Source organism: Heterodontus francisci, chromosome 8 (genome assembly GCF_036365525.1).
Source record: "Heterodontus francisci isolate sHetFra1 chromosome 8, sHetFra1.hap1, whole genome shotgun sequence".
In the NCBI taxonomy this organism is placed as follows: Eukaryota; Metazoa; Chordata; class Chondrichthyes; order Heterodontiformes; family Heterodontidae; genus Heterodontus; species Heterodontus francisci.
In genome coordinates, this window is record NC_090378.1 from 9,846,245 (window position 1) to 9,918,333 (window position 72,089).

General features: G+C 43.5%; 1 protein-coding gene across 1 annotated transcript; it reads right to left on the bottom strand.

The window, feature by feature from the left end:
- Nucleotides 1–3,216: 3,216 nt before the first annotated feature.
- LOC137373169 (di-N-acetylchitobiase-like) lies at nucleotides 3,217–36,497 on the bottom strand. The gene is made up of 8 exons (XM_068038027.1): nucleotides 36,348–36,497; nucleotides 33,694–33,711; nucleotides 33,153–33,291; nucleotides 28,748–28,956; nucleotides 21,975–22,146; nucleotides 21,792–21,889; nucleotides 18,716–18,877; nucleotides 3,217–3,402 (listed from the first exon to the last, which is right to left on the bottom strand). The coding sequence occupies exons 1-8, from the start codon at nucleotides 36,495–36,497 to the stop codon at nucleotides 3,217–3,219; spliced, it is 1,134 nt and encodes a 377-aa protein (XP_067894128.1).
- Nucleotides 36,498–72,089: the final 35,592 nt, after the last annotated feature.

Sequence of the window (72,089 nt, forward strand, 5' to 3'; positions counted from 1 at the left end):
CCCCTGGAAAGGACGGCATTATCCTTGAAATAATCAAGAGTTCCAAGCCTGCTATACTCTCAGCACTCCATGAACTGCTTAGCCTGTGCTGGGATGAGGGAGCAGTACAACAGGACATGCACGATGCCAGTATCATTACCCTCTACAAGAACAAGGGTGACCGCGGTGACTGCAACAACTGCCGTGGAATCTTCCTGCTCAGCATAGTGGGGAAAGTCTTAGCTCGAGTCGTTTTTAACAGACTCCAGAAGCTGGCTGAGCATGTCTACCCTGTGGCACAGTGCGACTTTCGAGCAGAGAGATCCACCATTGACATGCTGTTCTCCCTTCGCTAGCTACAGGAGAAATGTCGCAAACAACAGATGGCCCTCTACGTTGCTTTCATAGATCTCACCAAAGCCTTTGACCTCGTCAACAGATTTGGTCTCTTCAGACTACTAGCTAAGATCGGATGTCCACCAAAGCTACTAAGTATCATCACCTCATTCCATGACAATATGTAAGGTACAATTCAGCATAGCAGTGCCTCATCAGACCCCTTTCCTATCCTGAGTGGTGTGAAACAGGGCTGTGTACTCACACCGACACTGTTTGGGATCTTCTTCTCACTGCTGCTCTCACATGCGTTTGAGTCTTCAGAAGAAGGAACTTTCCTCCACACAAGATCAGATGGCAGGTTTTTCAACCTTGCCCATCTTCGAGCGAAGACCAAAGTACAGAAAGTCCTCATCAGGGAACTCCTCTTTGCTGACGATGCTGCATTAACATCCCACACAGAAGAGTGTCTGCAGAGACATCAACAGGTTTGCGGCTGCCTGCAATGACTTTGGCCTAACCATCAGCCTCAAAAAAATGAACATCATGGGACAGGACTCCAGAAATGCTCCATCCATCAATATCGGCGACCACGCTTTGGAAGTGGTTCAAGAGTTCACCTACATAGGCTCAACTATCACTTGTCTCTTGATGCAGAAATCAACAAGCGCATGGGAAAGGTGTCTGCTGTTATGTCCAGACTGGCCAAGAGACTGTGAGAAAATGGCGCACTGACACGGAACACAAAAGTCCGAGTGTTTCAAGTCTGTCCTCAGTACCTTGCTCTATGGCAGTGAGGCCTGGACAATGTACGTCAGCCAAGAGCGACGTCTCAACTCATTCCATCTTTGCTGCCTCTGGAGAATCCTTGGCATCAGGTGGCAGGACCGTATCTCCAACACAGAAGTCCTCGAGGCGGCCAATATCCCCAGCATATACACCCTACTGAGCCAGTGGCGCTTGAGATGGCTTGGCCATGTGAGCTGCATGGAAGATGGCAGGATCCCCAAAGTTGCATTGTACAGCGAGCTCGTCACTGGCATCAGACCCACCGGCCGTCCATGTCTCCACTTTAAAGACGTCTGCAAACGCGACATGAAGTCCTGTGACATTGATCACAAGTCATGGGAGTCAGTTTCCAGTGATCGCCAGAGCTGGCGGACAGCCATAAAGGCAAGGCTAAAGTGTGGCGAGTCGAAGAGACTTAGCAGTTGGCAGGAAAAAGGACATAAGTGCAAGGACAGAGCCAACTGTGTGACAGCCCCAACAACCAATTTTATCTGCAGTACCTGTGGAAGAGTCTGTCACTCTAGAATTGGCCTTTATAGCCACTCTAGGCGCTGCTCCACAAACCACTGACCACCTCCAGGCGCTTACCCATTGTCTCTCGAGACAAGGAGGCCAAAGAAGAACTACTCAAAACCAGTTATTATGACCACTGTTCCCCAAATGATCCCCAACTGAAACTTACTCCATTTGCCCCACATAGTTCTCCAGAACTCAATCCAGCACTGCTTCCTTCCTCATTGGCCTGGAAACACACTGATCAACAACAATAACTTGCACTTATGCAGCACCTTTAACATCGTAAAACATCCCAAGGTGCTTCACAGGAGTGTTATCAAACAAGACTTGACCAAGCCAGATAAGTAGATATCAGAGCTGGTGATCAATAGCTTGGTCAAAGAGGTATGTTTTAAGAAATGTCTTAAAGGGGGAGAGAGATTGAATAAGGATTAAGAAATAAATTCTAAAGTTTAGAGCCAAGGCCGATAAAGACACTGCCACCAATGGTGGGATGATATAAATCAGGGATGTGCGGGATGCATCAGTGCAGCTTTAGTAATTCACACACTTTCAAGACCCTGGTTGGGTTTTGCTGCAAAGACAGTTTTGCAATTTAAATTATTTATAGTTTTCCAAGGACAGAGAAAGATAGCTTTTACCATCACTGAAAGAGGTCCCTCTTGTACCTTGATCTCAATTTGACGGTATTTTTGCAATTGCCGCACCAGAGTTGCACTGTTATCAAGGAGGTGGTTGGACAATAACCTCCGTACAAAGTTTCTCAAGCCAAAGCCACATTGTTACAGAGGAAATTTCTATCAGGATTAAATACATTACAATTCTTGCTGGTAGAATCACAAATACATAGAAAATGGAAGACATACCCATCCCCAATCCACCTGACCCCAATGGTGAATTTTGTATGTTGGCAATGAGGAGGGAAGATGATTAAGGACAATTTCTGCATTCCTCAAGCAACACAACTGAAACAAATAATTTGAAAACAGCATTTTATTTTGCTGAATACATATTCACATCAAAATTCAAATTTCCTTTCAGGAATATACAATTGTAAAGCACTCAGGAGGATTAAAACGTCAAATAGTTACAGTATTTTGTATTATTACAATTAAGAAATAAGCCCTTTAACAGCCCTTAATAGAGGAAACTGAAAATTAAAAAGTTAATTAGGTTCAAAATGATTATCTATGGCAAAAATAAAATCATAAAAAGTACAGTCAAAAATTAAAATGTGTATAAAATAGACAGCAGTTATGTGCATGCCAGAATTGGATTGATACTCAACGAAAAACTGAATTGTTTCCTGAACTGTAAGTATTTCATGACAACAAGCTTTAACCTACACTGTGATTAATAATTATGAAAGTTGATATAGATTTTCCTGAAGTGGCTTCATCTTGTACTGAAAATTATATTAGTTCATGTGCTTTCTTTGAATGTAAATTCATTGATTAGATAAAATGTTAAAGCTGTTGCCTAGATCTATGCTAGTTTTTAAATGTTGGAAGCTAGCTCACTTTTTTGCTGCATTTACTTGCAAAATTAAAGAATCATATTATGTGAAGATTAAATAGTTCAAGCTCTCCATTTTCCTTAGAAAGGACTCAGTGCATCCCACATTTTCTCAGTTTGCATTGCTGCTGTCGGGTTATCACGGTAGTTTAGGAAATTTCCAAGCCATACTCCTATGCCACGGAGTTTTAGTTTCTTCAAGATTGATGATTTTAGTGAAATGCTCTCTGGATCATCATACCAGACCTCATGGTATGTATTATTAACCTGCCAAAAAAGCCAAAGAGAGTTAGACAGATAGGAGCTAAGTTTGAGTCAATGCACAGTTCTAGACACAATGCTAAAAACACATTAAACTTGCACTTGCATCAAACGATGAGGTTCGATGAACTGAGGAAAAGAAACATACAAGGGTAGATTGTTCTAAACTTCAGTTGAAAGAGATTATGAAAACCACTGCAAACCTACTTATGTTGGGACCGAGGCAGGAGCAACGCACTGTCAATTCAGTCCCATCACTCCGCAGCTCGCAGCATATTATTAATGTTTTTCCATCCAACTGGAAAACAGCCAAATTAAACACTCTGGTAACCCCCAGAATAAAAAAGACCCAACCAGGTATCTTTAGACAACAACAAATTAACCATTTATTAAACTAAATCTTAAACACTATTAACATAAGACTATGTCTAAAGACCTTATTACTTCTTAAGGGAGAAAGATAGTAATATGGGAAATGATAAACAGACTGTGACAGGAAGGGACAGAGCATACAAATTTAAGAATAAATCAACAGGTAAGGCTAGAGGTTACAAAAATAATAAAAGGTCAAAACTAAAGAATGTGTATCTGAATGCACATAGCATTCAAAACAAAACAGATGAATTGAGAGTGCAAATAGAAATAAATAAATACGATGTGATAGCCATCACAGAGACACGGCTGCAGGACGACATAGATTGGGACCTGAATATTGAAGAGTACATGGCATTTAGGAAGGACAGGAATCGAGGAAAAGGTGGAGAGGTAGCTTTGTTAATTAATGATGGTATTAGCACAATAGAGAGGGCTGATCTAAGTTCAGGAGACCAGGATGTAAAAGCAGTTTGGGTAGAGATGAGAAATCATAAAGGCAATAAGTCACTTGTGGGAGTGATGTACAGACCACCTAACATTAACCACTCTGTAAGATAAGGTATAAAGGAAGAAATAATGGCAGCTTGTCAGAAAGGTACAGCGCTAATTACGGGGGATTTTAACCTACATATAGACTGGAAAAATCAGATGGGCAGAGGTAGCCTAGATGAGGAATACATAGAATGTTTTTGGGATAATTTCTTGGAACAATACGTTCTGGAGCCAACCAGAGAGCAGGCTATATTAGACATAATACTGTGCAACGAATTAGGACTAATTAATGACCTCATAGTTAAGGCGTCCCAAGGTAGCAGCGATCATAATATGTTTGACTTTTACATTCAGTTTGAGGGAGAGAAGAGTGGGTCCAAGACTAGCATTTTAAACTTAAATAAGAGCAATTATGAGGGCATGAAAGCAGAGCTAGTTAAAGTGAACTGGCAAATCAGGTTAAGGGATAGGTCAATAGAGATGCAGTGGCAGACATTTAAGGGAATATTTCAGAATACACAGAATAGATACATTTCAACAAGAAAGAAAAATTCCAAGGGTGGAACCCGCCCTCCATGGTTAACTAAAACAGTTAAAGATAGTATCAAGCTTAAAGTAAAAGCATACAACTGCGTAAAGATGGGTGTCAGGTCAGAAGATTTGACAGAATATAAAAAGCAGTAAAGAACAACTAAAAGATTAATAAGGAGGGAATAATTGAAGTACGAAAGAAAGCTGGCTAGAAATATAAAACCATATACTAAGAGTTTCTATAGATATTTAAAAAAGAAAAGAGTTAACAAAGTGAGCATTGGTCCTATAGAAAGTGAGTCTGGTGAATTAATAATGGATAATAAAGAGATGGCAGATGAATTGAACAGATATTTTGCATCGGTCTTCACTACTGAGGATACAAGTGAAATAAATGAAGGGGAACTAGTAAATAAGGCCAGTAAGACTAAGAGAAAGAGCTGGCAGGGAGATGTTGCGGAGAACAGCGGGACTGGTGGCCTGAAGTGCATTTGTTTCAATGCAAGAAGTATAACAGGTAAGGCAGATGAACTTAGAGCTTGGATTAGTACTTGGAACTATGATGTTGTTGCTATTACAGAGACTTGGTTGAGGGAAGGACAGGATTGGCAGCTAAATGTTCCAGGATTTAGAAGCTTCCGGCGGGATAGAGGGGGATGTAAAAGGGGTGGGGGAGTTGCATTACTGGTTAAGGAGAATATGACAACTGTACTGTGGGAGGACACATCAGAGGGGTCATGCAGCGAGGCAATATGGGTGGAGCTCAGGAATAGGAAGGGTACAGTCATGATGTTGGGGGTTTACTACAGGCCTCCCAACAGCCAGCGGGAGGTAGAGGAGCAGATATGTTGACAGATTTTGGAAAGATGTAAAGGTAACAGGGTTGAGTGGTGGGTGATTTTAACTTCCCCTATATTGACTGGGACTCACTTAGTGCTAGGGGCTTGGATGGGGCAGAATTTGTAAGGAGCATCCAGGAGGGCTTCTTGAAACAATACGTAGATAGTCCAACTAGGGATGGGGACGTACTGGACCTGGTATTGGGGAATGAGCCCGGCCAGGTGGTCAAAGTTTCAGTAGGGGAACATTTCGGGAACAGTGACCATAATTCCATAAGTTTAAGGTACTTGTGGATAAGGATAAGAGTACTCCTCGGGTGAAGGTGCTAAATTGGGGGAAGGCTAATTATAAAAGTATTAGGAAGGAACTGAAGAATTTAGATTGGGGGATCGCCCATTTAAGATAGAGATGAGGAGAATTTTTTTCTCTCTGAGGGTCGTGAGTCTTTGGAATTCTCTTCGTCAAAAGGCAGTGGAAGCAGAGTCTTTGAATATTTTTAAGGCAGACATAGATAGATTCTTGATCAGCAAGGGGGTGAAAGGTTATCAGGGGTCGGTAGAAATGTGGAGTAATCAGTTCAGCCATGAATTTATTGAATGGCGGAGCAGGCTCGTAGGGCCGAGTAGCCTACTCCTGCTCCTAATTCATACGTTCGTATATTCTTACTTTAACTCCCTTATTCACACACATACACTCAAAAATCAATGGTTAACCGCTTTCTTTTAAAAAATGATGTCTTTGAAAATTAGCTGTTTCTTTAGAATAAATAAATAACTGGCATGTAAGTCTTTATGTGTTACGTTCCCGATGGGTGAGGTATTCTAATGTAAAAATGATCAAATGCCACTCAAATCTCCACACAGATTTGATGAAACAGTTTTTTAGTAGATAGGCATTTGGCTGCAGCAGGTGTTAAACAGTTCTTTATATAAGAACTACAACAATGGATCCACTTTGATTTTAAAACCGACAGTCTCTCAATCGAAACTTTACTGCACATTCCAGAAAATACGATCAGTCAAGACAGAGTCCAGCTTGAAGCAAAGGCACTTAGATTTGAAGTAAAGAAAAGGAATTTTGCTACCTCCAGCAATACAAATGGTCTCTTCAAAGGGTTTTTTCCACCTAAGGCAATTAACTCAGCCTTTAGCTCCTTGTAGAATTTCTACTGAGAAATAGACAGCTCTTTTCTTCAGTAGCACACTTCGCTGGTGCTCTCAAAACTGGTTTCAGCTGGTTTTTACACACAGTTAAATTGTTACAGTATACCATGTGACCTCTCCTGTGTGGCATAGCAGCAGGTGCAGCTGGCACACTGTGCCTCAGAAATCCAAAACATCTCTCCCTGTCTTAAAGGTGCACTGTTTTTAACAGTGTCTTAAAAGAACACTGTTTTTAACAGATTGTTAAAGGCATACCATTTTAATTCAAGGAGAAAATAAATATGATTCCGTGACACTTGTCCTGAGGTGTTCAAAATCATTAGGGGTCTGGACAGAGTAGATAGGGAGAAAATATTTCCATTGGCTAAAGGATCCAGACCTAGAGGACACCAATTTAAGGTGATTGGAAAAGTAGCAACAGCGACATGAGGAAAAACTTTTTTATGCAGTGAGTGGTTAGGATCTGGAATGCACTGCCTGAGAGTGTGGTGGAGGCAGATTCAATAAAGGCCTTCAAAAGAGACCTGGATAATTATCTGAAGAGAAAATATTGCAGGGCTACGGGGAGAAGGCAAGGGAGTGGGACTAAGAGTTGCTCTTGCAGAGAGCTGACATGGACACAGAGGGCTGAACAGGGGTCGGCAGCGTGTCCCTACACAGACATCAGTGTCCGTTGTAGAAATTTTGAGGTCTGTGGTAATTTTAAATGTAAAAGCTTGGAGCATGACTTTTAAAATTACCAGGAGCAAAAGTAATTAGATTAGATTAGAGATACAGCACTGAAACAGGCCCTTCGGCCCACCGAGTCTGTGCCGAACATCAACCACCCATTTATACTAATCCTACATTCCTACCAAACATCCCCACCTGTCCCTATATTTCCCTACCACCTACCTATACTAGTGACAATTTATAATGGCCAATTTACCTATCAACCTGCAAATCTTTTTGGCTTGTGGGAGGAAACCAGAGCACCCGGAGAAAACCCACGCAGACACAGGGAGAACTTGCAAACTCCACACAGGCAGTACCCGGAATCGAACCCAGGTCCCTGGAGCTGTGAAGCTGCGGTGCTAACCACTGCGCCACTGTGCTGATCGGGATCAGCGGAGCATCAGGCTAGGTCCTAGAACATGAAGCAGCAAGTGTCATTATGGAGCAGACTGTGATTACAAAGAAATCAATGCCAAAGAGAAAGTTATGGGGCAAAATAGGTGAATGCCAGAAGTAGGAAATGGGTTAATAGTGAATTGGCAGTCTGTTATACACAGTGGATAATTTTCTATTACTAAAATTGATTCATTTGTAAAACCTGTTGCTGATTTTCCATCAGCCCATTGTATTGTCCTGGTTTTGATCAGTGATGTCTCTTAAACTGCTCATCAAGATCTTTTATTGCCCTTGAAAGCCTAATTGTCGTGGTGACTATAAATATAAATTTACACTGCATGGATGTACCAGGTAAGGGCCCACTGTCTAAATTAAACAAGAGAACTCTCTTCATTGTTAGTGTTAACATTTATACCTCCTTCTCTGCTTTAAAACAGGTTCCTCTGCAGGTCGATTTCAATCCATCCAGTATGAATCGTTGACTTTTAATGCCTACTCATTCTGGATGTCAAAGTCAAACTTTCAATTTGGTCCACCTCACAGTATTAAAATGATTTGAATGTGGCAATTCTCACTGTTGTAAACTGTGTACTTTAAATTCCACACAAAAGGTTATTAAATAAACTGAAAGCTCAAAACTGTGGGGATTCTGGGCAAAACTTGGGTCTGGATTTAAAAAAAATTGGAAGATAGCAAATAACAGTTGCTCGTTAATGGGGGATGGGGCAGAGCATGGTAAAGATGTTAATGGATTGCCCCAGGGCTCAGTATTGGCCCACTGCTATCTCTGATTTAAATAATTTATTATTATTAGCTTACTAGCTAACTCAGACAGCTAGCTAATCTCTTTTTCCAGTGTCGAAAATTATTTGCTATTTTACCTATTGAATGATATAAAGTTACTTCTCACAGTCCTGGTTTATGTTGCGTAATGGTTCAGCTGGGTAGCTACATGCTGACGCAACATTAGCACATGGTGTAGCCAGCTGTAGTCTGTCAACATAAGTAGTTCACATTGGCATTGCATACTGTTTTGCTTGCTACCTAGCTAATACAGTTGTACTGCTCTCCATTCATGTTTGTGTGCTTAGCTATTATATTTATAGGGAGAAATGTGTTTTAAATCGGACTGTGTTTTGATGGTTTTAGGTTAGCTATACACTTCAATTGCCCCATGTCCGTGGCTGAGTCAATTATTTTGTCAAATGTCCATGGTGCAACATGTTGGTGCCTATCTCTGGGGCTGAATGGCCTCCTTCTGTGCTGTAACTATTCTATGATTCTCTGATTCTGGCAATCTTCAAATTGGCTTAGTACATTTACACAGCATACATAATTAGAAATCAAAATTGGAACTAATTTTAGAAAAATCCGACTAATCCTTAATTGAGATCACATGACCTCAAATGTGAATAAATGTCAACTTTTAAAATTTTTTAAATTATAAAATTGGCAAAGTCAATGAAAGTATTCACCTGGAAATTAGATCATGGGATAATATACAAATAATTTAAAAGGTTAATGATGCCATTAAAATAGCATAAGGCTGTACATCTGATGAATTTGCCATTCATCCACTAACACCCCACAACATAATTTCAAGCCAATTACATAACTATGTTAGTATATTTCAAAGAAACTTATTGTGTGACATCCTTTGGGATGATTTAAGCAGATACGATCAACACAGCAAGAAGGTCATTCTTTAGCTTCTTTTACAACAACAACTTGCATTTGTATAGTGCCTTTATGTAGTAAAATGTTCCAAGGTGCTTCACAGGAGCATTATTTAAGAAAATTTGACACCAAGCCACCTGAGGAGATGTTGGATAGGTGATCAAACATTTGGTCGAAGAGTTAGATGTTAAGTAGCATCTTAAAGGTGGAAAGAGAGGTAGAGTGGATTAGGAAGGGAATTCCAGAGCTTCGAGCCTAGGCATTGAAAAACATGATGGCCAATGTTGGAGCAATTAAAATTAGAGATACACAGCAGGCCTGAATTGAAGAGACACAGAGAAATGTAGGGCTGGAGGCAGCTACAGAGATGGAGATAGACAAGACCATGGAGGGATTTTGAAAATAATGACAAACATCTATAAATCAAGAATTTCCCAGGCTGGGAGGCTGTGTAAGTCAGCAAGCATTGGGGTGATGAGTGAACTGGACTTTAGATTCCAGCCTAGTTTGTTCCTTTCATAAACTACTCATGGCTTTCTATATTCTGCACAAATTCCCGAAGGTTTTGGGCAAGAGATGCAGGAGGAATATGAGGAAGAACTTTTTATCACAGTGGGTGGTAATGAGCTGGAACTCGCTGCCCATGATTTCAAAAGGAAATTGGATGGACACTTGAATGAAATAAACTCGCAGGGCAGAGGTCAAGCGGGGGAGTGGGACTGACTGGATTGCTTCGTGAAAAGTTGGTATGAACTTGATGGGCCGAATGGCCTCCTTCTATGCCATCAGTGACTTTATAACTCTCTCTATGATGTCCTACAGAGTGTATCACCACATGCATAATGCGATGACACCACTAGCAGAAAACATTCTCTTTCACAGTTTGCAGATGACATAAAACTTGGCAATATCGTGAACAAGGACAGTAACCGATTTTTCTTGACTTTATTAATAGAGGCTTATACCGAGAAGTTGTACTGTGCCCAAAAATGGGCATTTGTATTGCAATGCGTAATTAACCCAAGTTCGTTGCTTCAAATGCAGATAGTACACCAACTTTGTGCTGCCTGCTGATTTGGATGATAGTTGCGTGTAGCCAGTGCCAAAGATGCTGCTGAGTGGCTGCGGGGTCCAGGTTTGTGCAACTCTAGCACCACTTAAAGTTTGTCTGCACTACATAAAGCCTGCCTGCACCTCTTAAAGTTGGGGGGCGGGGGGTGGGGTGCATTCTCACAGCAGCCAGTGCTGGAACTGGTTGCAGGAGAAATTGTGAGCAAGAACACTGACTTATTGTGAAACAGAGCAGACAGCATGCTCCAATGTTCCCTGATGCTACACTGGATGCCTTGGTGGGGGAGGTAGACAGGAGGAGAGAGGCTTTCGATTCACAGTGGGCCAGGAGGTCCTCCAGACAAACTGCATGAAGACACTGGGAGTAGATAGCTGTGGCGGTCAATGGCAGGGAACTAGCCCGGAGGACCTAGGTGCAGGGCTGAAAGACGTTTAATGACCTCGCATGAGTGGTCAAGGTCAGTGAATTCATCTTCAAACGCCAAATCCTATCAACTGTACCACTAGCCTCACTCACAGCTCAATGCACTACACCCCCCAACACTCACCAGCAATCTCTATCAGTCATGACTCACACCTCACATTCATATTTTCACCTCTTCCCCACACATTTAGCACTACTGCAAGCCTCACACCCACATCTCATAGCTTGCGCATACTGCCAGCTCTTCAACCATGATAGCGACATCACCCATATACATTGCAATACACTCATTGACACACTTCACTCTCTTGCAGGTGGCACATAAACAGAGGCAGTGGTTCAGGCAGGCGAGCATATCCTAAGCCCGATGGAAGAGACCATAGTCTCCGTGTGGCTAGTGCTGAGGGTGAAACAATCAAAGATGGCAGTATCCTGGTGCATAATCCTCCTTCTGATATCTCACTTCTTCCCTCATCCCACAATCTCTCCTGATTTACAAGCTGCAGATTGTGCAAGCATGCATCTTGTGCTTTGCCCCCTCCTAACCTCATCACAATCTACCCTTGTGCCTTTCTTCATTCAGGTACCAAGAACTGCAAACTGACCAGGCAGTGGTGAAAAAGCAAGAACTGGAAGAGCCGAAAGACAGTGATGATGATGAAACACCGTCCCTCGCTCTCATACTCACAGCTACCAAATCAGATACTGACACTGCACGTACTTGAGAGGATAACAAAGACCTGCATGTGGTGACATATCAGCCACGAGTGGGCTGCAGCCAGGGCAAGCACGTGCCAGCTCCCCGAAAGTTAGAGGTTGCACATGTGTTCTGGGGCAGAACACTCAGATGAGGAATTTGATGAGGCGACCAACAGTAAAAGCCTGATGGGAATGTACAATGAAATGCTTGTGTGTTGGCAGGCCTGGCACAAATTCGGCGGTCTGTGCCAGGCAGTGTGGAGGGGTCTGGCACCAAATTGGCACAGGGCTTTGCACTGAGCTTGGAGCCCATCCTTTCCAGTGTGGAAGTGGTGGGCAACTCCATCAGCTCACTTGCGGACCTGACCATGATGCAATGTCTGATGGCTGATGTCTCAGCTTCCGATGCAGCAAAAGCAGAAGTCACCCAATGTCTGAGTGCTGCACTAGAAGCTCAGGCAGAAGATAGAGAACAAGAATCTGGAGAAACTGATCCTATCTAACAGGTACAATGTACTTGCTACCTTGTAGAGGATAAAGACTGTCCAAAGGTCACCCAGAATACTAACCAAGGCACCTTGGAGCAGGAGGCTGTTCAAAGGAGGGAGGAGGAGGGGAAGAGTAATTTGGTAGTTGTAAGGGATTCAATAATTAGGGAGAAAATGGCATCCTTCGTAAGCAAGTTCAAGAGTCCCACAGGCGGGTTGCCTACCTGGTACCAGGGCGAGAGACACCTTGAGCGAGCTTGAAAGGGTATCGGAGAGTGGGAGACGGAGGATTCAGTCTTTGTGATCTATGTTGGGACCAACATTGGGAAGGTGGGCAAGAGGTCCTTTTGAGGAATACTAGGAATGAGGAGCAAAATTAAAAAACACAACCACAAGGATTATAATCTCTGGATTGTTATCCAAGCATGTCTAAATTGGCAGAGGGATAAGCAGATTAAAAAGCTGATCAATAGCTGAAGGAGGTGTGTGGAAAAGAGGGGTTCCAGTTCATGGGACACTGGCACCAGTACTGGAACAGAAAGGAACTGTACCATTGGGACGGTCCCCACCTGACCTGGGCTGGGACCAGTGTCCCAACGGAAAGGATGAATAGCGTGGTCACAAGGGCCAGAATTTTCTACCCCTTTGAGAACGGCCTTGGAAGTGGTTGGGGGATGTGGGGAATGAAAAATTGCATGGGTGGTGGTGGCATGGACTTCCAACATCATTACATTGGGTCCAGATTTTACCTGTTTCGGATGATAAGTCATGTGTACGGTTCATGCTTTTGGACAAATGGCAATTAAGAGATAGATAAGGTAATTAAAGTTGTAATTGAACAGTATTTTACAGGCCTGTTCAAATTTTCTGGCAAGTACATGGGCCATGGGGCATCAGAGCTGAGGATAGGGATATTTATGGGGTGTCCTCCTCCAGTTAGTTGTTTAATTGTCCATCGCCATTCATGACTGGATGTAGCAGGACTGCAGAGCTTAGATCTGATCTGTTGATTGCTTAGCTCAGTCTATTGAGCTGCAAGATCTCTTCTGAATCTATCCCAGTTAGCTTTGTGATAGTGCCAGACAACACGATGGAGGGCATTCTCTGTGTGAAGATGGGACTTCGTTTTCACAAGAATTGTGCGGTGGTCACACCTACCAATACTCTCAGAGACAGATGCATCTGCAATAGGTAGATTGGTGGGGACAAGGTCTAGTAGCTTTCCCTCTTGTTTGTTCACTCACCACCTGTCACAGGCCATGTCAGGCAGATATGTCCTTTCGGGCTCAGTCAGCAGTGGTGCTACTGAGCTACTCGTGGCGATGGACATTGACGTCCCCCACCCAGAGTACATTCTGTACCCTTGCCACCCTCAGTGCTTCTTCCAAGTGGTGTTCAACATGGAGGAGTAGTGATTCATCAGCTGAGGGAGGGCGGTAGTGGTAATCAGCAAGAGGTTCCCATGCCCATGTTTTACCTGATGGAGTCCAGAGTCAATGTTGAGAACTCCCAGGGCAACTCTATTCTGACTGTATATCACTGTGCTGTCACCTCTGGAACTGTGATGGTGGTGTCTGGGACATTGACTGTAAGGTATGACTCCATGAGTATGACTGTGTCAGGCTGTTGCTTAGCTAGTCTGTGGGACAGCTCTCCCAACTTTGGGACAAGCCCCCAGATGTTAGTCAGGAGGACTTTGCAGGGTTAACAGCCCTAGGTTGACGTTTTCATTTTCAGTGCCTAGATCAATGCTGGGTGTTCAGTCTGGTTTTATTCCTTTTCAATTTTTGTGTAGCAGTTTTGTACAACTGAATAGCTTGCTAGGCCATTTCAGAGGGCAGTTAAGAATCAACCTCATTGCTGTGGGTCTGGACTCACATGCAGGCCAAACTGGGTAAGGACAGCAGATTTCTTTCCCTATTGGTGAATCAGATGAGTTTTTGCAGCAATTGGTGAAAGTTTCATGGCACCATAACTAAGACTATCTTTCAATTCCAGACTTTTTTTAAAATTAATTAATTGAGTTTAAATTCCACCAGCTGCTGTGGTGGGATTTGAACCGTGCTCACAGGGCATTAGCCTGGGCTGCTGGATTACTAGTCCAGTGACATTACCACTACACCACCTTCCCCCCACAGAAAAAAAAATGAATGGATTACAGGTGCAAATTTAACTTGCAGGGTATGACATGGTCACCATAAATGAAACATGGCTTCAAGACAGTCAGGACTGAGAGCTAATTATATCAATGTTATAAGATCAATTGCAAAAATAGGGAATATGGTGGAGCAAAGGAGGAGCCTTAATGATTAAAGGTGAAAAAATTTCAAGAGACAACATAACTAGGTGAGCAGGCAGTGGAGACTTTCTGGATAGAAATAAGACATAGGTAAGGATTTAAGTCTGGCAGCAGTTGTGAAGTGATAAAATCTATAAATGTAGAGATTAGAGAGGCATGTAGCAAAGGTAGAATGGTTTTAATGGTGAATTTTAACATTCATCTTTTTAATTTGTTCCTGGGATGTGGGTGTCATTGGCTAGGCCAGCATTTATTGCCCATCCCTAATTGCCCTTGAGAAGGTGGTGGTGAGCTGCCTTCTTGAACCACTGCAGTCCATGTGGGGTAGGTACACCCACAGTGCTGTTAGGAAGGGAGTTCCAGGATTTTGACCCAGTGACAGTGAAGGAGCGGCGATATAGTTCCATGTCAGGATGGTGTGTGACTTGGAGGGGAACTTTCAGGTGGTGGTGTTCCCATGTATCTGCTGCCTTTGTCCTTCTAGCTGGTAGAGGTCACGAGTTTGGAACATGCTGTCTAAGGAGCCTTGGTGAGTTGCTGCAGTGCATCTTGTATATGGTACATGTAGATTGAGACAAGCAGATTAGCTCATGTCAGAAAAGTAGCAAATTTCTTGAGCGTGTTCAGGTTAATTTTCTGCAACAGTATGTTCTAGAACCAAAAAAGGTACAGGCAATATTATGTATTGTGGTAAATAATGAGCCGGATTTAGTTAACAGCTTATCGGAGCATGAAGCATTGACTTCATAGTGGTCATAATACAATCAAGTTCAATGCAGAGTTTGAAAGGGAGAAATGGGAAACAGCTACTAAGATTCTAGATTTATGTGCGGCTAACTTCGATGGGATGAGACAGAGACTGTTCACAAGAAATTGGACAACTCTGTTAATGGGTAGGATCAGTGGGAGGTGTTCAAGAATAATTTAATGTTTATACCCTAAGGGCAAGAGCTCTACTTGACAAAAAATAGTCATGGATGACAGAAGAAATCATAGAAAGTTTACGGCATAGAAAGAGGCCACTTGGCCCATCATGTCCACACTGGCCAAAAAGCAATCCACCCAGTCTAATCCCACCTTCCAGCATTTGGTCCGTAGCCCTGCAGGTTACGGCACTTGAGGTGCATATCCAGACAACTTCTAAATAAGTTGAGGGTTTCTGCCTCTACTACCCTTCCAGGCAGTGAGGTCCAGACCCCCACCACCCTCTGGGTGAAAAAGAATATCCTCATCTCCCCTCTAATCTTTCTACCAATCAGTTTAAATCTGTGCCCCCTCATCACTGACTATGGTAAATAGGCCCTTCACATCCACTCTATCCAAGCTCCTCACAATTTTGTACATTTCGATCAAATGTCCCCTCAGCCTCCTCTGTTCCAAGGATAGCAACCTCAGCCTATCGAATCTTTCCTCATAACTGGATTTTTCCAGTCCCGGCAACATCCTTGTAAGTCTCCTCTGTACCCTCTCTAGTGCAATTACATCCTTTCTGTAATGAGGTGACCAGAACTGCACACAGTACTCAAGTTGTGGCCTAACCAACGAATTATACAGTTCCAGCATAACCTCCCTGCTCTTATATTCTATACCTCGGCTAATAAAGGAAAGGATTCCGTTCTGAAGAAGGGTCTCTGACCTGAAACGCTAACTCTGCTTCTCTCTGCACAGATGCTGCCAGACCTGTTGAGTATTTCCAGAATTTCTTGTTTTTATTATTATTATTAATTTATTATTTATTATTATATATGCCTTCTTAACCACCTTATCGACCTGTCCTGCTACCTTAATGGATCTGTGGACATGCACTCCAAGGTCTCTCACTTCCTCTAAGTATTCTTGCTTTAATTGTATATTCCTTTGCATTGTTTGACCTCCCCAAATGCATCACTCACACTTCTCTGGGTTGAATTCCATTTGCCACTTTTCTGCCCACCTGACCAGTCCATTGATATCTTCCTGCAGTCTACAGCTATCCTCCTCATTATCTGCCACACAACCAATTTTTGTGTCATATGCAAACTTCTTGATCATGCCCCCTACATTTATGTCCAAATCGTTAATATATACCACAAAAAGCAGGGGATCTAGTACTGAACCCTGTGGGACACCACTGGAAACAGCCCTCCAGTCGCTAAAACACCCGTCAACAATTACACTTTGTTTCCTGCCAATGAGCCAATTTTGTATTCGGCTTGCTACATTTCCCTGGATCCCATGGGCTTTTTTTTTAACCAGTCTGCCATGTAGGACCTTGTCAAAAGCCTTGCTAAAATCCATGTAGACCTCATCAACTGCACTAACCACATCAGTCCTCCTTGTTACTTCTTCAAAAGATTCACGCAAGTTCGACAAGATCTTTCTTTAACAAATCCATGCTGACTATCCTTCATTAAACCGTGCCCTTGCAAGTGACAGTTTATCCCGTCTCTCAGAACTGATTCCAATAATTTGCCCACTACTGAGGTAGGGATAGGGACAACATAAAATTAAATAAGTACTTAAAAATACAAAAACTCACACTGTCCCTGGCAAGTGGGAGATATACAAAGAACCACAGAAGGCGACAAAACAGTTTGTAAAACCGACAAAAAGGGAGGATAAAAAGAAACTTCAAGCGATATTAAAATCAACACAAACTATTTTTATAGTTACATTAGGAAAAGAAGGTGGTGTCGAAATGGATTCAACTCCCTCAATGTGCAGCTAATGTGTGACCTCAGGCAGCTCATCATGCAGGTGAATGGCCATTAACCTGGTAGTAGCCATGATTTCATCACTTTGTAGCTCTACTCTGTACCACCTGTGTTTGATCCAGCATGGCAAATCAAAGGCTGTTTAATGGGCGACAAGTATTACCCCTTTACCCATGTATAGATGCAGAACAGGCCTACAAAAAAACTATACTTTCACAAGGAACGTAATGGAGTCACCACTGAATTCTCTCACAACACTTAGGGTGCTTGGACTGCTCTGGAGGAGTCCTACAGTACTCAGCTGTGTGGGTATCAAGATATGTAGTTGTATACTGTGTGCTGTACAACCTGACATTTATCAGGGAACAGTCTTTGCCACCACCTATGACTGGAAGGCTGCTTCCAATGGGAGCCCGCAGGGTTCAGTACTGGGCCCTTATTTTTTGATTTAGACTTAAATTTAGAGCTTATGATGAAGACGTTTGCTGATGATACAAAAAATTTGTGCTTGATAGTGAGGAAGAAAGGTGCGGACTCCAGGAAGCTATTAATGGACTGGTCAGCTGGGAAGAAAAGTGGCAACTGGCATTCAGTCTGGAACAGTGTGAGGTGATACATTTGTGGACGGCAAACAAAGTAAGGCAGAAAATTTGTTTACAAGCGCAAACAGGGTTTTCAGCTGCAGTTGCAAAGTGGAACAGGAGTAGCTCCAAGGAAATTCCCAGTCTATATTTTTAAAAAACAAAATCGATGAACTCCTCTGGATGCTGTGCAATAATGAACGCAAGACACTTGTTTAAAATGCAAATGTATGGACTGCAGCCATTCAAGAAGGCATCTCACCACCACCTTCTCAAGGGCAATTAGTGATGGTCAATAAATGCTGGCCTTGCCAGCGACGCCCATATCCCATGAATGAATAAAAAAAACCTTAGGACATCCTAAAGCACTGCACACCCAATGAAGTGCTTTTCAAATGTAGTCACTGTACCAACGTAGGAAGCACAGCAGCTGATTTGTGCACAGCAAGCTCCCACGAACAGCAAGCGATAAGGACCAGATAATCTGTTTTAGTGATGTTGGTTGAGGAATAAATATTGGCCGGGATAGTGGCGAGAGCTCTTCTGTTCTTCTTCAAAATAGTGCCTTGGGCACTTTTACCTGCGTCTCAGAGGGCAGAAGGGGCCTTAGTTTAACTGCTGATCTGAAAGATGGCATCTTCGCAATGTCTGCAACTGGTTATACACAATGTGTTAAAAAACTGGTTTTGGTGCTTTGCTTATCAACTCCCATTTTCTTGCCAATTCTCCAATTACACACATTTTCTACTGTCCAAACTGAACTTTGCTGAACTCTATATAGACAGAATACCGAATCATGAAACACAGCAATGTTCGCATGCTACAAAGAATGTTGAAATGCACAGGTCTCTGCTGTGCTTTGATTAATAGTCTTACCATGTAGCTATAATACGGGGCTTTGTGATCATCATCCCAATATCTGCCGGTAATTGATCTGGGCAGCTGCTTCATGACCTCTTTATATGGGACCCAGCGGCCAGCTCGAAAACTACAAGTCGGTTTGCTGACATGAAACATTGTCAATTCACATCTACCAACCTGAGAGGCACAAAAACAATGAAAACATAATACTTGTGAATATAGTTACTTTGGTAACTTCAAAAATGTAGAAAGAGCATGACTGATCTCCAAGTGTAAGGGTTACGAGAGACAATTAAAAGAAACTTAAGCTTTATCATTTGGAAAGGAGGGTCTCTCGTTAAAATATATAAATTAAATGGCACATTTATTGATGAGGACAGTATGTTAACTTCAAACAGACAGGAACAAGACTAAATAGAGAAGATTAAGGGGTGATCTAATTGATATATTTAAGATCATCAAAGGAGCTAACAGGGTAGATAGAATGTAATTATTCTGGAAAGGGCAGTCCGGAAAAATGCAAGATAACCCATGCAAAGGAAATCTGGAGCTCTCTCCCCAGAACGCTGCTGAGGCTCAGTTAAAGTTTATAACTGAGATTGATAGATTTTTGACAGGCAAGCTTATTAAAGGCTACAGAGCCAAGGTAGGTAAACAGGCATTAAGGTAAAGATCAGCCATAATCTAATTCAATGTCGGAACAGGCTCAAGGGGTTGAATGGCAGACTGTTGCTCTCATGTCCCTATGATCCTAGGTATAAAGGGATGAGCACGGAGAATAGATTTGAGAGGCTTAAGACATACAGCCTGGAAGAATGCAGTTAAGGGAATGCCTCAGTGAAGTAAGGTCATAAGATCATTTGAAATAGGAGCAAGAGTGGGCCATTCGGCCTCTCCAGCCTGTTCCGCCATTTAATAAGATTGTGGCCTTAACTCCACTTCCTTGCTGGACTGCAATAACCCTTGACTTCTTTGTAGATCAAAAATCTAACTCAGCCTTGAATATACTCAATGACCCGGCCTCCACTGCTCTCTGGGGAAGAGAATTCCAAAGATTAATGACCCTCTGAAAGAAGAATTTCCTCTTCATCTCCATCTTAAATGGGAGACCCTTTATTTTTAAATTGTGCCCCCAGTTCTAGATTCCCCCATGAGGGTAAAGATCCTCTCAGCATCTATCCTGTCAAGTCCCCTCAGAATCTTATATGTTTCAATAGGATCAGCTCTCATTCTTCTAAACTCCAATGAATATAGGCCCAACCTGCTCAACCTTTCCTCATCAGACAGCCCCTTCATCCCAGGAATCAGCTTGTGAGTCTTCTCTGAACTGCTTCCAATGCAAGTATATGCCTTGTTACGACCAGGTGAGAAAGAGGTCTAGGGTTCCCTCTTAGCCTTCACCTAGCCTTACCATAACAGGGTTTAATTTTGAACGCATCGTTTTTTTAACTCCCCCTTAGTGAATCCTTGTTCACCAACTTCCAATTATAAGGCAAAGAAACTAAACAAACGGGTTTTCTTAGGTTTAAAGAAAAAAGTTTGAACTTTATTAAACTTAAACTCTAATTCGGTTAACACCTATGATATGCGGCGCGCCCATGCTAGCATGCATACACGATACACACATGCAGATAGAGATAGAAAAGAGCAGAAGAAATAAAGTGGAAAAGTTTGAGGCAATATCTGAACATGGTTTTGGTTACTGTTCTTCTATCTTGCTGTAGCCTCCTTGATTGTAGGTCGGTCTTGCTTTTCATTGGGGCCCAGTATTCTTCTTAAACCTTGTTCGATGTAGGAGACTTTTCTGTCTTGAAGTTCATGTGTCCTCAGTGGGTCCAGAGGCTTGTGAGAAAGAGATGGGAGCAGACAGGAGAGGTCTTCTCACTCCAGGAGCAAACAGTCTTTCTCAGTTCAAAAGCTCTTTGTACAATTCAGAAAAACAACGCAGGTCGGCAAGCAGGTTAGTCATGTGACTAACTGGTCTGACCACATCTGTTTGTAGATTCTCTTGTCTTAGCCGACCCTGGACTGTCCCTTCTTACACACAATACCTGGTGCTCAAAGTCCATTGTGGGTTAAATTGGAGCAGGGAATAGCCCCTTGTCCCTCTAAGCACTGTCTGTTAGTATGTAAAAATGTTTTTCCAGCCAAGTGTCTGGTGATTTTTTTAAAAGTCCTTTCTTCACTCTGTTAACAGTTTAAAATCAATGTTCATATGACAAAATTAATATGCCCCATTCTTGGCAGGTGGGGGCCTGCGTGACAACCTCTTTAAATAAGGAGAGCATAACTGTATGTAGTACTTTAGGTACGGTCTCACCAATGCCCTGTACAATTGTAGCAAGACTTCCCTCCTTGTATACATCATCCCCCTTGCAATAAAGGCCAACTCCATTGCTTTCCTAATTACTTGCTCTATCTGCATGCTAACGTTTTGTGATTCATGTACAAGGACACCCAGATCCCTCTAGTTTAGCGATACAGCACTGAAACAAGCCCTTCGGCCCACCGAGTGTGTGCCGACCATCAACCACCCATTTATACTAATCCTGCACTAATCCCATATTCCTACCACATCCCCACCTGTCCCTATATTTCCCTACCATCTACCTATACTAGGGGCAATTTTTAATGGCCAATTTACCTACCAACCTGCAAGTCTTTTGGCTTGTGGGAGGAAACTGGAGCACCCGGAGAAAACCTACGCAGACACAGGGGTTTTGTACCACAGCATTCTGCAGTCTTTCTCCATGTAAATAATATTCTGCTTTTCTATCCTTCTTATCTAAGTGGACAACCTCACATTTTCCCACGTTATACTCCCACTATTATATAGCTTCAATAAGCAAGCCAATGGATGTAAATGGAAATTAGTAAAAGGTTAAAGATGGAAAGATATTAAAAAGCTTAATATAAAAGAGCAAAGTTATTGAAATAGTCTACAAGCAGTCTAACAGGCAAAAGCACTGGTCTGTTCCAAAATACAATTAGATGCCCTGATTGGACAGTTAATGTACGAGAGGGATGTTTTTCAGATGAATTGACTTCACTCCCATTTCTTGTGCAATGCAAACTAATCATTTCTCCTTACCTCAAAGAAGTGCTTGCAAGTATAGTCATAACCAAACCATGGAACTCCCATTACCAGATTTCTGGAATCAATACCCAGATTGATATAAGCGGAGAGACCTAAATGGACAAAATAATGACAGTCTTAGATTAACATTTATAGAGGGTAGTTAGAGCCTGAACCAGGAGGTCATACTGTACATACCCGATAAAGTCTGGTGATAGGGAGCATTTGGTTTTGCAAAGCAATCGTCCAACATTCTACGATGCATGTTATAGGACATCACAAACAAAAAGTCACAGGAATTTGCAAATGCCACATACTCATAACATCGGCCAACTATGCAATCTGGAGACCAAGGCACGTTAAATGTGACCTAAGGAACAAAGAGTAACAAGAAGAAGTTAATTTCATCTCATACCTAATAATATCTTAAAAATATACTATGGCTACAAGAGCAGGTCAGAGTCTAGGAATTCTGTGGTAACTCATCTCCTGACTCCCCAAAGTCTGTCCACCATCTACAAGGCTCAAGTCAGGAGTGTGATGGAGTACTCTCCACTTGCCTGCATGAGTACAGCTCCAACAACTCTCAAGAACCTCAACACCATCCAGGACAAAGCATCCTTCTCGATTGGCACCCCATCCCCCACCTTAAACATTCACTCTGTCCACCCCTGGCACATAGTGGCAGCAGTGTGTACCATATGACGCACCTCAGCAACTCGCCAAGGTTCCTTTGACAGCAACTTCCAAACCCACAAGTTCTGCCACTTAGAAAAACAAGGGCAGCAGGCGCATGGGAATACCACCATCTTTAAATTCCCCTCCAAGTCACTCACCATCCTGAATTGGAAATATCTTCGCGTTCCTTCACAGTCACTGGATCAGAATCCTGGAACTCCTGCCCTAACAGCATTGTGGCTGTACCTGCAGCACACAGACAGCAGTGGTTCAAGAAGGGGGCTCACCTCTACCTCCTTTAGGGCAATTAGGAATGGGCAATAAATGCTGGCCTAGCCAGCGATGCCCACATCCCATGAATGAACAAAAAAAGTTACTTGCAACTTATCAGCCCAAGCTTGAATGTTGTCCAGGTTTTGCTGCATATGGATACGGACTGCTTCATTATCAGAAGAGTTACGAATGGTACCGAACACTGCAATCATCAACAAACATCTCCACTTTTGACCTTATGATGAAGGGCAGGTCATAGATGAAGCAGTTGAATGATTGTGCATAGGGCACTGTCCTGAGAAACTCCTGCAGTGATGTCCTAGGCCTTCAACAATGATAACCATCTTCCTTTGTGTTAGGTATGACTTCAGCCAGTGGAGAATTCATGACTGATGTGGCAGGACCACAGAGCTTTGATCTGATCCATTGGTTGAGGGATCGCTTAGCTCTGTCTATAGCATTCTGCTTCTGCTGTAGTCCTGTGCTCTATCTTCACTAGGTTCACACCTCATTTTTAGATACACCTGGTGCTGCTACCGGCATGCTCTCCTGCATTCTTCATTGAACCAGGGTTGGTCTCCTGGCTTGATGGTAATGGTAGACTGAGGAATATGCCAGGCTATGAGTTTATAGATTGTGGTTGAATACAATTCTGCTGCTGCTGATAGTCCACAGAGCCTCATGGATGCCCAGTTTTGAGTTGCTAAATCTGTTTGACAGCTATCCCATTTAGCATGGGAGAGTATCCTTAGGATGAAGACAGGACTTGGTCTCCACAAGTACTGTACAGTGGCCATTCCTACCAATAGAGTCATGGACAGATGCATTTGCAACAGGTAAATTGGTGAGGATGCGGTCAAGTAGGTTTTTCCCTCTTGTTGGTTCTCGCACCACCTGCCACAGACCCAGTCTGTCAGTTATGTGTATGTCCTTCAGGACTTTGCCAGCTCAGTCAGTAGTAGTGCTACAGAGCTACTCTTGGTGATGGGCATTAAAGTCCCCCACCCAGAGTACATTCTGTGCCCTTGGTACTCTCAGTGCTTCTTCCAAGTGGTGTTCAACATGGAAGAGTACTGATTCATCAGCTGAAGGGCAGTAGGTGGTAATCAGCAGAAGGTTTCCTTGCCCTTGTTTGACCTGATGCCATGAGACTTCATGGGGTTTGGCATCAACGTTTGGACTCTCAGGGCCACTCTCTCCTGACTGTATACCACTGTGCCGCCACCTCTGGTGTATCTGTCCTGCTGGTGGATCTGTCCTGCTGGTGGATCAAGACATACCTACGGATGGTGATGGAGGAGGCTGTGACATTGGTTGTAAGGTATAATTTGGTGAGTATGACTATTTTTGCACCACACAAGTGCCAGGCTACAGCCCTCTTCAAAAGAACAGAGTTAAAACACCTCCATTACCATGATGGAATCTCCCACCATCAACATTCTGGGAGTCACCATTAATCAGAAACCTAAGTGAACCAGCACATAAATACTGTGGGTATAAGTTCAAGTCAGAGGCTGGGCATTGTGTGACATGTGATTCACCTCTTGCCTCCTCAAAGCCTTTCTACCATATACAAGAAGCAAGTCAGGAATACTCTCTATTTGCCAGGATAGGTGCAGCTCCAACAATACTCAAGAAGCACAACACGATCCAGCACAAAGCAGAATACTTTTACTGGCAGCCCATTTTCTACCTTAAATATTCACTCTCTCCACCGGTAACATCTAAATATGCAGTGCAACATCTGCCAAGGCATCTTTGACAGTGCCTCTCAAAACGATGACCTCAAGCACCTTGACGGAGAGGGGCAGAAGACACATGGGAACATCACCACCCGCAAGTTGCCCTTCAAGTCACACAATATCCTGACTTGGAAATATAACCTCGCTCCTTCATCAGTGCTGGGTCTAAATCCAGGAACTCCCACTCTAACAGCACTATTGGCGCACCTAAACCAGACAGATTGCACTGGTTGAAGTTTATAGGTAGATGACAATAAGTTTTTACCTGTAACTTAACCCTGCGACCCCTCCTTGTGCTGTGACGTCACTTGGCGATTTTTCTCCAGTGCTGCTCACAGACCTTTATTACTACTCCCCCCTCATCCTCACCCTTTATTACTGCTCCCCCCTCATCCTCACCCTTAATTACTTCTCCTCCCTCATCCTCACCCTTTATTACTACTCCCCCCTCATCCTCACCCTTAATTACTTCTCCTCCCTCATCCTCACCCTTTAATACTGCTCCCCACTCATCCTCACCCTTTATTACTGCTCCCCACTCATCCTCGACCTTAATTACTTCTCCTCCCTCATTCTCACCCTTTAATACTGCTCCCCACTCATCCTCGACCTTAATTACTTCTCCTCCCTCATCCTCACCCTTTATTACTGCTCCCCCTCATCCTCACCCTTTATTACTGCTCCCCCTCATCCTCACCCTTTATTACTGCTCCCCAGTCATCCTCGACCTTAATTACTTCTCCTCCCTCATCCTCACCCTTTATTACTGCTCCCCCTCATCCACGACCTTTATTACTGCGCCCCCCTCATCCTCTCCCTTTATTACTACTCCCCCCTCATCCTTTATTACTACTCGCCCCTCATCATCGCCCTTTATTACTGCTCCCCCCTCATCCTCACCCTTAATTACTTCTCCTCCCTCATCCTCACCCTTTAATACTGCTCCCCACTCATCCTCACCCTTTATTACTGCTCCCCACTCATCCTCGACCTTAATTACTTCTCCTCCCTCATCCTCACCCTTTAATACTGCTCCCCACTCATCCTCGACCTTAATTACTTCTCCTCCCTCATCCTCACCCTTTATTACTGCTCCCCCCTCATCCTCACCCTTTATTACTGCTCACCCCTCATCCTCACCCTTTATTACTGCTCCCCACTCATCCTCGACCTTAATTACTTCTCCTCCCTCATCCTCACCCTTTATTACTGCTCCCCCCTCATCCTCGACCTTAATTACTTCTCCTCCCTCATCCTCACCCTTTATTACTGCTCCCCCCTCATCCTCACCCTTTATTAATAGTCCACGCTCATCCATGCCCTTTATTACTGCTTCGCCCATCCTCACCCTTTATTACTGCTCCTCTCTCATCTTCGCCCTTTATTACTGCTCCCCCCGATCCTCGCCCTTTATTATTGCTCCCCCCTTATCCTCGCCCATTATAACTGCTCCCCCCCATCCTCGCCTTTTATTACTGCTCCCCCCTCATCCTCGCCCATTATTACTGCTCCCCTCATCCTCGTGCTTTATAACTGCTTCCCCCCATCCTCGCCTTTTATTACTGCTCCCCCCTCATCCTCGCCCGTTATTACTGCTCCCCTCATCCTCGTGCTTTATTACTGCTCCCCACTTATCCTCGCACTTTGTTACTGCTCCACCCTCATCCTTGCCCTTTATTACTGCTGCCTCCTCGTCTTCACCCTCTATTACAGCTCCCCCCTCATCCTCGCACTTTATTACTGCTCCCCCCTCATCCATGCCCTTTATTATTGCTCCCCCCTTATCCTAGCACATTATAACTGCTTCCCCCCATCCTCGCCCTTTATTACTGCTCCCCACTTATCCTCGCACTTTATTGCTGCTCCCCCCTCATCCTTGCGTTCTATTATTGCTGCCCCCTCATCCTCGCACTTTATGCTGCTCCCCCCCTCATCCTCGCCCTTTATTACTGCTCCCCCTCATCCTTGCCCGTTATTACTGCTCCCGCTCATCCTTGCCCTTTATTACTACTCCCCCCTCATCCTTGCTCTTTATTACTGCTCCCCCTCATCCTCCCCCTTTACGACTGATCCCCCTTCATGCTCGCCCTTTATTACTGCTCCCCCCTCATCCTTGCCATTTATTACTCCTCCCCCCTACTCCTTGCCCTTTATTACTGCTCCCTCCTCATCATCGACCTTTATTACTCCTCCCCCTCATCCTTGCTCTTTATTACTGCTCCCCCCTCATCCTCACCCTTTATTACTGCTCTTCCCTCATGCTCGCCCTTTATTACTGCTCCCGCCTCATCCTCGCCCTTTATTATTCCACCCCCCTCAGCCTCTTCCTTTATTCCTGCTCCCCGCTCGGCCTCACCTTTATTAGGGCTCCCCTCTAGCCATCGTCCTTCATTACTCTCTTGGCCTCGCCCTTTATTACTGCTCCCACTACTCAGCCTTATCCTTTATTGTTGCTGCCTTCTCGGCCTCACTGTTTATTACTGCTCCACTCTCGTCCTTACCCTTTATTACTGCTCCACCCTCAGCCTCGCCCTTTATTACCCTCTCAGCCTCACCCTTTTATTTTTGCTCCCCTCTAGGTCTTGCCCTTTAGTACCACTCCCCCTCTCTCAGCCTCACCCTTTATTACTGATCCCCCCTCGGCCTCGCCCTTTTCTTATGTTGGATACCATTAGTAGTTATATTGTTTCTTTCAGTACTCCTTACTCGCACATGGTCCAGTATGGCTGTGAATGTTACAGGTTAGAAGTTCTACAGTGTTTATGACTGTATAAAAAGGGACATGATAAATTTGAGGCAAATGTAGAGTGAGAATTATTCGGATCCTAGGTCATCAAGTCCCCACTGCTCATTCTCCAATTTTTCTGTGTATTTTTCTCTCCTTTTCTCTTAATGGCATCAAATTGTGATCAAATTCCAGTCACAAAAACTGCTGGCCAGACTCCAATACCTAGCCAAAGTGGCCACGTTTTTTTCTGCGACATTGAGTGCTGGCAGGCTATTGGACAGGGGTAGGGACCAAATCCATTTGATGTCCTTGCCCCACATCTGCTCTGCGGTTTCAGCAGGAGGTTCCCAGAGAGCAATCAGATGATTCAATTGACCTTCACTGACAGAATAGCTCCAAAGATCAATTGTATCTTTCAGCATCCCAGCTGAGATCATATAAAGCACGGACCAATCTCATGAAACTTCCATGAAGCTATCATCGATTGTCACAAAAACCCATCTGGTTCACTAATGTCCTTTAGGGAAGGAAATCTGCCATCCTTACCTGGTCTGGCCTACATGTGACTCCAGACCCACAGCAATGTGGTTGTTGCTTAACTGACCTCTGAAAGGGCCGAGCAAGCAACTCAGTTCTCAAGGGCAATTAGGGATGGGCAATAAATGCTGGCCTTGCCAGCGATGCCCACATCCCCTGAAAGAATTTTTAAAAATGGCTCACGCATTTACTCCCTTAAGCACAGGATATCAGTGAGCCTAGATTCAAGAATTGCTGCACAGTTCTCTGAGTTAGAAAAGTCTGTCATGTGAAAACCTTTTAACACTGGAAGTCTGCTTAAATCATCACCCAATAAAAATGCAGTGATTGTTTTTTTTTTGCTGACTTAGTTGTTCCTGAATTTCAGATTAATCCATTGGATGGAAACAGCGGGGCATTTCCGAAGGATGTTATAGGGTGCGACATAAATACAAGTTTTGATGTTGTTAAAAAGGAGAAGCTTGCTAGTGGTAGGCAGACTCGTAACCGAAGGAAGCTGATTTAATTTCCAAATGAACCAAAGATGAGAAGATAACTTTTTTGACACAGCATGTTGTGATGATCTAGAGTTCTCTGCCTGAAAGGAGAGTGGAAGCAAATTCAATAGTAACTTTGAATAAATATTTGAAATAAAAATTGTAAAGCTATGAACAAAAAGCAGAGGAATGGGATGAACTGGATAGGTCTCTCAGAGCAGTCAGAGGTTCTATGGTGTATCATTCTTATAAGAAAATTACTGTTTGAACCAACCCATCCTTGGTGTCTGGACCTGAATTCACTTGCATAATTCTGGGCTACAATTGCTGCATCACCAAGTCTGCTGCATATTCAGATTAAGCTGATTCAAATTAAAATGTTTAATCTCAGCTATGGTAACAGCAGCCTTGTAACAAGATGATGCTCTAATAAACAGTAGCTAGAAATCATCATTTCAATTTACTTATTCAGAAAAACGTTTCTTTATACTTCAATAGAAACTGAATTGCTTGTCCCCATTTAAAAAAACCTTTTACCTGAGATCCAGGTATTTCACGGTGGAAGATGTTGGCAGCTTCCTTAACCAGCTGAGACAGTGCGTGAAAATTCTCGGAACCAGGTGTAACGTTTTCCCACATTTCCATGTTGATGCCATCCATAAATTGCCTTTTTGCCAACCGCATTTTTCCATTGATCCAAACTGCTCGTTTATTACTGTCTATTAAATTGCGTAGTCTGATAATTGCTGGTGAAGAGGGATGGAACACCTTGCATTTATGCAGCTTCTTTTACATAACAGACAGTCGCAAGGCACTGTAGCAAATAGAAATGCCAACATCAAGTGGGAAGGAGAGGAAGATTTAGCTAAAACTTACATTTACCTAATGCCTTCCACGTCCTGAGGATGTCCTTAAGTGCTTCATAGCCAATTAATTATCTTTGAAGTGTAATCACTGTTGTTTTCTAAGCAGGTTTTGCAGCTAATTTGTGCCCAACTAGTTCTGACAAATAGGAAATTAGATAATGGACCAGTTTGGTATTTTGGTGGTGTTGGGTGAGGGATGAATGTTACCCAGGACACCACGAGAACTCCCTGCTCTTCTTCACATTGTGCCCACGTGGTCTTCTACACCCACCTGAACAGGCTGGCTGGTGGAATTTTTTTTTAATGTTTTATCAGCAACAAAACACCTCTGGCAATGTGGCATTCCCTCAGTATTGCCCTTTTGTGTTAAGTCCAGGAGAAAATCTAAAACCTTCTGACCCAGAGAGAGAGAGAGGGAGAGACAGACAGATTGTTGGTCCTGTTACCTTTTTAATAGGATTCTGCAAATAAATAATGTGGGTTGTGTCTATGTAATCTACACTATCATCACTAAGATTTCTCCATGTACTTCTGTGACTTTTCTTCATGTGCCTCAGCCTGTCTTCAAACCTTGGTCTATTTTTGGATATTTTTACCCTGCAACAGTTAAAGGAAAGCTTTTAATCACAGTTTGCATTATTTTCCAACATGCAACATTGAGAACCTTGGATAACACGGGATATTGTGAGCCTAGTCAAAAAGAAAAAGGAAGCATTCGTAAGGGCTGGAAGGCTAGGAACAGACGAATCCCTTGAGGAATATAAAGACAGTAGAAAGGAGCTTAAGCAAGGAGTCAGGAGGGCTAAAAGGGGTCAGAGGTCATTGGCAAACAGGATTAAGGAAACTCCCAAGGCTTTTTATACATATATAAAGAGTAAGAGGATAACTAGGGAAAGGGATGGCCCACTCAAGGACAGAGAAGGGAATCTATGTGTGGAGCCAGAGGAAATGGGCGAGGTACGAAATGAGTACTTTGCATCAGTATTCACCAAGGAGAAGGACATGGTGGATGATGAGCCGAGGGAAGGGAGTGAAGATAGTCTCAGTCATGTCATTATCAAAAAGGAGGAGGTGTTGGGTGTCTTGCAAAGCATTAAGGGAGATAAGTCCCCAGGGCCTGATGGGATCTACCCCAGAATATTATGGGAGGCAAGGGAAGAAATTGCTGGGGCCTTGACAGAAATCTTTGCATCCTCATTGGCGACAGATGAGATCCCAGAGGACTGGAGAATAACCAATGTTGTTCCTTTGTTTAAGAAGGGTAGCAAGGATAATCCAGGAAATTATAGGCCGGTGAGCCTTACGTCAGTGGTAGGGACATTATCAGAGAGGATTCTTCGGGACAGGATTTACTCCTATTTGTAAACAAACAAACTTATTAGCGAGAGGCAGCATGGTTTTGTGAAGGGGAGGTCGTGTCTCACTAATTTGATTGAGTTTTTTGAGGAAGTGACAAAGATGATTGATGAAGGAAAGGCAGTGGATGTTATCTATATGGACTTCAGTAAAGCCTTTGACAAGGTCCCTCATGGCAGACTGGTACAAAAGGTGAAGTCACACGGGATCAGAGGTGAGGTGGCAAGATGGATACAGAACTGGCTCTGTCATAGAAGACAGAGGGTAGCAGTAGAAGGGTGCTTTTCTGAATGGAGGGATGTGACTAGTGGTGTTCCGCAGGGATCAGTGCTGGGACCTTTGCTCTTTGTAGTATATATAAATGATTTAGATGAAAATGTAGCTGTTCTGATTAGTAAGTTTGCGGACAACACAAAGGTTGGCGGAGTTGTGGATAATGATGAGGATTGTCAGAGGATACAGCAAGATATAGATTGGTTGGAGACTTGGGTGGAGAAATGGCAGATGGAGTTTAATCCAGACAAATGTGAGGTAAGGCATTTTGGAAGATCTAATGCAGGTGGGAAGTATACAGTAAATGGCAGAACCCTTAGGAGTATTGACAGGCAGAGCGATCTGGGTGTACAGGTCCACAGGTCACTGAAAGTGGCAACGCAGGTGGATAAGGTAGTCAAGAAGGCATAAGGCATGCTTGCCTTCATCGGTCGGGGCATAGAGTATAAAAATTGGCAAGTCATGCTGCCGCTGTGCAGAACTTTAGTTCGGCCACATTTAGAATATTGCGTGCAATTCTGGTCTCCACACTACCAGAAGGACGTGGAGGCTTTGGAGAGGGTACAGAAGAGGTTTACCAGGATGTTGCCTGGTCTGGAGGGCATTAGCTATGAGGAGAGGTTGGATAAACTCGGATTGTTTTCACTGGAACAACGGTGGAGGGGCGACATGATAGAGGTTTACAAAGTTATGAGCGGCATGGACAGAGTGGATAGTCAGAAGCTTTTTCCCAGGGTGGAAGAGTCAGTTACTAGGGGACATAGGTTTAAGGTGAGAGGGGCAACGTTTAGAGGGGATGTGCGAGGCAAGTTCTTTACACAGAGGGTGGTGAGTGCCTGGAACTTGCTGCCAGGGGAGGAGCTGGAAGCAGGTACGATAATGACGTTTAAGAGGCATCTTGACAAATACATGAATAGGATGGGAATAGAGGGATACGGTCCCCGGAAGCGCTGAAGGTTTTAGTTTAGGCAGGCATCAAGATCTGCGCAGGCTTGGAGGGCCGAATGGCCTGTTCCTGTGCTGGACTGTTCTTTATTTTGTGTTCTTTGTTCTGATCAACACATTCTTTTATTCCTTTTACCCTCATCCAGTTTTCTCTTCAATGCTTCAATGCTATTTGCAACTCACTGGGTGGAGAAGCTTTTTCTGAATTCCCTGTTGAAATTATTAGTGACTGTCTTACATTCCTAGTTTTGGACTCTCCTGTGAAAAAAAAACATTTCTACATCTACTCTATCAAACCAATTTATGATTGTAAACACCTCTATCTGGTCACATCTCAACCTCCGCTTTTCTGGAGAAAAGAGCTCCAAACGGCTCAGTCTTTCTTGATAATCATTCATGCTTTGATATATTTATCCTTTTTGCACTTTCTCCATTACGCCAACATAGTTTTTAATGGTACGGCGATACAGCTGTGAACAGTTATCTAAGTGTTGTCTAAGCAAGGTTCAATAAAGGTTTAACATAATGTCTCTGCTTTTGAATTCTATTCCTCTAAAAATAAACCCCAGTGCTATATTTGTGTTTGTGCCTAAGGCTCAAGGCTAAAACAGAAGATGGGAATCGGCTGATAATCAAAGTAATGGTGGTTTGGACACCTAACATGCAGCAACATTTAATGGGTGAAGGCTTAAAGGTCCCAAAGTGAATAGACATTTGGGTCGCATTGCATTACGCTCCACAGTCTCACCCGACAAGAAACGTTAGACTCTGATTCCCTTCACCCCCCCGCCCCACTGAATACTACCAGATCCACGCAACCCCGACCATCTCCAAAATCCTCCGAAATGCTACAGTCTCCCTTCCCATCATTATTCCCCTCCTGCCAATTCCTAGAGCACATGACTCTCTCTCTCTCAGTGCTCACAAACCCAGCGAAAGCCAACGAGTTTGGGAGGTGAAACACAGAAAAACTACATCACTGGTGAAGCTCCCAGCCGATGGAAAAAGGGAGCCCACGAGTCTTCAGGTGAAGCAGGATTGGGTGTGTGGGATTGTCCACCCAGGGCATTTTGATGTAATTCAGTTCCCATTGTACAAATCTCCCATTTTTTTCAAAAGACTTTGATCTGATATTATTTTATGGGGAGATCCTCAATCCTGCAAAATATGCTTACAGATACAGTTCCCATTCTAAATGAAAACAGAGGAATTTAGCAATGGAAAAAGGAGCGACTAAACTGTTGAAAATCTCGAAAATAGGAAATTAGGCTTCGAAGTCAGATGCGGTGTGTCAATGTAAAAATTTTAATATATTGTAAATGGAATGTAGAATAATTTGCAAATGTTATATGGGAGCTGCAGAGGAATTTCAACACTGCAAGGTCAAGAAGGGACAGAACAGCAAATGTGAACCTGTACACTGTATGTTCCTTTATGTGGTTCTCAATCCAGTTTGCATTAGTAGAGACAAGGGCATTATTATCGTTGACAAAATGAGTTACCTTTCAAGACGACTCGAACATGATTTGCATGAGCATGACATAAAAGCTCACGGTCATACTTTCCAATGGCAACAACAGTTGTAACCTTAGACCAGTCATATTGTTTCCAATCTGTTCCTCCATTATCAAAGATCATGACCTGATACAAAAATAAAACTGTCAGCTGCAGTAATGAAGGATATAAAACTGACATTAAAAATATAGATTTTCCTGATCAATATAATTGTCCCCAGGGTACAGGATAAGGAAGGGATAATGAACACATCTAGTCTGCTGGTTATATTGATGGAGCTCCTGTTCCTGCCACACTGCCCACTTAGTAACATTACTCTGAAATAAATACTAACCTCATCAACTACACAGCAGTTACAGAGACATTTAACACCAACATTTGTTCAAAGATCTGCTAAATTGTATTCAGTTTAATCATGACCAGGGTCCCAGTTTTACAATGACCGAGGTCAAATCACAATTTTATTCCATGTGATTCCAGGATTTTTAACTGGTGTTTCTGGATCAATATTGTGTGAAATCTGCAAACCTGAACCATGGTATGAGGCTGTAAGAGTTAGATCACACATCATTTAAGACTCTGCACATTGGAGAAACATTAAAAAACACATTTTATTGATGCTGTACTTGTTAAAATATCTTTGCACTGCCCAATACTACGGCTGGTCCGATTTTACACAGGCTGTAACTAAACCAAGATTAACACTTGAACATCACAGAAATGTTACAGTGCAGGAGAGATCCTTCGGCCCATTGTGTCTGTATCAGCTCTCCTAATGAGCATTTCACCCAGTGCCACTCCCCCCTGCCTTCTCCCCGTAACCCTGCACATTCTTCCTTTTCATATAACTGTCTAATTCCCTTTTAAATGCTTCAATTGAACCTGTCTCCACCATGTTCTCAGGCAGTGCATTCTAGACCTTAACCACTCGCTGCGTGAAAACATTTTTCCTCCAGTCATTTTTGGTTCTTTTACTAATTACTTTAAATCTGTGCCCTCTCATTCCCGCTCCTTTCAGGAGTGGGAACAGTTTCTCTCTGTCTACTCTGTCCAGACCCCTCAGGATTTTGAATACCTCTATCAAATCTCCTCTCAGCCTTCTCTTCTCCAAGGAAAACAGTCCCAACTTCTCCAACCTACCTTCATAACAGAAGCCCCTCATTCCTGGAATCATTCTCAGAATTTTTTCTGCACCCTCTGTAATGCCTTCACATCCATCCTAAAGCGCGGAGCCCAGAATTGGATGCAATACTCCAGCTGAGGCCGAACTAGTGTGTTGTACAAGTTCAACATAACTTCCTTGCCCTTGTACTCTATGCCCCTATTAATAAAGCCCAGGACACTGTATGCTTCATGAACCACTCGCTCAACCTGTCCTGCCACCTTCAATGACTTATGCACATATACATCTAGATCCCTCTGCTCCTGCACCCCCTTTAGAATTGTACCCTTTATTCTATATTGTCTCTCCACATTCAGGGCGGCACAGTGGCGCAGTGGTTAGCACCGCAGCCTCACAGCTCCAGGGACCCGGGTTCGATTCCAGGTACTGCCTGTGTGGAGTTTGCAAGTTCTCCCTGTGTCTGCGTGGGTTTTCTCCGGGTGCTCCGGTTTCCTCCCACAAGCCAAAAGACTTGCAGGTTGATAGGTAAATTGGCCATTATAAATTGTCACTAGTGTAGGTAGGTGGTAGGGAAATATAGGGACAGGTGGGGATGTTTGGTAGGAATATGGGATTAGTGTAGGATTAGTGTAAATGGGTGGTTGATGTTCGGCACAGACTCGGTGGGCCGAAGGGCCTGTTTCAGTGCTGTATCTCTAATCTAAAAAAAAAATTCTTCCTACCAAAATGAATCACTTCACATTTCTCTGTATTGAACTTCATCTGCCACCTGTCTGCCCGCTCCACCAACTTGTCTCTGTCCTTTTGAAGTTCTACATTATCCTATGCACAGTTTACAATGCTTACAAGTTTCGGTATCATTTGCAAACTTTGAAACTTTGCCCTGTACACCATGGTCCAGGTCATTAATATATATCAGGAAAAGCAAGGGTCCCAACACTGATCCCTGGGGAATTCCACTACAAACCTTCCTCCAGCCCGAAAAACATCCATGAACCACTACTCTTTGTTTTCTGTCACTCAGCCAATTCTGTATCCATGTTGCGACTGTCATGTTTAGTCCATGAGCTATAGGTTTGCTAACAAGGCTGTAGTCTGCACTGTATGAAATGCTTTTGGAAGTCCATGTACACCACATCAACAGCATTGCCCACATTAACCCTCTCTGTTACCTCCTCAAAAAAACTCCAGCAAGTTAGTTAAACATAAGTTTTCCTTCAGAAATCCATGCTGACTTTCCTGAATTAACTCGCATTTGTCCAAGGGACTATTAATTTTGTCCCAAATTATTCTTTCCAGAATTTGCCCACCACTGAAGTTAAACTGACTGGCCCGTAGTTGCTGAGCTTATCATTACACCCTTTTTGAACAAGGGTGTAACGTTTGCAATTCTCCAGTCCTCTGGCACCACACCCGAGTCGAAGGAAGACTGAAAAATTATGGTCAGTGACTCTACGACTTCCACTCATTCCCTCAGTATCCTTGGATGCATCTCATCCAGTCCTGGTGCCTGATCAACTTCAAGTACAGACAGCCTATCCAACATATGTATTATATATAACAGGATTCTCTTTGCATTTCAACAATAATCTGAGCTGCCCCTTGCGCCGCTGCACCAGCTTCACCTGTCACTGACCCCGACTCACAGCCTCAGCCTGTTCCTGATACTCGGACTGTGTTAACGACCCCTCTCCAGCCTGCATCTCCCTCAGAGCCCAGGCTGGAGCCTGACCGGAGAACTCTCTTCCCCACATCACCCAACCCGGCCCGAGACCCCCAGTCCAGCCCAGCCCGAGCCCCCCAGTCCAGCCCAGCCACGGGGGTGGGGGGGGGGGGGGGGTGAAGAGTCTCGGCCCCTGGGGTAAAAAGAACATCCTAAAGAGGACAATCTCTGACCTTCCACATCAGTGCGGGTGAGAGGAGCTGAACCACATGAGAAAAGGCAGGAGCTCACATCCCAATGCTCCATTCCAAGTGTTACTGCTCAACACACTTCAAAAGACAACTTCAAGTAAACTAACTCTTTTCCAGAGGGAATTTAATGATCTGAGACACTCACCTCAACTTGGAACTGATGGTCCGCAGGTATGGGTTGACACAGATCCCGTGGTAAACACGGACACCAAGACTCGGATCCATTTGCTGAGTCTCTGCCGATCCACAGTGCCAGCACCGCCAGAGCCCGCACCAATGCCAAACTCCAGCGCATCCTCTCCGCCGGAGATGAAAATCCGTCAGACACAATGAGATGGTTTATTTATATTGATCTGCATGTGACTGATGATGAAACCTCCTGGATCTCTATCTCTATCTCGCTTTGTGTGATAATAGTGAAATGTTGACGCAAGCTTCATCCTGTCAAATGCAACTTTGTAGGGAAGTTCCATTCTCCTCCTCTCTTCCTGTCTTGTGTAACATTCATTCTCAAATGTCTTTATAACTTTTCCCCACATTCCTCCTTGCTTTCGCCAAAAATTATTTTCAAACTTTTCCCAACCAATTTCCATGTATTTTGCAACATTCATCCTTAATTCTTTGATCCTTCTCTCTTGTATTGGGAAACATTCATACTTTGGCTGTCTTGCAAAGCATTAAGGTAGATAAGTCCCCAGGGCCTGATAGGATCTACCCCAGAATACTAAGGGCGGCAAGGGAAGAAATTGCTGGTGCCTTGACAGAAATCTTTGCATCCTCATTGGCTACAGGTGAGATCCCAGAGGACTGGAGAATAGCCAGTGTTGTTCCTTTGTTTAAGAAGGGTAGCAAGGATAATCCAGGAAATTATAGGCCGGTGAGCCTTTCATCAGTGGTAGGGAAATTATTAGAGAGGATTATTCGGGACAGGATTTACTCCCATTTGGAAACAAACAAACTTGTTAGTGAGAGACAGCATGGTTTTGTGAAGGGGAGGTCGTGTCTCTAATTTAATTGAGTTTTTTGAGGAAGTGACAAAGATGATTGATGAAGGAAGGGCAGTGGATGTTATCTCTATGGATTCAGTAAAGCCTTTGACATTGCAGACTGGTACAAAAGGTGAAGTCACACGGGATCAGAGATGAGCTGGAAAGATGGATACAGAACTGGCTGTGTCACAGAAGACAGAGGGTAGCAGTGGAAGGGTGCTTTTCTGAATGGAGGGATGTGACTAGTGGTGTTCCACAGGGATCAGTGACGGGACCTTTGCTGTTTGTGGTATATATAAATGATTTGGAGGAAAATGTAGCTAGTCTGATTAGGAAGTTTGCGGACGACACAAAGTTTGGCGGAGTTGCGGATAATGACGAGGATTGTCAGAGGATACAGCAGGATATAGATCGGTTGGAGACTTGGGCGGAGAAATGGCAGATGGAGTTTAATCCGGACAAATGTGAGGTAATGCATTTTGGAAGATCTAATGCAGGTGGGAAGTATACAGTAAATGGCAGAACCCTTAGGAGTATTGACAGGCAGAGAGATCTGGGCGTACAGGTCCACAGGTCACTGAAAGTGGCAACGCTGGTGGATAAGGTAGTCAAAAAGGCATAAGGCATGCTTGCCTTCATCAGTCGGGGCATAGAGTATAAAAATTGGCAAGTCATGCTGCAGCTGTACAGAACTTTAGTTAGGACACACTTAGAATATTGCGTACAATTCTGGTCGCCACAATACCAGAAGGACGTGGAGGCTTTGGAGAGGGTACAGAAGACGTTTACCAGGATGTTGCCTGGTCTTGAGGACATTAGCGATGAGGAGAGGTTGGATAACCTCGGATTGTTTTCAATGGAATGAAGGAGGTGGAGGGGCGACATGATAGAGGTTTACAAAGTTATGAGCGGCATGGACAGAGTGGATAGTCAGAAGCTTTTTCCCAGGGTGGAAGAGTCAGTTACTCGGGGACATAGGTTTAAGGTGCGAGGGGCAAAGTATAGAGGGGATGTGCGAGGCAAGTTCTTTACACAGAGGGTGGTGAGTGCCTGGAACTTGCTGCCGGGGAAGGTGGTGGAAGCAGGTACGATAATGACGTTTAAGAGGCATCTTGACAAATACATGAATAGGATGGGAATAGAGGGATACGGTCCCCCAAAATGCAGAAGGTTTTAGTTTGTGCAGGCATCATGATCGGTGCAGGCTTGGAGGGCCGAATGGCCTGTTCCTAAGAACAAAGATACAAGAACAAAGATAATTACAGCACAGGAACAGGCCCTTCGGCCCTCCAAGCCTGCGCCGATCCAGATCCTCTCTCTAAACATGTCGCCTATTTTCTAAGGTTCTGTATCTCTTTTCTTCCTGCCCATTCATGTATCTGTCTAGATACATCTTAAAAGACTCCATCGTGGCCGCATCTACCACCTCCGCTGGCAATGCGTTCCAGGTGCCCACCACCCTCTGCGTAAAGAACTCTCCACGCATATCCCCCCTAAACTTTTCCCCTTTCACTTTGAACTCGTGTCCTCTAGTAATTGAAACCCCCACTCTGGGAAAAAGCCTCTTGCTATCCACCCTGTCGATACCTCTCATGATTTTGTACACCTCAATCAGGTCCCCCCTCAACCTCCGTCTTTCTAATGAAAATAATCCTAATCTGCTCAACCTCTCTTCATAGCTAGCGCCCTCCATACCAGGCAACATCCTGGTGAACCTCCTCTGCAACCTCTCCAAAGCATCGACATCCTTTTGATAATGTGGCGACCAGAACTGTACGCAGTATTCCAAATGTGGCCGAACCAAAGTCCTATACAACTGTAACATGACCTGCCAACTCTTGTACTCAATGCCCCGTCCGATGAAGGAAAGCATGCCGTATGCCTTCTTGACCACTCTATTTACTTGCGTTGCCACCTTCAGGGAACAGTGGACCTGAACACCCAAATCTCTCTGTACATCAATTTTCCCCAGGACTTTTCCATTTACTGTATAGTTCACTCTTGAATTGGATCTTCCAAAATGCATCACCTCGCATTTGCCCTGATTGAACTCCATCTGCCATTTCTCTGCCCAACTCTCTAATCTATCTATATTCTGCTGTATTCTCTGACAGTCCCCTTCACTATCTGCTACTCCACCAATCTTAGTGTCGTCTGCAAATTTGCTAATCAGTCCACCTATACTTTCCTCCAAATCATTAATGTATATCACAAACAACAGTGGTCCCAGCACGGATCCCTGTGGAACACCACTGGTCACACGTCTCCATTTTGAGAAACTCCCTTCTACTGCTACTCTCTGTCTCCTGTTGCCCAGCCAGTTCTTTATCCATCTAGCTAGTACACCTTGGACCCCAAGCGCCTTCACTTTCTCCATCAGCCTGCCATGGGGAACCTTATCAAACGCCTTACTGAAGTCCATGTATATGACATCGACAGCCCTTCCCTCATCAATCAACTTTGTCACTTCCTCAAAGAATTCTATTAAGTTGGTAAGACATGACCTTCCCTGCACAAAACCATGTTGCCTATCACTGATGAGCCCATTTTCTTCCAAATGGGAATAGATCCTATCCCTCAGTATCTTCTCCAGCAGCTTCCCTACCACTGACGTCAGGCTCACCGGTCTATAATTACCTGGATTATCCCTGCTACCCTTCTTAAACAAGGGGACAACATTAGCAATTCTCCAGTCCTCCGGGACCTCACCCGTGTTTAAGGATGCTGCAAAGATATCTGTTAAGGCCCCAGCTATTTCCTCTCTCGCTTCCCTCAGTAACCTGGGATAGATCCCATCCGGACCTGGGGACTTGTCCACCTTAATGCCCTTTAGAATACCCAACACTTCCTCCCTCCTTATGCCGACTTGACCTAGAGTAATCAAACATCTGTTCCTAACCTCAACATCCGTCATGTCCCTCTCCTCGGTGAATACCGATGCAAAGTACTCGTTTAGAATCTCACCCATTTTCTCTGAGTCCAAGCATAACATTCCTCCTTTGTCCTTTAGTGGGCCAATCCTTTCTCTAGTTACCCTCTTTCTCCTTATATATGAATAAAAGGCTTTGGGATTTTCCTTAACCCTGTTTGCTAAAGATATTTCATGACCCCTTTTAGCCCTCTTAATTCCTCGTTTCAGATTGGTCCTACATTCCCGATATTCTTTCAAAGCTTCGTCTTTCATCAGCCGCCTAGACCTTATGTATGCTTCCTTTTTCCTCTTAGCTAGTCTCACAATTTCACCTGTCATCCATGGTTCCCTAATCTTGCCATTTCTATCCCTCATTTTCACAGGAACATGTCTCTCCTGCACGCTAATCAACCTCTCTTTAAAAGCCTCCCACATATCACATGTGGATTTACCTTCAAACAGCTGCTCCCAATCTACATTTCCCAGCTCCTGCCGAATTTTGGTATAGTTGGCCTTCCCCCAATTTAGCACTCTTCCTTTAGGACCACTCTCGTCTTTGTCCATGAGTATTTTAAAGCTTACGGAATTGTGATCACTATTCCCAAAGTAGTCCCCTACTGAAACTTCAACAACCTGGCCGGGCTCATTCCCCAACACCAGGTCCAGTATGGCCCCTTCCCGAGTTGGACTATTTACATACTGCTCTAGAAAACCCTCCTGGATGCTCCTTACAAATTCTGCTCCATCTGGACCTCTAACACTAAGCGAATCCCAGTCAATGTTGGGAAAATTAAAATCTCCTATCACCACCACCCTGTTGCTCCTACATCTTTCCATAATCTGTTTACATATTTGTACCTCTATCTCACGCTCGCTGTTGGGAGGCCTGTAGTACAGCCCCAACATTGTTACCGCACCCTTCCTATTTCTGAGTTCTGTCCATATTGCCTCACTGCTCGAGTCCTCCATAGTGCCCTCCTTCAGCACAGCTGTGATATCCTCTTTGACCAGTAATGCAACTCCTCCACCCCTTTTACCTCCCTCTCTATCCCGCCTGAAGCATCGATATCCTGGGATATTTAGTTGCCAATCATGCCCTTCCCTCAACCAAGTCTCAGTAATAGCAATAACATCATACTCCCAGGTACTAATCCAAGCCCTAAGTTCATCTGCCTTACCTACTACACTTCTTGCATTAAAACAAATGCACCTCAGACCACCAGTCCCTTTATATTCATCATCTGCTCCCTGCCTGCTCTTCCCCTTAGTCACACTGACTTCATTATCTAGTTCCTTACAGGCTTTTGTTACTACCTCCTTACTGTCAACTGACCTCAATTGGTTCCCATCCCCCTGCCACATTAGTTTAAACCCTCCCCAACAGCGTTAGCAAAAGCCCCTCCAAGGACATTGGTTCCAGTCCGGCCCAGGTGTAGACCGTCCAGAACCGGTACCAATGTCCCAAAAATCTGAACCCCTCCTTCCTGCACCATCTCTCAAGCCACGCATTCATCCTGACTATTCTTTCATTTTTACTCTGACTATCACGTGGCACTGGTAGTAATCCTGAGATTACTACCTCTGAGGTCCTACTTTTTAACTTGGCTCCTAACTCCCTAAACTCTGCTTGTAGGACCTCATCCCGTTTTTTACCTATATCATTAGTGCCTATGTGCACAATGACAACTGGCTGTTCACCCTCCCCCTTTAGAATGTTCTGCAGCCGATCTGAGACGTCCCTGACCCGTGCACCTGGGAGGCAACATACCATTCGGGAGCCTCGTTTTCGACCACAGAACCGCCTATCTACTCCCCTTACAATCGAATCCCCTACGACTATAGCCCTTCCACTCTTTTTCCCGCCCTTCTGAACAGCAGAGCCAGCCACGGTGCCATGGACCTGGCTACTGCTGCCTTCCCCTGGTGAGCCATCTCCCTCAACAGTATCCAAAACGGTATACTTGTTTTGGAGGGAGATGACCGCAGGGGACTCCTACGCTGCCTTCCTGCTCTTTCTCTGCCTTTTGGTCACCCATTCCCTTTCTCCCTCAGCAATCCTAATCTGCGGTGTGACCAATTCACTAAACGTGCTATCCACGATTTCCTCAGCATCGCGCATGCTCCAAAGTGAGTCCATCCGCAGCTCGAGAGCTGTCATGCGGTCTAACAAGAGCTGCAGCTGGACACACTTCCTGCACGTGAAGGAGTCAGGGTCATCAGCCATGTCTCCTGTGCTGTACTGTTCTTTGTTCTTTGACTCTCTCTTCTCCCTCATCCCTTGAAGAAGCTTCTGCCAACTTCCTCCATGTCTTCTGTAATATTCATCTTTGAACCTTTTTCTTGCCTTTCTCTTTGTCTTGCACAATGTTCATCCCTGACCCTCTCTCCCTCACTTCCTTTGTCTCTTGGCCAATATTCATCCCTGAACCGCTCTCACTCCTTCTTCTGCACGCTTTCCCTTCCCAGAACCTCTCTCCATCCTCCTCGTCTTGGCCAACATTCATCCAGTAAAATCTCTCCCCTTCCTCACTGTCTTGGAAATATTCATTCCTGAATATCACCCTCATCCCTGTTTTCAACAACAACTTATATTTATGTAGCACTTTTAATGTAATAAAATGTCCAAAGCTGTTTCATAGGAACATCAAAAAACAAAAGATGAAAAGGATTCACAAAAGGAAATATTAGGGCAGATGACCGAAAGCTTAGTCAAAGGGGTAGGTTTTTGAGGAATGTCTTAAAGGAGGAAAGCGAGGCTGAGAAGTGTAGGGAGGCTATTCCAGAGCTTGGGTCAAATTCCTGGAATTCCCTTCCGAACAGCCTACCCCCCAAATACTACAGAGGTTCAAGAAGGCAGCTCACCACCACGTTCTCAAGGTTAATTAGGGATGGGCAATAAATGTTGGCTTAGCCAGTGATGCCCACATCCTACGAACGAATTAAAAAAAAACTGAAGGCTTGGCCATTAATGGTGGAGCAATTAAAATCGGAGATGCTCAAGAGGCCAGAATTAGAGAACCACAGATATTGTGGAGGGTTGTGGTGCTGGAGGAGATCACAGAGATAGGGCGGGGGGTGGGTGGTGAGACCATGGAGAGATTTGAAAGTTTTAAAATCAAGATTTTGCTTGACCAGGAACCAATGTAGGTCAGTGAGCACAGGGATAGGTCAGCGAGCACAGGGATAGGTCAGCGAGCACAGGGATAGCTCAATGAGCACTGGGATAGGTCAGTGAGCACAGGGATAGGTCTGCGAGCACAGGGATAGGTCTGCGAGCACTGGGATAGGTCTGCGAGCACTGGGATAGGTCAATGAGCACTGGGATAGGTCAGTGAGCACAGGGATAGGTCAATGAGCACAGGGATACGTCAGTGAGCACAGGGATAGGTCAGCGAGCACAGGGATAGGTCAATGAGCACTGGGATAGGTCAATGAGCACTGGGATAGGTCAGTGAGCACTGGGATAGGTCAGCGAGCACAGGGATAGGTCACCGAGCGCAGGGATAGGTCAGCGAGCACAGGGACAGGTCAATGAGCACAGGGATAGGTCTGCGAGCACTGGGATAGGTCTGCGAGCACTGGGATAGGTCAATGAGCACTGGGATAGGTCAGTGAGCACAGGGATAGGTCAGCGAGCACAGGGATAGGTCAATGAGCACTGGGATAGGTCAGTGAGCACAGGGATAGGTCAGCGAGCACAGGGATAGGTCTGCGAGCACTGGAATAGGTCAGCGAGCACAGGGATAGGTCAGTGAGCACAGGGATAGGTCAGTGAGCACAGGGATAGGTCAGCGAGCACTGGGATAGGTCAGCGAGCACAGGGATAGGTCAGTGAGCACAGGGATAGGTCAGTGAGCACAGGGATAGGTCAGCGAGCACTGGGATAGGTCAGCGAGCACAGGGATAGGTCAGTGAGCACAGGGATAGGTCAGCGAGCACAGGGACAGGTCAATGAGCACTGGGATAGGTCAATGAGCACTGGGATAGGTCAGCGAGCACTGGGATAGGTCAGCGAGCACAGGGATAGGTCAGTGAGCACAGGGATAGGTCAGTGAGCACAGGGATAGGTCAGCGAGCACTGGGATAGGTCAGTGAGCACAGAAGTGATGGGGAAATGGAACTTGGTTCCAGTGAAGGTACAGGCAGCAGAGTTTTGGATGACCTCAAGTTTACGGAGAGTAGAATGTGGGAGACCAACCAGGAGTGCATTGGAATAGTAAAGTTGAGAGGGCATGAATGAAGGTTTCAGCAGCAGGTGAGCTAAGACAGGGCAAAATTGGGTGATGTTATGGAGATGGAAATGGGCAGTCTTAGTGATGGCGTGAATATGAAGTCAGAAGTTCATCTTGAGGTCAAAAGGTTGTGAAAAGACTGGTTTAATTTCACAAAGAGGGAATGGAGTCAGTAGCTAGGGAATGGAGTTTGAAGTGGGGAACAAAAACAATGGCTTCAGTCTTCCCAATATTTAATGGAAGGAAATTTCTGCTCATCCAGTACTGAATGTCAGGTAGTCAGTCTGATAAATTAGCAACAGTGGAGGAGTCGAGAGAGGTGGTGGTGAGGTAGAGCTGAGTGTCGTCAGTGTGCATGTGAAAACTAACGCTGTGCTTTCGGATGATGTCACCGAGGGGCAAGACATAGATGAGAAATAGGAGAGGGCCAAGGGTAGACCCTTAGGGGACACCAGAAGTAACAGCGCGGGAGCAGGAGAGAAGCCATCGCATACTCTGGCTATGATTAGAAAGATAAGAATGGAACCAAGTGAGTGCAGTCCCATCCAGCTGGATGACAATGGAGAGGTTTTGGTGGTGGGTGGGTGGGGGTGGTTGCGGGGAGATGGTATGGTTAACCATGTCAAAGGCTGCGGACAGGTAGAGAGAATGAGGAGTGTTATAACTGAGGCAGGAGGAGTGCACTGTCAATTCAGTCCCACTTCTCCACAGGTCACAACACATCAATAAATTTTCTCACTGACCGAAATAGCCTATTAGATACTCTACTTGTCCCCAGAATAAAACACATCAACTAGGTTCCTTTACTAAACAACAAAATTATCCATTTATTATAAAACCAAGTCTTAACCAATAATGAAGTAAATATATATACGAATTGAGATATTAAAACTCCTTATTTTTCCCTAGCCCTCATACATCCAAAAACCAGTCAAACAGGAAAAAAGGGATTTTTGTTTACAGCTGTTTCAAGTGAATAAAAGGAATAATAAAAAAAACGTAGACTGCAATGATCTGGAATCTTGTTCAATAGCTATCCCTGAAACTCTCTCACACATTCCTTCATGTCTTGGCAAACATTCATACCAAAACCTCTCTCCCCTTTCTGCTCTGTGTTGATCAGCATTCATCCTCAAAACTCCTTCCTCCCTGCCTTAGCCAAAATATATCCTTCAATCTACTCCATATTTTTTCCATGCCTTGGCAAATATTAATCCCTGAATCTCTTTCACTTCTTCCTTTATGTTTTGCTAAACATTCATCATTGAGCCTCCATTTGACTCCATGCCTTGGACAAAAATCATCCCTGTTTTGGCCAATGTTTACTCTCGAACCTCTATCCACCTTCTTCCACCTTGTTTTGGCCAACATTCCACTTTGATCCTCTAAGTCCAACTTGCTCCTTGTCTTTTCTAACATTTCATGTCTTAAAACAGTGACTACACTTCAAAAAATTACTTCATTTGCTGTAAAACACTTTGGGACATCCCAAGGTCATGAAAGATCACATAGAAATGTAAGATTATAATTTTTGCTTCAAAGTTAGTCCCGAATACTCTCTTCCCCCTTTCTTCATTTCATAGTCACCTTTTACCCCAGAGCATATCTCCTCAACATGTCAACATTCATCATTTAATCTTTATTCTCACCTTTTTCTCTGGCTTGATCAACTTTCATCCTTGAACTCCTGTGCTCTGCTTCCTTCCTGTTATGGGTAACATTTAATCATGAATCTCTACAGCGCCACCCCTCCATCCCCCCACCACAACCACTCCCCCCACCCCCCCCCACTCCAACCACCGGACCCCCAGCCCTCCTCCAGCTTCCTCCCTGCCTTGTTCAACATTCATGCTGAACCTCTCTCTCCCCTTCCTCCATCTGTTGGGAAAATTTCATCCTTCAAGCTCTAACCCTGCTTTTCTCCATGTCTTACCCAACATTCATCCCTGAACTCTGTCCTCTTCCTTGCTACCTTGTCCAACATTCATCGCTGAATCTCTGTTCCTCTTTCATCCCCCATGCCAATGTTTATCCTCAACGTCAAGCAAAGTTATTAAAATAGGGAAGTAAATAACTTACATTTATTTATTGCCTTTCACAACCCCAAAAGTCAATGAACTACTTTTGTAGTTTAGTCACTATTGTAAATGCAAGAAACCTGCCAGACAATTTGTGCACAGTTAAACTATGGCGAGTGCACATTTATCACTGATTACCTCATTTGTTATTTGTTGGACTTTCACTGTGTGCAAAATTGATGGTTGCTTTTGCTTACACAATAAATCTGACTGAACTTCAAGAGGTTATGCATTGGTTGTAAAGAGAGTAGAGATGTCTGGAGGAAATGAAAGGTGCGAAATAAATTTATGTTCCTACTTGAATGTATTTGGCTGTATTTGAACAGAGAGTTACGACCACTCAGGACAAAGCCCCCAATTAAAATAAATGATTCTGATCGCAGTGAGAGCAACGCACTGTCAATTCAGTCCTGTCACTCCACAGGTCGTGTCATATATCTTTAAGTTTTCCAAATCGAAGAAAGCAGCAGCTGAATTGATACAATCCAGTAACCCCGTAATGAAGCGAACCAAACCAGGTATCTTTAGATATCAACAAATTAACTATTTATTTAAAAAAACGAAAATCTTAAACACAACTAAAATAAACCAGTCCCTCAAGACCTTATCACTTCTTATTGAAAAATCTAACTCCTGCATTTGCATACATATACTCAAACTAACAGTAGTTTGGTTTTTAATTGGCTGCCGAAAAAATAGAAAAAAAAATAAAGTCTTTGCAGATTACACCTCCGACAAACTGTCTTCTAATTCAACACAATCCAAGTTCACACAGTCTTCCAAGGTCCGATGAGAAAAGGGTCCTTCCAGAGATAGCAGTTTAACAGTTCAGTTTAGCAGTTGTAGTATTAAACTCTTTTTTTCCAGCGATGAAAACAGCAAATCAATAATTTGTGATGAGAGAAAAAAGCTTTTTTTTTCTTATTTCTTTAAGGAATTTAGTTGGCTTGAAGCTTTTTAGAAATTTAAGAGAGAAACGACCCAGGGTTTAAATGGACTGATATTTCCTATTTCCTTCACGTGCAGGAATAGTCTGTCGACTGAACAAACCATTTTTTTGCTAGCCAGTTTCAAAGTCAAAATGGATACATTGAATTTTATTCACTCTCTCTGTATGGTTGTTGCCTGGAAGCCAGAATGCACTTTCGCTCACTGACTCCGGAGCTTGCTGCCTTAAAGAAGTATTGATCTTTTACAGCCTTAAAGGCGCACCGCATTATTTCCTGAGGAGAAAAAAAAACAGAATCGTGACACCTCCGCCTGGCAAAATGAAACATCATTCCCAAAATGCATTTCATTACAATGAAAAAAAAAGAAATTGATAAAACACTAACAATTTTTTATCCCTATATATACAATTTTTCTAAAATGATAAGACTGCAGCAACAAGTTCCATTAAAACATTTTTGGCTTTAAATTTTACAAAGCTTGTCCCAATTAGCCTATTTCACCATCCAAACATCATCTCCCAGTTGTTTCATGTTTTCCTTCTAAGTGTCCCTATTGTCCATCACCTCAGCCAGGTGAACTGCACAGCTCAGAACATTGGCCACTAATGGGTTCACTATTCTCTGAGATGTTTCTCGAGTACCCCTTTAACCTGTGTGGCATCACTTGTTACTGGGAAACCCTTTCCATTGTAACAAAAGCTGACTTTTTCTTATCTTGGGATGTTAAAAGAACTTGACAGTATCCCTCCAACACATTTGTCTCTTGAAGACACATGGTGTTGCCCACTCTGTCCATACAGTCCTTTAAATGAAAATGTGGGTAGGACTCTGCCTTTTTTACAGCAGTGACTTTTCTAGAGTCTATGCAAGTTTGAGCCGACACACCAGGTTTAGGCATCAAGACTATCTGCGAATTCCAGCTGTCCTGACTAGGTTCAACTAAGCTGCTCTTCAGCATGCATTGTACCTTTGCTTCCACTTAGGCCTCTGTCTGGATCTAAGCGGCAAGGATGTTTCTTTAAAGAAATGGTTGCCCCTATACCCACATCATGTGTGGTCAAGGTTGTACATCCCGGCTTATCCCTACAAACTCTTTGAAACATTGTGAAAAGCCTGGTTAGGTCTTCATATTATTTTGCCTCTAAGTGCAAAAGCCTATTGTTTAATTTTCCTAGCCATTCTATATTCGCTAATCTGATAGTTGGAGGTTCAATCTGAGAATTTCCTGGGCCTACTTCTGCCTCATCCTCACGATCCTTTTCCTTTCGAACAGTCCCAATTACCTGACATATCTGTACTGGCTTATCCTCCTCCCCGCAATAATATTGCTTGAGCATATTGATGTGACAACCAGTTATTCGTCTGGTGATCAGGGGTGTGAATCAAGTAATCTACCTTACTCACTCTATTGATCACTCTATATGGACCACTGAACTGTGCTTTTAATGGTTCTCCCTGTGATGGTAACAACACTAGTACTTCATTCCCTGGTTGAAAATCATGGCTTTTGCATTCTTGTCTGCCCATTTTTTCATACTGGCTTGGGATGATTAAAGGTGTTCCTGTACCACACAGCAAACTTTCATGAACCTTTCCCGGAACACAGATACATAGTCTAGTAGCGATGAGTCATCCTTTTGTTCCAAGAATCTGTCCTTTATAAGATTTAGAGGACCTCTTACTTCATGTCCGTAAACCAATTCGAAAGGACTGAAGCCTGTAGACTCATTCGGTGAGTCTCTGGTGGCAAATAAAAGAAAGTCTAGTCCTTTATCCCAGTCATGTGGATATTCGTGACAGTATGTTCTAATCATTGTTTTGAGAGTCTGGTGAAATCTCTCTAAAGCTCCCTGTGACTGTGGGTGATATGCTGAAGATTTCAACTGTCTAATCTCCAAATTGCCCATGACTTCTCGAAATAGCCTAGACATGATATTACAACCTTGATCAGATTGAACTTCAAGTGACAACCCAAATCTTGTAAAGAATTGGGTTAACTTTTCGACCACTACTCTAGCAGTAATTGTCCTCAAAGGAATGACCTCTGGAAATCGAGTAGCCTTATCCATGATAGTAAGATTGATGCCCCGCTCTTGTTTTCGACAAAGGTCCTACACAGTCTACTAATACCCTGCTAGATGGTTCCTCAATCACATGGTATAGGAACTAGTGGTGCTGGTTTTATGGTAGGTTGTGGTTTTCTCAGCGTTTGACAGGTAAGGCATGCCCTACAAAATTGTCTCACATCCTTTGTAAGACCTGGCCAGTAATAATGTTGGCTTGTGCATGATTTTGGTCTTCTGAATTCCCATATGTCCTGCAAAAGAAATGTTGTGTGCTAACCTTAATAATCCTTGCCGATATTTAGGTGGTGTCACAAAGACTTGCAGGTTGTTAGGTAAATTGGCCATTATAAATTGACCCTGGTATAGGTAGGTGGTAGGGAAATATAGGGACAGGTGGGGATGCGGTAGGAATATGGGATTAGTGTAGGATTAGTATAAAATGGGTGGTTGATGGTCGGCACAGACTCGGTGGGCCAATGGGACTGTTACAGTGCTGTATCTCTAAACTAAACATAAACATCTGTTCAACAACTGTCCAGTCTTCATTGGCAGGTCCATGAGGCATTTCCACCTCAAAACCCCGTTTGCCATATAATAGCCTTCTGGAACTCCTTTCCCCTCAGCCTCTGATAGAGCCATCTGTGCTATTTGGTATATCTCTGGATCAGCTTGCTGTGCTACAATGATAGCTGATCTGTTAAACATCTCATTTGGATTATCTAAATCCCCAAATATGGTTTCAGATACTTGGCTATCTGTTTGTGGTGCCCCTTTTACCTCTGATAATGTATCCTGTTTAGCCATTGTTTGGGTGACTACACACGCAGGAAATATTCCTGGAACTTGTTCCTGTAATTGCTCTATTTCCTTAATTTCACTTTGTTCCTCTGTAATTATCGGAGAAACTGATACTTTTGATCCAGCCAAATCATTCCCTGGGAGTAGATCAATTCCCTCTACTGGCAAACTGTGGACAACTCCTCCAGTTACTATGGCAGATACTAAGTCACTCTATAGGCATACTTTATACAAAGGTACGGGTATATACTCCCTCCAACTCCATTAACTAAAACTTTAGCATTCAAGGCACTCTCTCTTGGAAACCTTATATCTTTCCTCAGCAAGAGTGTTTGGGTTGTTCCTGTATCCCTGAGTATAATGATAGGTTTTCCTGTCTCACTTACAGGATATGGAATTACTCTCCCCTTTGACAAAAATTCATTCTAACTCACGGGTATTTTATTTTTAACCTCTGCACTCCCTCTAGTTTCGTACCTGGTTTCACAGCTGTTGTTAAAGCTATAGCCTGGTCTGCTATACTCTCAGTCAGAGTCTTTTCCTCTGCACTAGCTTTGCATACCCCATCAAGTCCCATGGGTTTACCTTGCAATTTCCAGCATTCTGAATGAAGATGACCCGTTGTGTGAGAATGAGAACGTTTCGGCTTGCAAGCCTCACTTCTACCCTCAGCACCTTCCTTTCTGACCTGTGGAGATGATTCTGGGGCATTCCCAGCTGTTCATTCTTGTTCACGGCTACTTGCCTTCCTTTCACTCTCTCACTTTCTATCTTTCTCGGGTTTATGGAGCTGACGGACAAAATAGTTTAGCTTTTTCACAAGCATAAACTCATCAGTGATTTCTGCTGCTTGCTGAGCTTTGAAAACTTTTAGGTTATCTATATGAGTTCTCACTGCTGAAGGAATGGAGGTTTTGTACTCTTCTAAGAGAATTAATTCTCAAGGGTTCTCATATGTGGTTTCTATCTTTAATGCCCATATCCAATGGTCAAAAGTAATTTGCCTCACCTCCTCAAATTCTACATATGTCTGCCCAGCCAATCTCCGTAAGTTCAGAAAATTCTGATGGTAAGCTTCAGGGTCTAACGCAGCAAGAATAGCCTTTTATGCCATCTCATAACTGCAGAAGCCTTTTCAGGGAGCATGGGATAAACTTCATAAGCTCTGCCGACAAACCTGCTTTGCATAAGCAAGGTCCAGCTTTCTTTTGGCCATTTCATCTGTTTGACTATTTTTTCAAAAGATGTGAAAAATGCCTCTACATCCCTTTCCTCGAACTTTGGAAGAGCCTGTATAAATGTAATAACTTTTTGCTGGTTCATGAGCTAAATTCAGATTCTTCCTGACCCGAATCTTCCCTGGATTTACAACTATCCTTTTATCTTAGTTCCATCTCTTTTAACTTAAATTCCCTCTTTTTCCAATTCAAGTTTTCTTAATTCTTTTTCAGCCTCATGTTTTTTCATTTCTAATTGAAACCTAGCCAATGCCATTGCATCACTCTCTGACCTATTACTTTCTTGTTCCTCATATCCCCATTCATTCTCTTCTTCTTCTTCTAATTCCAGATGTTGGGCTATTATGTCAACTGTCTCTGCTTTTTTGGCACCTAATTTCAATTCTATCCCCAATTTTGCTGCCAATTCTTTTAATTTATTCTTAGTTAAAGTTATCAAGTCACTCAGGGAAACTCTCTGATTTTCCAAAAGCTCTGCTGCAGCTACTAATGTCATTACTATGGTACAGGCGATACCTTATTATACAAGAGACCTGGTTCCTTTTATTTCTTTGTAATTGATGTTAGATTTAGATCCCAAACATTGAGTTTCCAATTGATATGATCCCAGATGCAAGAGCAATTAATATGATGCCAGCCACAAGTCCCCAATTTGTATGTTATCCCAGAAATGTGCAATTAATATGATTCCAAATGCGAGCCCCCCAAATTAATCTGATTTTGATCCCAGGTGCGAGCCACCTAAGTAAAATATGATTCGATCCCAGACAAGCCCCAAATTATTATATGTTACAACCACGCAGGACAAAGCCCCCAATCAAAATATATGATTCTGATTGCGGTGGGAGCAATGCACTGTCAATTCAGTCCCATCACTCTACAGGTCACATCATATATCTTTAAACCTTCCAAGTCGAAGAAAGCAGCAGCTGAATTAATACAATCTAGTAACCCTTGAATGAAGCGAACCAAACCAGGTATCTTTAGATATCAATAAATTAACTATTTATTAAAAAAAATTAAAATCTTAAATACTACTAAGATAAACCAGTATCTAAAGACCTTATCACTTCTTCTTGAAAAATCTGACTCTCGCATTCACATACATATAGTCAAACTAACAATAGTATGGTTTTTAATTAGTTTCCTGAAAAAAATAGAAAAAAAAACAATAACATCTTTGCAGATTAGGCTTCCGATGAACAAACTTCTAATTCAACAAAGTCCAAGTTCACTTGCAGTCTTCCAAGGTCCAATGAGTAAAGGTCCTTTTTTCCCCCCTTTTTTTAAGGAATTAATTTGGCTTGAAGCTTTTTAGAATTTTGAGAGAGGAACTACCCAGGGTTTAAATGGACTTAGAGAGCTCTCCTATTTCCTTTACGTGCTGGAACAGTCTGTCAACTGAACAAAACAGTTTTTTTGCTAGCCAATTTCAAAGTCAAAATGGATACATTGAATTTCTGTTCACTCTCTCTATATGGTTGTTGCCTGGCAACCAGAATGCACTTTCGCTCACTGTCTCTGGAGCTTGCTGCCTTAAAGAAGTACTGATCTTTTACAGCCTTAAAGGTGCACCACAATATTTCCCGAGGATAAAAATAAACAGGACGGTGACAAGAGGCATGAACCCCTTTTAGAGTAAGTGGGCTAATACCACAATTGACCAACAGTCAGAGGAATTCAATACAAATGTGAAGCATTCATGCAATGGTAACAATTTAATGTACACACAAGATAATTACAAATGAGGGAGGCCACTCGGCCCATCCAAAAAGACCCCCAAATTATCCCCACCTTTGTAGCATCCAATTATTCCCAGGAGTTTCATATCAACTACCAGCTCTGGGAATTCATTCAATGTGATACAGCGTCGCCACACCAAACTTATACTGAGGTCAGCTACAAAGGAGTGCTGTGCATGTTTGGATAGATGTTGGTGCAGAACTCCACTTTCTGCCACTAATGCTAAATAACAGGGAGGGACTGAATAGGTCTCACATTACTTGCCTTCTGTACCATTGCCATTGCTGACATGACTTCGAACTTATACAGCTACTACTCTGGTACCAGCAAGTGGAGTTAAGGCGAATAGTGCAGATGCATTTAAACAGAAGCTGGATAAGCACATGAGGAAGAAAGAATAGAAGGATATGCTGATAGGGTGAGAGTTATGTTGAGCATAAACACTTGCATGGACCTGTTGGGCTAAATGACCTGTTTTGGTGCTGAACATTCTAAGCCTGTAAGTCCACATTATACCTTGTTGATATGCACCTGGAAGTGTTTCACAGTGATTAAAATGACATTAGATGCTGAATCAAAGGTTTACTAAGATAGTTTGTGTTGGGGACCAAGGTGGGAGTAATGCACTGTTAATTCAGTCCCATTACTCCACAGGTCACAACATATTTGTAAAGTTTCCAACCTACCAGAAATTAGCCAAATTAAACACTCTATTTATCCCCCAGAATAAAGCACAACAAACTAGGTTTCTTTAAACAACAGCAAAATTAACTATTTATTAATAAACTAAAATCTTAAAACAATAACTGGATAAATTTATAACTATGAAAAGATTTTATAACTCCTTATTCTTCCTAACCCGAATGCACACACACATACATTCAAAACTCGGTTAACCGGGGGGAAAGGGTGTTTTGAGTTGTAACTGTTTCTTCGGAACAATAAAATAATTGTTTGCCAGAGTCTAGTAGGATATTTCCAGATTGGTGAGGTGTCCCAAAGTCAACTAGTTGGATGCCAATTGATGGGCTACATTTTAAAAGCCTGACGCCAAAATAGGCGGCAGTGGAAAAATTTGCTGTCCACACACACAGGGCCCACGTTGCGGAGCCACCGGGATTCCAAACGCAGCATCTCAATAACATTGCCAGGGCCCCCCTACCCCGATGACGCGGAAGGGATGGGCAAGCCATCCCTGGCAAAGGCGTCCGGTGCCAATTCACATTTTTAAAGAGCACTAAATGACAGGTTAAGATTTGAAAGGGTTACTTATTTTACAGTCAATAAAAATGAATAAAAAGGTCTTTCCATGCCCTCTGCCAAACCCCTCGCCAATGGCATTACAGATCATTCCTGCCTTTCCTCACCACCACCCCGTTCCCCCCTCCCACCCCCCAGAATACCTACCGTGAAAATATGACCTTTTCCTCTCCAAAGTTCAGAACCTTTGTTCTTTACCCCTTCCCATCACCCCTTCCCCACCCCCCCCCACAAAACAATCCGAGGAGTTTGACCCCACTTCCCCCACTCCCGCACTGAGAAAAGAACCTCCTCTCCTCTCCCCACAGGAGTCGCGCCATGTTTCCCCGAACTGGGATTCGAAGGCACAGCATTGCCGGCCACTGGCATAAAGATCGGAACCTGCTCTCAGAATCACTGTGGTTGGTATGCCAATGAAAGGTAAGTATCCATTTGCATATTTTAATGAGGGCCCCATTGCCGAGTGGCGGGGCAGCCTCCACGCTGCTTTGCTGCCGCCGCCGAGATTGGTACGGGTCCTGCTGGCATTGGGGTCATCGTCAGAGAGTCATAGAGTTATACAGCATGGAAACAGGCCCTTTGGCCCATCGTGTCTGTGCTGGCCATCAAGCACCTATCTATTCTAATCCCATTTTCCAGCACTTGGCCTATAGCCTTGTATGCTATGGCGTTTCAAGTGCTCATCTAAATACTTCTTAAATGTTATGAGGGTTCCTGCCTCTTCAGGCAGTGCGCTCCAGATTCCAACAACCCACTGGGTGAAAATTTTTTTCCTCAGATCCCCTCTAAACCTCCTGCCCCTTACCTTAAATCTATGCCCCCTGGTTATTGACTCCTCCATTAAGGGAAAAAAGTTTCTTCCCATGTAGCTTATCAATGCCCCTCATAATTTTGTATACCTCGATCAGGTCCCCACTCAGCCTTCCCCGCTCGAAGGAAAACAACCCGAGCCTATCCAGTCTCTCTTCATAGCTGAAATGGTCCAGCCCAGGCAACATCCTGGTGAATCTCCTCTGCACCCTCTCCGGTGCAATCACATCCTTCACATAGTGTGGCGACCAGAACTGTACACAGTACTCCAGCTGTGGCCTAACTAGTGTTTTATACAGCTCCATCATAACCTCCCTGCTCTTATATTCTATGCCTCGGCTAATAAAGGCAAGTATCCCAAATGCCTTCGGTGGCGGACCTCATCCGTTGCGATCTTCATTCCTCCCCCCCGCCACCATTCCCAGCGTTGGTGAGCCTTTAAAATCCCGCCCGATGTCTCTCCAGGTGAGTTTGATAAACAGACTGTGATGGGTAGATGTTCAAGACAATCCGTCTACAGCAGGCATCACACAGATCTTTCAGCAAAGATAGCAACATGTCTACTTACATTTTACAGTAGCAGTCTTAACAGTGGAAACTTTCTTCAGATTTCAAGAACTCACAAAAATACAAAAGGCAACAGAACTCACTCTTAAGGCAGATTTTCCAGAGACTGGAGACAATAGGAATTTTGCTACCTTCAACAATGCAGGCTTCCTCTCACAAAGGAGCCTTTCTCCACAGAGAGCAGCAACTCCTCTTTCTCTGGGTCTTTTCCTCTCCAACGGTCTCTTTCTCTCTTCGGGGTCTTTTCCTCTCTCCAGGCAGAGCACAGCCGCAACTGAAATGTAAAATTCCTATTTTTAGGACAAGCATTCCTTTCAGGGAGAGTTATTATTCTGGTCTGCAAACCCAGGTCTCCAATAGTAACTGGCTTCTCAACCCAAAAGCGAAGCTAAAAACTTTTAACAGTCGAATCACAAGACAGTAATAAAATCTTTCTGGTTGCTTGGATACAAGTTTGCAGCCTGCAGTTCAAACACTAGGTCTCTGCAGTCACTGTTCACAGAAAGTCCTTTTCTTAAAGGCATCCAGACATCTTTTTAAAAAAAACACAAATCTCTCATCACACCTCTGCCCTTGATGAAATGAAGCACCATTCTTGAATGTGTTTCATTACAATGTAAAACAGTAATTGAAAAAAAATTTAACATATTTTTGCATTCTTGCCCCCATTCATTCTCCTGGTAATTAACACAATTTTTCTTTGTACCATTATTACTCAAGCAACTCAACAAGTTTAAATTCATGACAAAACATCGGCGTTAACATTGTTCTTTTCCTGCAATGTATACAATCTTCAAATGATAAGGCTGTAACAATAAAATGTATCAGAAATTCTGGCATTTTGATTTTTTAATTTTTCCACAACAGTAATGGGTTATGGTCAGTATATATTAATGTTTCTTTGTCGTCTTGCCAGACATATACTTCGAAATGTTTAAGAGCCGGCAATAGTCCTAATGTTTCTTTTTCCATGGTGGAACACTTCTTTTGGTGGTGATACAATTTTCTTGTGAAGTACCCTACTGGTTTTTCTTTGCCAGATTTGTCACCCTACAATAAGACTGCAGCAACCCCCAGGTCTCTAACATCAATCGCTACCTTGAAGGGTTTAGAAAAATTGGGAGCAGCCAAAACTAGTTCATTAGTTAATTAGTTCATTAGTTAAGATTGCCTTTAGCTTTTCAAAAGCTGCCTGGCATTCATCTGACTAAAAGACCTTGGTTTTCTTTCTCTGTATCAAATCGGTTAGTGGAGCAGCTACAGCACTAAAATTCAGTACAAACTTTCTGTAGCAACCACACATCCCCAAAATCCTCATGATTTCACATTTAGTCTTAGGAATAGGGAACTCCGTTAAGGCTTGTACTTTTACTGTCCTTGGCAATACTTGTCCTTGACCCATTATATGTCCGATGTGTGTCACCCTTGCTTTTCCAAATTCGCTTTTTGCCAGATTTACCACTAAATCAGTGGCTTGTATCTTTTTAAACAGAGTTTCTAGCTGTTTTAAGTGTTCTTTCCAAGTGTTACCATATATTAGTGCATCATCAAGATACCCTACACAGTTGGGAACGCTGGCTACCACCTGATTCATTAATCTCTGGGAAGTGTCTGGGGCATTTTTTAGCCCAAATGGCATCACTCAGCAATGATAAAGATCATCTGGTCTGACAAAAGCTGATATTTCTTTATCTCGAGGTGTCAAAGGAACTTGCCAGTATCCCTTTAACAAATCTATTTTGGTAAGAAACATAACACTGCCCACTCTGTCAATACAGTCTTCTAAACGAGCAATTGGGTAGGTGTCTGCCTTCGTTACCGTCTATGCAAAGTTGAATTGACCCATCAGGTTTCGGCACTAAGTGAACTCCAGCTGCTTTGATTAGGTTCAATTAAGTTGTTTTCCAGCATGTGTGGATTTCTGCTTTTACTTGGGCCTGTTTTTAATGGATTTAAGTGGTCAGGATGTTGTTTTTAAAGGAACGGATTCCCCTATATCCACATCATGTGTGGCTATGGTTGTACATCCTGGCTTATCCCTACAGACTTTTTCAAATGTGGTGAGTAGCCTGGTTAGGTCTTCACATTATCTTGCATCTAAGTACAAAATCATGTTGTCCAATTTCCCTCGCCATATTAGCTAACCGGATAGTAGGAAGTTAAAAGGACTCCTTCTGCCTCATCCTCACTATTCTTTTCCTTCTCAGCAGTCCCCATTACCTGACATACCTGCACTGACTTATCCTCCTCCCTGAGATAATATTGCTTTAATATATTGATATGACACAGCCGATTCTTTTTCTGGCGATCAGGGGTGTCAATCATGCAATTTACCTTACCCACTCTTTTGATCACTTTATATGGACCACTGAAACATGCTTTTAATGGTTCACCCTCAAATGGTAACAACACTAATACTTTATCCCCTGGTTGAAAATTTCAGGTCTTTGCATTCTTGTCTGACCATTTTTTCATATTGTCTTGGGATGCTTTAAGTGTTCCTAAGCTACAGCACAAGCTTTCGTGAGCCTTTCCCAGAACACAGATACATAGTCTAATATCAAAGATTCATTCCTTTGTTCTAAGAAGCTCACCACAGCAGCAGCAGCAGTCGGTGGCAGACCTGGGAGGAGGCGGATTCGGAGCGGGACCTGGAGAAATAAAGAGCGGGGCTCGAGGCCTACACCTACCTCAGACCGGAGCAGCAGCAGTCGGTAGGCTCTCTGGCTGTGTCGGCGCACGCTAGGTTTCAAAAGAAGAAAAAAAAAACTTGTAGTGACATCACAGGAAATCTGTAAGCTGATGGGTTGGGTAAGTAATAGCTGTGATTGCCTGTAAATAGCTTAAAAAAAGAGAAAAAAACGTTCTTTTTTTTAAACCTTCAAATAGCTAGCTTGTAAGTGATAAGACCAGTACTACTTAGGTTTTTTAATTAGTGTAATTCATGAATAATTACTAATTAGAATAGTGTTGTTTGGAAAGAGTCAGGCTGTGAGTTGTGAATGAGTGATTTTATCGACTAGGGGAAGGAGGTGCTCTTTTCAGTCTTTCTTTTCTTTTCTGCCTTTTCAGCCTCCACGGTATCGGGGAAGAAGCTGATTGGCAAGTAATTGGTAAGTTATTTCGCTTATTACATGAGCAATAGTTAGTTTGTAAAACTAAGTAATGGCAGGGCAGCGTGGTCAAGTGGAATGTGCCTCCTGTGGCATGTGGGAAGTCGTGGACACACCATGTGTCCGAGACAAACACATCTGCAGCAAGTGTCACCGGCTACAGAAGATGGAGCTCCGGGTTTCAGAACTCGAGCGGCGGCTGAAGTCACTGTGGTGCATCCGTGAGGCAGAGAACTACATGGTTAGCATGTTTCAGGAGGTAGTCACCCCGGAGCTTAAGAGAGCACAGGAAAAGAGAGGGACTGGGTGGCTGCCAGACAGACAAGAAGGTCAAGGCAGGTAGTGCAGGAGTCCCCGGAGGGGATCACACTTTCTGACCAGTATTCAATTCTGAGTACTGATGGGAGAGGAGGTTCCTCTGGAGAGTGCAGCGAGAGTCAGGACCAGACCACGATAGGTGGCTCAGCTGTGCATGGAGGGAGGACAAAGGACAGGAGAGCAATAGAGATGGAGATTCTATAGATGGGTAACAAATAGATGTTTGTGTGGTCGCAGACGTGATTCCAGGATGGTATATTGCCTCCCTGGTGCAAGGGTCATGGATATCACCGAGCGGCTACAGGGCATTCTGGAGGGCGAGGGTGCACAGCCAAAGGTCCACATTGGTATCAACAATATCGGAAGAAAGAGGGATGAGGTCCTGCAGGTTGAGTTTAGGGAGTCAGGAATGAGATTAGCAAGTAGGACCTCAAAGATAGTCATCTCTGGATTACTCACAAGGCCACATGCTAGTAATTATTGAAATAGGAAAATACACCAGATGAATGCATGGTTGGAGAGATGGTGCAGGAGGGAGGGCTTCAGATTTCTGGGATATTGGGACTGGTTCTGGGGAAGGTGGGACCTGTACAAGCCAGACCGTCTGCACCTGAACAGGACCGGGGCGAATATCCTTACAGAAGGTTTGCTAGTGCTGTTGGGGATGGTTTAAACTAGCTTGGCAGTTGGTGTAGGTGCGAGAACACAGCCCTGTTTCAAGCCACTCAAGATAGGAAAGGGGTCTGATGAGGCACCGCTATGCTGAATTGTGCCTTTCATATTGTCATGGAATGAGGTGATGATACTTAGGAGCTTTGGTGGACATCCGATCTTTGCTAGTAGTCTGAAGAGACCACGTCTGCTGATGAGGTCAAAGGCTTTGGTGAGATCTATGAAAGCAACGTAGAGGGACATCTTTTGTTCACGGCATTTCTCCTGTGGCTGGCGAAGGGAGAACAGCATGTCAATGGTGGATCTCTCTGCTCGAAAGCTGCACTGTGCCTCAGGGTAGACACGCTCAGCCAGCTTCTGGAGTTTGTTTAAAACGACTTGAGCGAAGTCTTTCCCCACTATGCTGAGCAGGGAGATTCCACAGTAGTTGTTGCAGTCACCGCGGTCACCCTTGTTCTTATAGTGGGTGATGATATTGGCATCGTGCATGTCCTGTGATACTGCTCCCTCATCCCAGCACAGGCAAAGCAGTTCATGGAGTGCTGAGAGTATAGCAGGCTGAGCACTCTTGATTATTTCAGGAGTAATTAGATAGTGACTATAATACAGTAAGTTTTAGCATAATCATGGAAAAAGACAAAAATAGAACAGGACTAAAAATTCTAAATTGGGGGAAGGTGAATTTTAAGAAACTGGGAGGTGAGCTAGTGAAAGTGGACTGGATGCAGCTACTTGAAGGAAAATCAGTGGCAAACCAGTGGGAGACATTCAAAAGTGAGATACTACAGGCACAGTGTAGGCATGTCCCAACAAAGATAAAGGATGGTACTGCCAAATCTAGAGCCCGCTGGTTATCTAAAAGCTTACAGGGTAAGTTAAAGCAGAAAAAGAAAGCTTATGACATACACAAAAATCTTAATACTTTAGAAAGCCGAGAGTAGTATAGAATGTGCAGGAGTGAAGTAAAAATGGAAATTAGAAAAGCAAAGAGAGGACATGAAAAATTATTGGCAAGTAAAATCAAGGAAAACCCGAAGATGTTTTATCAGTACGTTAAGAGCAAGAGGATAACTAAGGAAAGGGTAGGGTCTATCAGAGATGTACAAGGGAATTTATGCATGGGTGCAGATGATGTGGGCAGGGTTCTTAATGAGTTTTTTCCCTCTGTTTTCACAAAGGAGAGGGTTGGTGTAGACATTGTAGTTAAAGAGGAGGAGTGTGAAATATTAGATACAATAAGCATAATGAGAGATGAAGTACTAGAGGGTCTGGCATCCTTGAAAGTGGATAAATCGCCAGGGCTGGATGGATTGCATCCCAGGTAGTTAAAGACAACCAGGGAGGAAAAAACGGATACACTGAGGATCATCTTCAAATCCTTACTAGTTGGAGGAGAGGTACCAGATGATTGGAGGTCTTGATTCAAGAATTCAGGGAGTTAGGCAGTAGACTAAAAAGCAGGACCTCTCGGGTTGTAATCTCTGGATTACTCCCAGTGCCACGTGCGAGCAAGTATAGGAATAGGAGAATAGCACAGATGAATGCGTGGCTTAAGAGTTGGTGCAAGAGGGAGGGTTTTAGATTCCTGGACCACTGGGACCGTTTCTGGGGAAGGTGGGATCTGTACAAGCGGGACGGTCTACATCTGAACCAGAGAGGGACTAACATCCTTGCTGGCGGGTTTGCTAGTGCTGTTGGGAGGAGTTTAAACTAATTTCGCAGGGGGAAGGGATGCAGACTCCGAGCAGAATAGGGACACAGGAAAGCGAACAAGTCAGAGGGAATACAGCGTAAGTAAGTTTCAAGGGAGTAAGACCAGGTTGGAAGGCCTCTACTTTAATGCCAGGAGTATTGCAGGTAAAACGGATGAGTTAAGGGCAATGATTGACATGTGGAATTGTGATATCGTAGCCATCATGGAGACATAGTTGAGGGAGGGGCAGGATTGGCAGCTTAACATCCCGGGGTATAGAATCTTCAGGCGAGACAGAGGAGGGGGTAAAAGAGGAGGGGGCATTGCAATATTAGTTCAGGAGTCAGTTACTGCAGTCAGGACAGATGATATCTTGGAGGGGGCATCAAATGAAGCTTTCTGGGTAGAGTTTAGGAATAAAAAAAGGACAGCCACATTGCTATGTGTTTATTATAGACACCCAGATAGTCAGCGGGGAATTGAGGAGCAAATATGTGTGCAATTTGCAGAGGTGTGTAAAAATAATAGGGTAATTATATTAGGTGATTTCAACTTTCCCAATATTAATTGGGATAGTCATCGTGTTAAGGGCTTAGATGGAGTGGAGTTCTTAAAATGTATACAGGAGAACTTTTTAGCTCAATATGTAGAGGATCCAACAAGGGAGGGTGCAGTGCTGGACCAAATTCTGGGGAATGAAGCCGGACAGGTGGTTGATGTGTTGGTGGGGGTGCATTTTGGTGATAGCGACCACAACATGGTACTATTTAAGCTTGTTATGGAGAAAGAAATAGACAAGTTGCAAAAAAAGGTTTTGGATTGGGGGGAGAGCGAATTTTAGTAAAATAAGGCAGGAACTGGCCAAGGTAGACTGGAAAGAGTCACTTGTCGGGAAATCTACAGAAGAGCAGTGGGGGGCATTCAAAAAGGAAATGGGGAGGGTACAGGCCCAACATGTTCCCTCTAGGGTAATAGGTAGGAACAACAAACCCAGAGAACCATGGATGACCAGAAACATTCAGGGGACGATGAGAAGGAATAGAGAGGCATTTAGCAAATACAAGGAGAGCAAATCAATGGAAGCATTGGTGGAGTACAGAAAGTGTAGGATGGAGCTGAAGAAAGCAATTAGGAGAGCAAAGAGGGGATATGAGAAAGCTCTGGCAGGTAAAAGCAGGGGAAATCCCAAGATATTCTATAAGTATATCAATGGGAAGAGGATAACCAGGGAAAGAGTAGGACCCATTAGGGACCAAGGGGGAAATTTGTGGGTGGAGCCAGAGGACATTGGCAGGGCGTTGAACGAATACTTCACATCTGTCTTCACCCAAGAGAATGAGGATGAAGATATGGAACTTAGAGAGACAGACTGTGAGGTTCTTGAGCAAATTGTCATAGGGAGTGACAAGATATTGGAGGTTTTGGAAGGCTTAAAAGTGAACAAATCTCCAGGTCCAGACAATTTGTGTCCCAGGATGCTGTGGGAAGCGAGGGTGAAGATTGCAGGGGCTCTGACCCTAATTTTTAATTCCTCTCTGGCCACGGGGGAGGTGCCAGAGGACTGGAGAACAGCTAATGTGGTCCCACTATTTAAGAAAGTTTGTAGTGATAAGCCAGGGAACTACAGACTAGTGAGTCTCACGTCAGTGGTAGGGAAACTATTGGAGAAAATTCTGAAGGAGAGAATCTATCGCCACTTGGAGAGGCAAAATTTGATTAGGAATAGTCAGCATGGCTTTTTCAGAGGGAGGTCATGCCGAACAAATTTGATTGAATTTTTTGAGCATGTGACCAGGTGTGTAGATGAGGGTAGTGCAGTTGATGTAGTTTACATGGATTTCAGCAAAGCCTTTGACAAGGTCCCACATGGGAGACTTATCAAGAAAGCAAATGCACATGGGATACAAGATAACTTGATAAGGTGGATTCAAAATTGGCTTAGCTGTAGGAGACAGAGAGTGATGACCGACGGCTGTTTTAGTGATTGGAAGTCAATGTCCAGTGGCATACCACAGGGATCTGTGCTGTGTCCCCTATTGTTTGTCATTTATATAAACGACATAGATGACTATGTTGGGGGTAGGATCAGTAAGTTCGCGGATGACACAAAGATTGGCCGAAAGGTTAACAGTGAGGTGGAGTGTCTTAGGTTACAGGAAGATATAGACGGGATGGTCAAATGGGAAGATTAGTGGCAGATGGAATTTAACCCTGAAAAGTGTGAGGTGATACACTTTGGAAGGAGTAATGTGACACGGAAGTATTCAATGAATTGTCTGACACTGGGAAGTTCCGAGGAACAAAGGGACCTTGGCGTGTTTGTCCAAAGATCTCTGAAGGCAGAAGGGCAGGTTAATAGGGTGGTGAAAAAGGCATATGAGAAACTTGCCTTTATCAATCGAGGCATAGATTACAAAAGCAGGGAGGTCATGTTGGGGTTATACAGAACTTTGGTAAGGCCACAGCTGGAGTACTGTGTGCAATTCTGGTCGCCACATCATAGGAAGGATGTGATTGAATTGGAGGGGGTGCAGAGGCGATTCACCAGGATGTTGCCTGGGATGGAACATTTAAGCATTGAAGAGAGGTTGGATCGGCTTGGGTTGTTTTCACTGGAACAGAGAAGACTGAGGGGTGACCTGATCGAGGTGCACAAGATTATGAGGGGCATGGACAGGGTGGATAGGGAGCAAATGTTCCCCTTAGTTGAAGCGTCAGATATGATGGGTCACAAGTTTAAGGTGAGGGGTGGGAGTTTTAAGGGGGGTTTGAGGAAGAACCTTTTTACCCAGAGGGTGGTGATGGTCTGGAATGCCCTGCCTGGGAGTGTGGTAGAGGCGGGTTGCATCACATTCTTTAAAAAGTACCTGGATCAGCACTTGGCAAGTCATAACATTCAAGGCTATGGGCCAAGTGCTGGCAAATGGGATTAGGTAAACAGGTCAGGTGTTTTAATGCATTGGTGCAGACTCGATGGGCCGAAGGGCCTCTTCTGCACTGTATGATTCTGTGATTCTGTCTATGAAAGTTGTACCATTGTTTAAAAAGGGTGCAAGGGAAAGGCCAAACAATTATAGGTTGGTCAGTCTGACCTCGGTGGTGGGTAAATTGTTCGAATCTATTCTGAGGGACAGGATAAACTGCCACTTAGAAAAGCATGGATTAATCAAGGATAGTCAGCATGGATTTGTTAAGGGAAGGTCATGTCTTACTAACTTAATTGACTTTTTTGATGGAATTAACAAGAAGGATTGATGAGGATAATGCAGTGGATGTGGTCTACATGGACTTTAGTAAGGCATTTGACAAGGTCCCACATGGCAGACTGGTTAGTAAAATGAAAGCCCATGGGATACAGGGGAATGTGACAGGTTGGATCCAGAATTGTCTCAGGGACAGGAAACAAAGGGTCGTAGTCGACAGATGTTTTTGTGAATGGAAAGCTGTTTCCAGTGGCATTCCACAGGGCTCAGTGTTGGGTCTCTTGCTGTTTGTAGTATACATTAATGATATGGACTTAAATGTGGAGGCATGATTGGGAAATGTGCTGATGATACGAAAATTGGCCGTGTAGTTGATAGTGAAGAGGATAGCCCGAGACTCCAGAAAGATATCAATGGATTGAGTGGGTGGAAAAGTGGCAAATGGAATTCAATCCAGAGAAGTGTGAGGAAATGCATTTGAGGAAAATAAAGCGAGGGTATACACAATAAACAGGAGGATATTGAGAGGGGTGGAAGAATTGAGAGACCTTGGAGTGCATGTCCACAGGTCCCTGAGGTGGCAGAACAGGTAGATAGAGTGGTGAAGAAGGACATGGAATGCTTTCCTTTATTGGCCAAGGTATGGAATACAAAAGCAGGGATGTAATTCTGGAACTGTATAAACTGTTAGGTCAAAGTTCTGGTCACCACATTACAGAAAGGACATAATTGCTCTGGAGAGAGTACAGAGGAGATTTACAAGAATGTTGCCAGGGCTCGAAAGTTGCAGTTGTGAGGAAAGATTGGATAGGTTAGCATTGTTTTCCTGAGAACTGAGGAGGCTGAAGGGTGACTTAATAGAGGTGTACAAAATTATGAGGGGCCTAGATAGAGTAGACAGGAAGGACCTGTTTGCCCTAGTGGAGAGGTCAATTACCAGGGGGCACAGATTTAAGGTGATTGGCAGAAAGCTTAGAGGGGACATGAGGGAAAACATTTTCACCGAGAGGGTGGTGGGTGTCTGGAATTCACTGCCAGGAATGGTGGTGGAGGCAGGAACCCTCAATTCTTTAAAAAGGTACCTGAACATGCACCTGAAGTGCTGTAACTGGCAAGGCTACGGACCAGGTACTGGAAGGTGGGATTAGATTGGATCGTTTGTTTTTATAGCTGGCATGGACATGACAGGCTGAATGGCCTCCTTCTGTCCCGTAATATTTCTATGGTTCTATGGTTTTTTGATGAGTTTTAGAGGACCTCTTATTTTATGCCCGTAAACCAATTCGAAAGGACTAAAACCTGTCGACTCATTCGGCGAATCTCTCGTGGCAAATAAAAGACAATCTAACCCTTTATCCCAATCACGTGGATATCCACGACTGTACGCTCTATTCATTGTCTTGGGAGTTTGATGGTACATTTCTAAAGCCCCTTGTGTCTGTGGGTGATATGCTGAAGATTTTAACTGTTTGATACCCAACTTACCCATGACTTCTTGAAATATTTTAAGACATGAAATTAGAACTTTGATCTGATTGAACTTCAAGTGGTAATCCATATCTCGTAAAGAATTGGGTTAACTTCTGCACTACTACTTTAGCAGTAATTGACCTCAAAGGAATGGCCTCTGGAAATCAAGTAGCTATATCCATGATAGTAAGTATATATTGATGTCCTGCTTTTGTTTTTGGTCCTACACAATCTATCAATACCCAAGTAAATAGTTCCTCAATAACTGGTATGGGAATTAGTGGTGCTGGTTTTATGATAGATTACAGATTTCCCACCATTTGGCATGTATGGCATGTCCTACAAAACTGCGTCACGTGCGTTGTAAGGCCTGGCCAATAATAATGTTGACTTTTCCGTAATTTGGTCTTCTGAATCCCATATGTCTTGCTCGAAGAATGTCATGTGCAAATCTTATTAATTCCTGGCGACATTTAGGTGGTACCATTATCTGTTGAACAACTGTCCAGTCTTCATCTGCAGGTCTATGAGGCAGTTTCCATTTCCACCTCAAAACCCTGCCTTCAACATAATAGCCTTCTGGAACTCATTTTTCCTCAGCTTCTGTCAGAGTTGACTGTGCTATTCTATGTAACTCTGGATCAGCTTGTTGTGCTGCAATTACAGAAGATTTGTTAAATATCTCATCTGGATTATCTAAATCCCCAAGGAAAGTTTCAGATACTCAGCTATCTGTTTGTGGTGCCAATTTTACCTCCGATAATGGAACTTGTTTAGCCATTGCTCGGGTTACGACAGATTTTTTTTTATTCATTCATGGGATGTGGGCGTCGCTGGCCAGGCCAGCATTTATTACCCATCCCTAATTGCCCTTGAGAAGGTGGTGGTGAGCCACCTTCTTGAACCACTGCAGCCCATGTGGGGTAGATACACCCACAGTACTGTTAGGAGGGGAGTTCCAGGATTTTGACCCAGCAACAGTGAAAGAACGGCGATATAGTTCCAAGTCAGGATGGTGTGTGACTTGGAGGGGAACTTGCAGGTGGTGATACTCCCATGCATTTGCTGCCCTTGTACTTCTAGTTGGTAGAGGTCATAGATTTGGAAGGTGCTGTCTATGCAGCCTTGGTGCATTGCTGCAGTGCATCTTGTATATGGTACACACTGCTGCCACTGTGCGTCGGTGATAGAGGGAGTGAATGTTTGTAGATGGGGTGACAATCAAGCAAGCTGCTTTGTTCTGGATGGTGTCAAGCTTCTTGAGTGCTGTTGGAGCTGCACCCATCCAGGCAAGTGGAGGCAAGTCACACTCCTGACTTGTGCCTTGTAGATTGTGGACAGGCTTTGGGGAGTCAGGAGGTGAGTTACTCACTGCAGGATTCCTAGCCTCTGACCTGTGCTTGTAGCCATGGTATTTATATGGCTACTCTAGTTCAGTTTCTGGTCAGTGGTAGCCCCTAGGATGTTGATAGTGGGGGATTCAGCAATGGTAATACCATTGAATGTCAAGGGCGATGGTTAGATTCTCTCTTGTTGGAGATGGTCATTGCATGGCACTTGTGCGGCTCGAATGTTACTTGCCACTTATCAGCCCAAGCCTGGATATTGTCCAAGTCTTGCTGCATTTCTACACTGACTGTTTCAGTATCTGAGGAGTCACGAATGGTGCTGAACATTGTGCAATCATCAGCGAACATCCCCACTTATGACCTTATGATTGAAGGAAGGTCATTGATGAAGCAGCTGAAGATGGTTGGGCCTCGGACACTCCCCTGAGGAACTCCTGCAGTGATGTCCTGGAGCGGAGATGATTGACCTCCAACAACCACAACTATCTTCCTTTGTGCTGGGTATGACTCCAGCCAGCAGGGGGTTTTCCCCCTGATTCCCATTGACCTCAGTTTTGTTAGGGCTCCTTGATGCCATATTCTGTCAAATGCTGCCTTGATTTCAAGGGCAGTCACTCTCACCTCACCTCTTGAGTTCAGCTCTTTTGTCCATGATTGAACCAAATGAGGTCAGGAGCTGAGTGGCCCTGGCGGAGCCCAAACTGAGCATCATGCAGGAAATATTCCTGGAACTGGTTCCTGTAATTGTTCCGTTTCTTTAACTTCACTTGGTTTCTCTGTGACTATGGGAGAAACTGATACTTTTTATCCAGCCAAATCATTCCTTAGTTGTAGGTCAATTCTGCTGGCAAACTATGGACACTTCCTGCAGTTACCATCCCAGATAGTAGGTCACACTCTAGGTGCACTCTGTATAAAGGTACGGATATTTACCTCCCGTCAATACCAGTAACTAAGACGTTCACATTCAGTGCGCTCTCTGGTGGAAATGTTATGCCTTTCCCCAGCAAAAGAGTTTGGGTTGCTCCTGTATCCCTAAGTATAACGATAGGTTTGCCTGCCTCACTTGAGGGATATGGAATTACATTTCCCTTTGACAAGACTTCATTATAAATTTCAGGTATCTTATTCTTAACATCTGCACTCACTTTCGTTTTTGTGTCTTGTTTTACAGCTGCTGTTAAAACTACAGCCTGATCTGCTGTACTCTCAGTAAGAGCCAAATTCTCTGCATTAGCTTTGTGTACCCCAACAAGTCCCATGAGTTTACCTTGCAACGTCCAGCATCCGGAACAAAGATGTCCCACATTGTGGCAATGATAACACTTCAGCTTGCAGACCTCACTTCTGCTCTCAGCACCTTCCTTTCTGGCCTGAGGATGTGACCCTGGGGCATTCCCAGCTGTTCTTTCTTATCCTCGGCTACTTGCCTTCCTTTCACTCTCCCACTTCCTATCCTTTTCAGGTTTGTGGGGGTGACAGACGAAAGATTTTGGCTTTTTCACAAGCTGAAAATCATCAGCAATTTCTGCTGATTGCCTGGCTTTTCCAACTTTCAGGTATCTACATGAGTTCTCACTACTGGGGGGATTGAATTTTTAAATTCTTCCACGGGAATCAGTTCTATAAGGTTCTCATACATAGCTTTCATCTTTAATGCCCATTTCTAGTGATCAAAATTAATTTGCTTCACCCTCTCAAATTCTACATGCCTCTGCCCAGCCAATCTCCATAAGTTCCGAAACGTCTGATGGTAAACTTCAGGGACTAACTCATCTGCAAAGAGAATAGCCGTTTTTGCCATCTCATAATCTGCAGAAGCCTCTTCAGAAAGCATGGCATAAACCTCACGAGCTCTGCCCATCAACCTGCTTTGCATAAGCAGTGTCCAACTTTCATTTGGGCATTTCATTTGTTTGGCTATTTTTTCAAAAGAAATGAAAAATGACTCGATGTCCCTTTCCTCAAACTTCGTGAGAGCTTTTCGCAGGGACCTAGGCTGGATTCAGATTCTTCCTGACCAGAATTTTCCCTGGAGTCATGACCACCTCTTTGTCTTAGTTCCATCTTTTAAAATTTGAATTCCCTTGCTTCTTTTTCACTTTCTCTCTGAAATTCAAGCCCAAGTCTTTCCATTTCTATTTCTTTTTCTTTTTCCTGGTGAAGCTGAAGTTTATCCACTTCTGTTGCTGTTTCTTTTTCTTTTTCTTTGTCAAGTTTTCTTCGTTCTTTTTGCTGCTCAAGTTTTTTCAGTTCAAACTGAATCTTAGCCAATTCAACTGCATTACCCTTTGATTTACTATCTTCTTCTTCCTCTTCTTCTTCCAATTTTAAATGTTGTGCTATTCCATCAATTATCTCTGCTTTTTTCGCACCTGATTTCAATTCTAACCCCAATTTTGCTTTGAATTCTATCAATTTAACCTTGGTTCAAGTTTTCAAGTCATTGAGGGACACATTCGTCTTTCCCAGAAAACCTGCTGGAACTGCGAATGACATTCTGGTGATATAGCCTTTACCCTATCACAAGAAACCTGGTTCTTTTATTTTTTTCTCTTTTGAATTATTACTCCCCTTATAATTCACATCATTAGCATTGGATTTGAATCCTGACAAGAGCCCCCAATTAATATGTTACGACCAAGATGGGAATAATGTACTGTTAATTCAGCCCCACTACTCCACAACTCACAGCACATTAGTAAAGTTTCCCACCTACCATAAATTAGCCAAATTAAACACTTTATTTATCCCCCAGAATAAAGCACACCAAACCAGGTTTCTTTAAACAATCACCAAAATTAACTATTTATTAATAAAGTAAAATATTAAACAATAATGGGATCAATTTATATGTATGAAAATATTTTATAACTCTTTATTCTTCCTAACCCTCAAGCACATACACATACATTCAAAAATCAGTTAACCAGGGGAAAAGGGTGTTTTGAGTTGTAACTGTTTCTTAGGAACAATAAAATAATTGTTTGTCAGAGTCTGGTAGGATATTTCTGGATTGGTGAGGTGTCCCAGACTCAAATAGTCAGATGTCACACAATGTCTCTCCAGTTGAGTTTGATAAACAGTCTGTGATGGGTAGGCATTCAAGACAATCTGTCTGCAACAGGTGTCACACAGATCTTTCAGTAATAATATAGCAACCAGCCTACTTACATTTTAAAGTAGCAGTCTTAGCAGTGGAAACTTTCTTCATATTTCAAGAACTGCCAAAAATACAAAATGCAACAGAACTCACTCTTAAGGCAGGTTTTCCAGAGACTGGGGACAATAGGAATTTTGCTACCTTCAACAACGTAGGCTTCCTCTTAGCAAAGGAGCCTTTCTCCACAGAGTGCAGCAACTCCGCTTTCTCTGGGTATTTTCCTCTCCAAGGGTCTCTTTCTCTCTCCAGTGCTCTTTTCCTCTCTCCAGGCAGAGCACAGCCCCAACTGAAATGTAAAATTCCTACTTTTACACAGGAGACAAGCATTCCTTTCAGGGAGAGTTATTTTTCTGGTCTGCAAACCCAGGTCACCAACAGTAACTGGCTTCTCAACCCAAAAGCTGAGCCAAAAACTTTTAACAGCTGAATCACAAGATAATAATAAAGTCTTTCTGGTTGCTTAGATACAAGTTTTACAGCCTGCAGTTCAAACACTAGGTCTCTACAGTCACTGTTCACAGAAAGTCCTTTTACTCAGTCTTAAAGGCACACAGACCTCTTTTTAATAAAAAAACCCTAGTGACATTTGTATCCAGCAAAATGAGCGAAATGTTTGTGAAAATTTTCAGTGACAGCAGCAAATATGAATTCGAATTACTCAGACCTTGAACCAAATTGATAAGTTCTTCTCTCCCCCTCGCCATTACTCCCTTAGTGACATTATCAACCATCGAACCAACAAATAACAGTGCTGTACTGGCACTGACACAATAGACATGAGCCGTAGAGCCATAGAACCATAGAAATGTTATGGCACAGAAGGAGGCCATTCAGCCCATCGTGTCTGCACTGGCTAAAACTAAAATTTACCAGATTATGGTAAAGAAGGAGATTCAAACTTTGTGGGTCTTTGTAGGAACATAGGAATGTTCAGGAGAGGAAAATCCCAATTTGCTCCATCTGCCCATTTCTTGATTTCAATAGTGAATATCCAGATTCCTTCATGTTTCTCAGTATAACCCTCTGCAATGTCCCATTAACATTGCTGATGTTACCAGCCTTGACAGCCTCCCTGTGCAGTCCATTCCAAGGATCTACCAACCTTAGTTCAATACAATATATCTATGCATTGCCTGTTTTGAGCTTCATCCATAAGAAAGAAAGAACAAATGTGCTTTCCATCCCCCTACAAATGATATTGCTATAAATTCACTGCAGGCATGTAGGGGCTGCTGGCATAGCTGGCTTTTAGAAACCATAGAAA

Bases quoted from the DNA above. Each gene is read 5' to 3' on its own strand.
- LOC137373169 (XM_068038027.1), bottom strand. From the start codon at position 36,497: ATGCGCTGGAGTTTGGCATTGGTGCGGGCTCTGGCGGTGCTGGCACTG. The intron at 22,147-28,747 runs GTAAAAGGTTTT...TTTGTTCCTTAG, and splicing joins GTGAAATACCTGGATCTCAG to GTCACATTTAACGTGCCTTG. The intron at 3,403-18,715 runs GTAAGACTATTA...CTTTTTTGGCAG, and splicing joins CCCCGTATTATAGCTACATG to GTTAATAATACATACCATGA.